The 72,089-nt window shown below is 42.1% G+C and overlaps 3 protein-coding genes and 1 long non-coding RNA gene across 4 annotated transcripts; 3 read left to right on the forward strand and 1 right to left on the reverse strand.

Moving 5' to 3' along the window:
• Window positions 1-14,099: 14,099 nt before the first annotated feature.
• On the forward strand, window positions 14,100-16,000 carry LOC147203406 (uncharacterized). The gene is made up of 6 exons (XM_086114636.1): window positions 14,100-14,144; window positions 14,216-14,287; window positions 14,366-14,484; window positions 14,590-14,638; window positions 15,050-15,144; window positions 15,262-16,000. Exons 1-6 carry the CDS (start codon window positions 14,100-14,102, stop codon window positions 15,998-16,000), a joined length of 1,119 nt encoding a protein of 372 aa, XP_085970762.1.
• Window positions 16,001-16,815: 815 nt separating this feature from the next.
• Window positions 16,816-34,602, forward strand: fbxl4 (F-box and leucine-rich repeat protein 4). Its single transcript, XM_086113877.1, has 9 exons — window positions 16,816-17,147; window positions 18,115-18,743; window positions 21,806-22,133; window positions 25,521-25,765; window positions 25,959-26,172; window positions 28,218-28,289; window positions 29,686-29,810; window positions 29,934-30,121; window positions 30,837-34,602. The coding sequence occupies exons 2-9, from the start codon at window positions 18,247-18,249 to the stop codon at window positions 30,998-31,000; spliced, it is 1,833 nt and encodes a 610-aa protein (XP_085970003.1). The 5' UTR covers window positions 16,816-17,147; window positions 18,115-18,246; the 3' UTR covers window positions 31,001-34,602.
• Window positions 34,603-40,722: 6,120 nt separating this feature from the next.
• pou3f2b (POU class 3 homeobox 2b) lies at window positions 40,723-44,170 on the reverse strand. The gene has a single exon (XM_086114651.1). The coding sequence runs from the start codon at window positions 44,140-44,142 to the stop codon at window positions 42,994-42,996; it is 1,149 nt and encodes a 382-aa protein (XP_085970777.1). The 5' UTR covers window positions 44,143-44,170; the 3' UTR covers window positions 40,723-42,993.
• Window positions 44,171-44,419: 249 nt separating this feature from the next.
• Window positions 44,420-51,639, forward strand: LOC147203409 (uncharacterized). The gene is made up of 3 exons (XR_015101291.1): window positions 44,420-44,475; window positions 51,011-51,040; window positions 51,209-51,639. It is a non-coding gene; the product is annotated as an uncharacterized LOC147203409 (long non-coding RNA).
• The last annotated feature ends 20,450 nt before the right edge of the window (window positions 51,640-72,089 follow it).

The raw sequence follows: 72,089 nt of genomic DNA on the forward strand, positions 1-72,089 counted from the left end.
TGAGACAGGTGAGGATCCTGGGAGTGAGGAGGCTGACAGTGAGATAAACTAATCCACCCCCTTACCCATTGAGTCACCTTCAAAATCCTCAAATGCACAGAGACTGTGGCTTCAACAAACTAGCAAAGATAACATAAGCGGTGCAAAAACAAAAAATGTGGGAGCATGACTTATTTGCAGAGGTGGCCAATTTACAAAATGTTGCCGGTCCTGGGTACCCCTCCGTCGTTGTCAGTCGGTCTGTCATGTTATTTTAACTGCGGTTCCATCATCACTTCTGTCAGTGTATGTGTGTGTATATATATATATATATATATATATATATGGTTAGCACGTCGACTTCACAGTGCAGAGGTACCGGGTTCAATTCCAGCTCCGGCCTCACTGTGTGGAGTTTGCATGTTCTCCCCGGGCCTGCGTGGGTTTTCTCCGGGTACTCCGGTTTCCTCCCACATTCCAAAAACATGCGTGGCAGGCGGATTGAACTCTCTAAAATTGTCCCTAGGTGTGATTGTGAGCGTGGATGATTGTTTGTCTCTGTGTGCCCTGCGATTGGCTGGCAACCGATTCAGGGTGTCCCCCGCCTACTGCCCGGAGATGGCTGGGATAGGCACCAGCACCCCCCGCGACCCTAGTGAGGATCAAGCGGTTCGGAAAATGGATGGATGGATATATATATATATATATATATACATACATATACATATACATATACATATACATATACATATACATATATATATATATATACTGTATATATACATTTATCAGTGTGTATATCTTTGATTGTTTTGATTGTGTTAACAAAAATAAGCATTCAGTATGAAAACAATATATCCTGCTGGGTTTTTTTTCCCTTTTTTTTCCCCGATACATTGCCTTTTCTGGGTTCAAGCACCTGCCCCCAAAATGTGCACACGCCTGGAGTGTGGTTATTTTTAACTGGAGAAAGCTGACATCAACATGACAGTCATATTTCGAGAGGCCCCCTATCTCTTACACTGCTGCTCATATCCCGCCCCACTCCTCACCATCGCCTTCATCAGGATCTTATCAAGTTCCTTATGCCCTAACACCCGATTGTTGTGCTCTAAAAAAAAAAAAACAATCATTATAAATCCCAAACAAGACTGGGGGAGAAATATAACAGCTTTCTTTTGATGTGCCCCATACTTTTTTTTTCTTAATCTGCCCCTCCTCTGTTTCATAAGAGCCAAGGGAGGTGGAGAAGGGGGTTTGGGGTGGTGGCATGCTGGCAAAGCCTATTTAAACTCTCCGGCATTATAGAGGATTATTTTGTGCAGAGATCCTGGCTTATGTGTCTGTTTTTTTTTCTCTCCCTCTTTCTCCCCTTGCTTGTGGCAGACATGCTCAGTAAACAGGTTGTGTCACACTTGATTGCATTTGAGAAATTAAAAAGCAGCAGTGACAATAGGCCAGTGCTGGTGGATGAGGGCCCGGGCGGGGTCGCGGTAGCAGTGGAGGGACACTGACACCATAAGACCCAACTCTTTGGGGACCCCTGCTACGCTGTGTGACAGAAGCAGCCCTCGCTGCCACAACAATACGAGGGCTCGTCCTTCAGAGAGCACTCCTACGGCGCACTTACCAAGTCTATCTGCAGCGAGCCATCTGCTCGCCTTTTCTCTTTCTTCTCATTCCTCTTCTGTGTTTGAATCGAGCTCAAACATTCAAGTGTTTACCAGCGCAAACACTCTGCCAGGTTGCAGGTGTTTATGAGTGTTTTCGAGGCACATTCCCCTTGTGATTCACAACCGGCGTGTATGCAGAAGGAACAACATGACGACTCGTCTGCGGATTCAGTGCAATAGTTTTAAACCGCACGAGACTTTTACAGTTAATGTGAAAACGACTCCACGGAGGAATATAGTGCTTTAAAGGTTTTCAACAGTGTGTCATTCTCTGTTTTTTGAATAATCGGTGCTGTGGTAGGTGCTATTCATGTTCCAAGGCTCAAGCTCCTGCAGTTAGGGGTTTGCCCTATAGGAGACAGTGTTAAACAAGTATAAAACAGGTCGAACCACGTGGTTCGTCAGAGGATGAAAATAATCAAATAAACAGTTAAAGTCATGTACTCAAGTACATATCCAAGCGGGTGGATCATGATCATTCTTTTGCCTTAAAAGGCCCATAGGAGTTGAGATCTTAATTGACCTTTTCGTAGATTACAATATGACCATTTTTTCGTGAGGTTTCAATTAAGTATCAATAGTACACATGCACAGCAGTCTTCAAACTAGAATCTCGTAGAGAATATTTGCCAAGAGTGGTGTGTCAAAACGAAGGCCTTTAAATTCACTTCCACTAAAATATGCGATTATTTTTACACTGACAACGTCCCAAATGATTATCATTGATGCTTGTGTTAGCCATTTGTTAGTGATGCTGGTTTAACTGTAAGCAGACACGTGTAATGACTAGAAACTGCTTTCATTTTGAAAACAAGTGATAACACTTGTATGCTTAAGCTTTGAAAGTGAATCTGCTCACTTCACGTGCTGTCGCCCCTTGTTGAGAATAGTAGTTAGTTTGAAATAAGTGACCACGAAAAGGCAAAGCAAAACTCACGCAGTTATTCTATTAGTGCTCACTGAATTAGTTAAGTTTCCTGAGGTATGCTGATGCCTCACGTGACGTTTCGAAGACCGTTTGCCCATCTTTACTTGCAATAGGCCCACACAAGAACATTTACAAAAAATATTCAACACGTGCTGACAGTTAAGCATCTTTTGCTCTGGTCTGAGTTCTTGATACAATTTGCCAACCTCTCACGTGATGTCATGCACGGTCTGGCCGTTCAAAATCCAAAGTTCCGTGCATCTTTTTTATATTCTTCCCTTAAAATGGTCCAATCGCAGGCACCTTCAACATGAGCACTTTTGCTGTAAAACTCTTTTCAAGCCTATTTGTGTCATCTTGTTAGCATTATCTTCAGCATGTGTGTTGCCATGAGAGTGCGCGCCAGTTCAAACAGTTCACAGAAACAAACCACATGTGTTTGTCAACACGTTTGGCTTCTTCACACGGAACCATGAACTTGTGGTCGTCCGTGGCCGTACAGCTATTTACCGCCGGGCGGCCCGGTGGTCCAGTAGTTAGCGCGTCGACCTCACAGTGCAGAGGTACCGGGTTCAATTCCAGCCTCCCTGTGTGGAGTTTGCATGTTCTCCCCCTGGCTTGCGTGGGTTTTCTCTGAGTACTCCGGTTTCCTCCCACATTCCAAAAACATGCATGGCAGGCTGATTAAACACTCGAAATTGTCCCTAGGTATGAGTGTGGGCGTGGCTGGTTGTTCGTCTCTGTGTGCCCTGCGATTGGCTGGCAACCGGTTCAGGGTGTCCCCCGCCTACTGCCCGAAGATGGCTGGGATAGGCTCCAGCACCCCCCGCCCCCCGCGACCCTTGTGAGGATTAAGCGGATCAGAAAATGGATGGATGGATATTTACCGTCATGGGCATTTTTGCTTCTGTGCTCTCCCAGCAATAATCAGACATGTTTAATTTTGTGTGTCTGACTCGTCTTAATCTAATCTGGAGTTCTGCAGCACGTTTGCTTGCAGTTATTTGTTTTTGACAGGAGTGAAGCTGACACCCGTTCTGTCCCGTCCCATCTGAACGCTGCCTCTCTGTCGAGGGAGCAACCTGCGCAAGTCTGTCTCCAGCGTGGAGGCCTCCCTAATATATAATCTGTTGATTTACTGTCACCTCAAGGAGCACAGTCAACCGCAAGGAGAGGCCGCCGAAATTCATTAATCTAATTAGATATGTCATAGTGCCCAAATGAGACAGTGTTGTGGCTTTGCTGCAGGATAAGTGCAAAGTAAGACTGGGTCCCACAAGGATAGCATACCGCCGACGTGTGCTAACGTTACTGTGCTTCATTACACTCTTAATTACCTATTGTTTCGAACCAGTTGGTGGCGTTTTAATGAGAATCTACAGGCAGTTAAATGTAATCTAAATTTTCTAATCTACTGGTCCATTACCAAAGAGTCAAAATGTTATTGGTTTTGTGAGTAATCAGACTTTTAAATGGTGCTGAGATCACTCCCGGAGGGCAAGGACTGTGTTTCCTCTGTATAATTGAATTCGGATTTCTTCTCCTCCTTTGTCTTCATCTTTCTTTTCTCTGTAGAAGGCTGCAGGGAAGATTTTTCGTTTGCGGTTGATCACTTGGGTCAGTACAGTGCGTTCGGATCACATGTTTTTTTTTTTCTAGGCATAAGTCACAATGGCAACCCGTAATGACGTGTGGGATGTGTGTGTGTGTGTGTGTGTGTGTGTGCGTGTGTGTGTGTGTGTGTGCGCGCGTGTGTGTGTGTGTGTGTGTTTGTGGCCTCGCCTGTCCGGTGTACTGCTGCGCTGTCACCTGCAGCCAGATAAGCCAAAGGATTTATCACCTAGTGAATTGCCTTTGAGTGCTGGATAAAATGGTTCCAATGCATCCTCAGACGAAAACCCTGCGAGGTTAATGAGAGCCAAATTCGCAGAGGGCTAAATCTATTAGGTTTTCATGGATGGAATCAATCAACATGCACTGCACAGGTGGATTTGTCATTTTGAAGCATTGCCCGTTTGAATTCCTAAACACAATCTTCCACACTTTGATTTTGATTGCCTCTTCATCAAGAAGATGACAGCTATGAACTAATTTTCTTTTTGATTATGTTACACACACTTATTAGCCCGAGCTTTCTTTGGCAGTCGATGACTGTCCTCTTACATATGGAGAAACGGGATTTAATTATTTATTTGTGGGTTTTTTTTTACTTTATGCTTTTTAAAAAAAAATCAAAACAAAGTTGCTTTCCATTGTTAATCACAGCAACACAATGTGCACCTTTTGTGACCCCCTTTATTTTCCACTTTAATCCAATAAAATATTTTTTACATTGTTGTAGAATCTAATGAGATGCAGTACAAAGATGAATGCTTACTTTTGACAGATACTGGCAGATGAGCACACGACCAGTTTGCTTGTTATTTTGGTTCACAGCTTGCATTGGAGTGGAACCGCACTGTCTCATACTCTTGGTAATATTTTATAGAGAGCTCTAAGTGCAGCTTTACACCGCTGCAAACTAGAAAACATATTTTTCATGCCGCTGTTAGATTGGATCTCTTTCAATTTTGTAAGTCCCCGTGCCATTGTGGCCGCTCGGGCATTTGGATCCAAATGAACAAAATATCACTCGGGGCCCACCACTTGAATGCTGCACTCATTTCTATGCTCCCTGTCAGTGAAGGGCTCTTCAAATCGTCATCACTTTCCGCCCCTTCCTAAGGCTCATGTCATTGACTAACTGGCATGAGATTAGTTTCATTTTCTCCTGTAACTCCAAAGAAGAACATATCAATGTGGACAGTATATCTTCCAAATTATTCCCTCAAAATAAAACAAAAACAAAACAATGACATTGAAATTATATGACTTTCCAAGATTTAGCTGGAACTCACGTGAAACATTCTGTTGGATGTGAAACAAAAGAAAAGTACTGTATTTTGTTTCTGCTGTAAGCTTTGGACTGGAGAGTCGGCTTGTTCTTTTCTAAATTTCTGGAACTCAGAGTTCTTTTTGATTTTTTATTTTATTTTATTTTTTTTTATTTGGCACAGTGTACAGTACACCACCGGAGAATTGGCATTACTTTTATCTCTGTGGAAGTTGTAAAGCAAGACGCAGTAAGATCTCATCATACACTAGATAAGGAAACATCCATCCACACTGACTCTATTACAGCTGACTTCGGGCAAAAGGGGGGCTACACCCTGAACTGGTCAAAGTCACTCGCTGAGCACATGTAGAGCCAAAACCTTTTACACTCACATTCACACTGAGATAAGAAAATAAAAATGTTTAAATACTTTGTGTTAATGTTAATGATGGATGGCAACCTTGACGTTGAGTATGTTTGTCCATTGCAGCAGTGCACAGTGACCACAGACAATTAAGCACCCACCAAAGGAAACCCCAACTGATGAGCAGCATTATTCAAACACTGTCTTTGTTGTCACTGCACTGTGCAAGTCATCACATTCCTGTCACAGGCATCCGCATTGGACGCACCGCATTCTCGTTTAGATCAGCTTTCACTTGATCTCAATTTGAAATGGCTGGAAATAAGGCAACTTGCCACTGTCTGCTGCACATACGCACTCATCATCTAATTGAATATTTTCATCTTTGAAAACATAGCAAGTGTACAATCACCGACTGGAACTTTGCTCTTCATGTCCATCCATCATCCATCCATTTTGTAATCCGCTTATCCTTACAAGGGTCGCGGGCGTGCTGGAGCCCATCTGAGCTGCCCTGAACTGGTTGCCAGCAAATCGCAGAGCATACATAGACAAACAACCATTTGTGCTCATACTCACACTTCGGGACAGTTTAGAGTGTTCCATTAACCTGCCGTGCATGTTTTTGGTATGTGGGAGGATACCGGAGTACCCGGAGAACACTCATGCAGGCACGGGAGAACATGCAAACTCCACACAGGAAGGCCAGAGCCGGCCGGGATCGAACCGTGGACCTCTGCACTGTGAGGCCAACGTGCTAACCAATTGTGCAGCGTGCTGCCCATATTATAAAATAAAAGATCAATACAGTATTAGTCACGCTGGGCAGTACTTGCTTTCGAGTGTTTCTGTTTTTAAGGATCCAAATCTTCAGTCAAACGCAATATACACTCACATGCCTCTCTGAAGTCTGCGTGTACTTCTTCATCAGATTGTCAGAGTCCTCAACATACTAGTCTGCTTCAGAAAACAGCTGAGCCGTGATTGGTTGTTCCCTGAGTCCTGAGCAACTGTGATCTCATTTTTAATTGCCGGAAAGTGGCAAAATGGCCGCCCCTTGAAATGGCAAAAAAGGGGGGGATTTTGCAATATGAAACAAAATGTAGAGTTTAGACGAGTGGAGGCGCATAAAACATATTACTGTCAGGACATTTTGGGGGTTGACCTCCCCTTTACAAGCGTAGATAATAAAAAGGCCTGCGCCTATGGTGGCATATGTTTCTATTTTTAGCACAAAGATTGAACCCCTCTAGAGAATCTACCCAACATATGGAGGGTAACAATTTGCAGCCACTTTAATTTCCTCAAAATTAAATAACATGAGTTAAACGGTAAATGGGCTGATACTCATATACTGTATTGCATTTCAACCTTGAAAGTATTTCAAGTTGCCGAACAATCTTCTCATTTAGCTATTGATGACACAACATCAAAAAAAAATGGGGGACCAATATATTGCTCCAGGACACTATGACATGGTCATAAGTGCTGAAGATGGAACCCACAACTTTCAGATTGGGAGCTACCACGTTGCCACCTGAGCGATGCAGTGCTGATGGGTTGACGCGGTGCGTGACCATATTACAGTGCATATATGTACATGTGAATGTAATACATAGCTTCTTAAGTAAAGTACTCTTGTTGGGTCGCAACGGTGCTGGAGCCTATCCAAGCGGACCTTTGGGCGAGAGGCTAGCTACTCCCCGAACAGGTTGTGTACGGCAAGGCATGTATTGACAAACAAGCATTTACACTCACATTCACACCCAAGGATACGCAGTCTTCATATAACCTGAGAAGCATGTTTTGTGGATTTGGAAAGAAAGCCAAAGAAAAAGCATGCGTGCTCGAGGAGAACATGCTAACTCCGCGCAAGAAAGCCGGCACCCAGATTCGAACCTACAACCTCAGAACTGTTGTGCAATCCAATTAAGGGTACGGTGCCTCAAATCTGAACAAAAGTCACGGTTCTGATCATATGTGTGCTGAACTTCCTATCCATTTAACTTTTATTCATCATGGAAGGTGCAAAGTGAAATCAGGACATAGCTTTCTGCTTTAGGTCTAATGACCCTTGTTTGTGGAAAGTCTCAACAGTAAATGTATGTTCTCTCTATCCGAACGTGTGCGTTTATTCTCTTTGTTCAGATGATCCCCGGGGTGCCTTAGAAGTCACAGGGTCAATGTCTCCTCTGTTTGCTTCTGAACTTTAGGAGCATTCTATTTAATTAGGCAGCTAATCAGCCACTAAACACACAAGAAAATGAGACAATCTGTATCTGTTTACTTCCCTACATTTGCATGTATAGCTGGTTGGTAAAAAAAACAACAACCAAAAAAAAATCATTTATCCGGGAGAAAGATCAAGGTCATGACTCCTCCACACACCCGATTCTGTGAAACCAATTAATCTGTTGGCTGGTGAAGTTCGGTTGGAGGACACGTACGGCAAAACAATAGCACATGGCAGCTGCTCTCTGCTATCTCTGGCCGTGTTTTCTTGCAGCATTAATTATTTTTTGCAGATTGTGTCATTAACCGCGGAATGGTGGAGAAGTTCACAATTGTTCATATTTGTTATCACAAGTCAGATGCCATGTACGCGGTCCCGGATGATGAATGTAATCAGTCAACATGACTCTCTATTAGATCATTCGTATTTGCGGTGAAGCCTAGTTTGTCATTCATAACTAATATGAAAATGAACTTGTTTAACGTACGTTTTAGAAAGCTTGTCGGTCATCAAGAGGGAAAAAAACAAAACAAAATACAACAAATTACGACCCTATGGAAATAAAACATTTTTGTTCATCACATTTTAGCAATTGTAGACTTAATACATGAAAAATACCAGCGATTCTTGTCAAGGTTACATTTACTGTATCCACATGCAATATTTTGAACCCTCTGATCATAACAGTGGGATGAAAGTAGAAAATTGTACAAAAATTATTCATGTTTTTATGAATAGCATCTGATTTTTAGGCTCTTCCGGTGAGTATATTTCTTCATGTTATACTTTTGTACGACTACACTCAACATTTACAGTCTTGTTCTGCTATCACTCCTCTATTGTTTCTTGAATATTCTTCAACAACCAACATGTTTTTTAAAATTTATTTTTCATTTGAAATAACACTTAAATTTGCATTCAGGTGTACTGAGTAAGGATTCATGATTTCGATTTCCCTCTTTTGTTTTCATAGTTCTATTTCTGCTGAGATTTTGATGTGCATTCCTGGTGCTCCCTTTTTCTGTTCACTCATTGTCTCATTATTAGTTGCCCCACCCATTTCTGGCCATGGTCCTTGTGTCTCTTCCAACAAGCTCTTTCCTTCCACTCTGTCAGGTGTACCCCGTTGTCTTGTTAAGTATAGTACACCCATACCCAGGGGTGTAGTGGGCGTGATACGCGGGGGTACGCCGTCCACCCACTTCTCCCGACGCCACATTCAATTTCAATCACGCTGTCTGCGGGTTATTGAAATGTTTGTTGATCATTGTTCTAATGCGAGTTATGCTTAATAATGTTGGCCTGTGATTAGTAGAGTAGTAAAACATTAAATTTAACGTTAGTTCAACTGGTGTTGTAGCCTATGATTGATGTTCTGTATGTATATATAGAACATCCCAGAATCGTGTACACCCACTTAAAAAATCCCCACTACACCACTGCCCATACCGGTTTTAAAATCGGAGTGATTATTATTTTTTTTTAATTGTGAGAAAGACCAACAAATGATGAGGAAAAAACTAGGCAATGCACCGGTATGCTTTCTGCTCTTAAAGTGTGTGACATACTCAAGATGACCAACACAGCACACAACAGACTTTACGATATAATCCCGCGACGACTGCGCGTTTGCTCCTGTAATCTAGATGAGTACCAAGACTGATCTATGAGAGGCGGCTTGGAGAATAAAGAATAGGAGTAGGAGGAAAAGTAGTAATAGTAGGCCTGAAGCACATGCACCTTCTGTAGGTGTACTGGCGATCACCGGCATCTAATCTCCATGCACCATAAATCGAATTAGAGCAGTTTATTGGACTGACTTTTGACTGCTGGGACACAGCGGAGGGACATCAACACTTTGATACATGGCTGTGTGAGTGACATCGAAAAAAAAAGGAAAAGAAAGCACGTGTGTCTGAATGTGAGCGTGCAATGCCTCCATGCGTATGTCCACCCCCTTTTGCATTAGAGTGTGCTCGACCATGTGCATAAGTGTGTGGCACAGTGGACCAGAACAGAGTGTTGACAGTCGTGGAACTGCTGCTGCTCGCTGATGCCTGCATTGAGAAGCTGACAGAAGCCCGGCCTGTCAATCACCATATATGCCCACGAGTTCCAATTTCACATCCTTTCATTTTCTTACTGCCAAAGATGGCAATAGGAAACACTTTCTAGTTCGTACATATCACGCATTGGATGATAGTTCAATACATGCAAAAACAAACACAGTGTTACATTTAGCCCTTTTTGGCACGCATAATTAAAAAAATGATATGAGCTGGGCCATTATATTGCTGTGACTTTTATTCTTGCTATGGCCTTGCTATTTATTGGCACCCTTTGGCATAAGCACTCTTAAGACTGTGGAGTCACACATAGGAAAATATTAATAGGTTATAAGGACAGGAATCTTTTTGGACAGGTAGACCTTCTTCTACACCAGTCTTCCTCAACTGGCGGACCGCGATCCACGACCGGACCGCCTACCTCCTCTGTCCGGACCCTCGGCAAATTGTATAAAATAATCAATTATAAAGTGATTTTTACGTTATACATTTTATATTTTTGGACTATAATCTGCGCATTACCGCGATCGCTTGTTAAAATTATCCGTTGTATTATTTGCGTGCACGAACAGATGTATTGCAGAGGACGCAGCAGCGCGACTGTGTGTGTATAATGTTTGACGAACTGGAGACCCTGGCTGAGCAGGGCATGTCGGCGATAACGATGCGCTGATTGGCTCCTCTGAACTGAAGGTGTGCCCATACATAAGCGTCACGCATTCAAAATGGATGATTGTGTCAGGAAACGGACGCATGCGCGACGCCACAGTGTGCTCACAGCTTCAGCCCAGGAGAGCCGCACACAGACAATTAGACAAGACGAATCGCGGGAGGTTTCGATTGTGTGCAGTTTTGCTCCCGTCTACCCGGGGATCTTTGCAGCTGTTTAACAGCAGAACATCGCAACATGGTAAATGAACATCACAATGGCGTCCTCAAATAATATTTGCATGCCTCAGACATTGCATTCACCTTCAGTGGAAGAACAGCACTGCACATTCCTGTGCTCCCTTGTGTCAGTATTTAAAATGGTTCTGAACCCCTGTTCTGATATATTTTTCAGTGATTTCAGAGGGGATGTGAAAAGGGGAATTGTACAAATGAAAATAATATTTTTGTTTTCATGTTTAGTATTTATTTTGGTAAAATTAGTATTTTGTTTTGTTTTTGTTAAATTAAGGGGGAAAAAAGACAACTACTGTTTAACAAAGTTAAAGTAAAAATGACTTATTTCCCTAAAAGGGCTATCTCTATTATTAAGCAGGCACAACTTAACAAAATAAAAGAGTTCCTGTGCCTCAACACAATACCTCTCATTATTTGCTGTGTACTGGCAAAGTGAATAATTGTTATTTTCATGCACCCCATTATTGGTTGGTTGTGAGGAGTGTTGATTTGTAGAAGCTTGGCTTGACCATACTAAATGGGCATATAGCCCTGCTCCCCATGACCGCCGTGCATGGGACCGGACCTTGGTCTTATTAAAAAAAAAAAAAGTGGACCGACAGCATTTCTAGTTGAGGACCACTGTTCTACACCTTTATGATTCCAGCCTCCCTGTGTGGAGTTTGCATGTTCTCCCCGGGCTTGCGTGGGTTTTCTCTGGGTACTCCGGTTTCCTCCCACATTCCAAAAACATGCATGGCAGGCTGATTGAACACTCGAAATTGTCCCTAGGTGTGAGTGTGTGCGCGCTTGGTTGTTCGTCTCCGTGTGCCCTGCGATTGGCTGGCAACCGGTTCAGGGTGTCCCCCGCCTACTGCCCGAAGATGGCTGGGATAGGCTCCAGCACCCCCCGCCACCCGCGACCCTTGTGAGGATTAAGCGGATCAGAAAATGGATGGATGGATGGATTTGAAACGTGGAGTGGCTATGACAGGTCATTGATGCATGACAAAAAAAAAAAAAAAGGCATAACTTATTTTGACATGGTATTTATTATTTCACCTCCACAGTGGAAGACCAAAAGTTGGTCATGTGGTTTTAACATAAAAAAAAGCACTAGTTTACGCCAAAGACTAAACTAAACAAGCCGCTCTGTATCTCAAATCAAAGCAAAAGCAGACAAGCTGAGGTTCCCATGATCTATCAGATGATTTTGAATGTGTAGGTAGGTGTGCAACTCTGTGTGTGCGCAAGCAATGAGCAGCTGAATCGTCCCCACAATATGCATGTGTAACAGTAGTTGTCAGCTCACTGGGACCGACATTTTTTCAATTGTCGCCACAAATTTTACAGAAGTCAATAAACAATAATGAATGTGTGTTCTTCGAAAACAGCCTTTGAAAATCTCACATTTCTATGTTATAAGTGCTTTTCAGAGAACCTTTAAAAAAAAACTGACGAACATAACCTGCTACACAAAAATGTACATCTTGACACTGATCTCCTCAAAAGGAAATGAAGGATACAGAACAAAGCAACCACAACATTTTAAAGTCTGGATTATGTTGTGAAAACACCAGTTTTTTTTTTTAATGTGAGAGGCTGTTTAAATGCTGCTGGAAGTTGTGTTCTGATGCATGTCTGTCAAAACCATGTTATTTTTCAAAATAAAAGAGAGGTTGGTGATGGACATAAAATTTATAATATGAAAATAAAGTGTCGACAAGCCCTGCTGTTGTCTATTGTTGTATACTTTTCTTTGATCTGTAAGGTACTTTTCTTTGATATTTTAGAAGGGGCATATCCACACTTCCAAGTGACATATCTCAGTCTTTTATCTTATTAATGCTGTGCATTTTTTTGTGTTCAGTCGGGAATAGCCCCCCACATAAAAATTATCTTGTGGTCGGTCAAGTCCGGCCACATATAAAAGGATTAAGAATAACACATTCATGTGAAAATGGCAGGGAAGTCACAGGTATCCTACTCCCTTGAACATAATAATTGTGTTGAATGATGACTGATTCTCTTTCCTTTTTACTATTTTACTTACCTTACTTTCTGTCAAATTATTACTGTGTATGTTTTATGTTCAATAAACAAACGAAACGAAACGAAAAAACGAAAACGAAAAAAAAACGTATCCAAATTTTCCCTCAGATAGCATGTGTTTAGGGTTGAAGACCCATATGCTGGGATGCAGGGAGGTGATGAGCACTGAAAAAATATTTTAAAGAGACCGAAAAGACAAACAAGATACAGTACTTTAATCAGGAATATCACATAAACAGAAGTGTAAATTGAGGTGTTCTCGTTCATCCGTTCGGAGGTGCAGAAGTCCAAAATTGCTATCCATCCATCGATTATCTCATGAGCTTATTCTCACAAAGTTGGGTCGTAGTATATTGGTCATTATGAATAAAGCAGAATTGCACTGTAAATTTCTAAATTTCGACGTTTTGAAAAGTGAAACCACACAAAGCGCAGTAACGTTTCGTGACTGCTGTGTTTCCACCCTCCAACGATTCAAAAAGGCTAACAAGAACGCGTCTGGATACAAATGGACATGTTCGGTGAGGACTGTTTGTTTTGTCTTGTAATTGTTATTTTGTAAAAGGTTGTTGCTTCAACTGGCATTTCTGTGGATATTGTTACTTGAGTTCAAGCTAGCCTGCTAATCCAAGGCAACGAACTCTTTCACGATACTTAACGACAAAAAAGTGCACTCCTTGTTGCTGATTATCAACCATAAGAGAAAATATTAGGCGAGCTGATCAAAAATACCGATAGCCATTCTGTTTCAAAGTGTGGTCGTTAATTTCCTCCTCATCAGACAGTCACGAGGACAGTTGGGACGCCGCACGACGGCGGAAGCCCGAACCGGCCAGAGTGATTGAATCAACATTCAAATTGATAAGGACCTCCACCTTAGTTTAACTGTCAAACGGCAGCAGAATGGGTTGCTTAGCAACGATCAAAGAACAACGTAATCTGTGACGCGATTATAAACATCCCTGCCATGAGGAATTTAAATTTCTTGGCGCACGTTAGGTAAACAGAACGTGAGTCGGCGCTCGATTGAGACACAACGCCAACATGGATTTTATTGAGGGTAGCATCGGCATCTACAGACCCCTCATGGTATGTGTGTTCGGATGTATATTTGAAACTATTTAAGTGCTAAAATAAGTCATGTCTTGTTTCCGTTCTAGGAGTTTTTTGACACTCCCTCATATAAACAATCAATGGAGACCTGCTGGAATGCTATCTCTTATAAACTACAGGTAAGACCCGCGAGATAGCAGTTTGCACTAAAATAGAAAAATAAGCAGAAAGATATAAGGTCTTGTTTTCTCTCTTAGATCGGACTGTTGGCAGAACTTTTTGTACTCCAGCAGAAGAACCTGATCCCATCTGAGGTGACTGCTGATGCAATGGCTGACCTGCTAGTAGAGGAGACAAAAAAATCAATTCGAGTAAAGTTAGTATCAACTTCCAGCAACTTGGCACTCCTCATTCTAAGATGATTCTCTTGAAGAAGAGTGAAGAGGCATGATGCCGATATTTTGTTGTCGTTTATTTGCAGGCTTTGGGAGTATGAAGTGGAAGACTGCTTTGAGGCCGAATCCAAGCTGGTAAGAGAAGACTCCCAACAGTTTGTATTCACTTGTTTGCCGCACATAGTTTAGTTTATTTTTCAGAAAACATTAAACTTGAGATTAGAGATGCTTCTCCAAGATTTGTAGCAAATTTTCATTTGCAGTCCCGGTCAAATAACCTAAAAAAATGAAGCTAAAAGAGCATTGTGGATTCATACGTACATTAATTGTGTCACTTACATCTAGTTAGAAAATGTTGAGGCGGACAATTTTTGTCTTCTGAAGATCAGGTTTCTGTGGAGAAGGTTCTGTAATTTCTGATGCCCTTCAGTGCAGTGGGGAGTTTGTTCTATTTGTTTATGGCTTTATTTAATAATACTGGTGATCCAAACTTGTACAAATCCTATACGTGATGTCACAGCTTCTCATTGCATCTTGTTGTGATAGGTTTTTGAGGTGAACACCAGCATGAAGATGAGAGACATTGAATTTGAAGCCAGAAGGCTCTTTGACTCTCCTGAGATGATCCCTTCCCAGTTAAAGTGAGTCAGCCTTGATGCACATTTATTATCAGCTAAAGTATAATATTAATTATGTCTGCATGCAATATTTATCAAACACGTGTATCAATATATGCTTTCATTATTTATAAACTCCAGACACACTACGATCCTCCGCAAAGCTCGACAGTTTGCTGGGAGCTTGGAGCAGCAGAAGGCAACCTATGCTGATCTACTCAACCCACGTGCGATGGTGATAAAGATTCTTCCAAAAGTCCTGCAGATCTTTTGGTTGCCTCCGCCAACCACCCCCTTTACCATGCCATCCAAGTACCTTAGCAAGATGGCTGTCGGAGTGACACAGGCTGTGTTGGACCGCATCTCCCAGAAACTGTCCTATGTCCAACTCCAATTCTCCTACTCCATAAGAGACAATTTAGTCCTGTCTATCCATGAAAAAGTGAGACAGGCTTTCACTGCACACGACCTGGTGGAGAGCATTCACAGCTTTCAACCAAGGTTCTTAAAGACCATCACAGATGTCACGGTTGAGGAAATCGGTACACTCTTTGTTCTTTTTGCGTCCTTTCCATCTTCCCCATCTGCGGACCTGTCTTTGGAGACGGCTTCTGTGCCAGATGATGACAACCTGATTCAGGAGCCTTTGGAGACGGCTTCTGTGCCAGATGATGACAACCTGCTTCAGGAGCCAACCAAGGAAAAAGACTCAATCGCCAGCGAAGAAACCGTTGCTTTAGCATCGGCTCAGTTACTTCCTTCAAGCAAAGAGAGAGACAACATTAGTCAGGAAGTGACTACAGTGATGCAGAGTCTCCTCAGTAACGTCTCAAATTATATGAAAATGCTATTTGTCAGAGAGCACAGATTAAGATCATAAACTTCTGACATTTACACACTGCATACTTTACCTTTGGGACACAAATCCTCGAAGTGGGTTATTGCCGTGTCACACAGTAGTTTCAGTTTGCCTTTTTAAAATAAATGCATGGTGACTTTAGTGCAACGTTTACCTGAATACAAAGGGTGTTGACAGTGATCCTGGGTGTATCATTTTAAAATACTCACACTGCAGTTACAATTGGTGGACTTCTGTCTACCTTTGAAGCAAATTCCCAGGTCGATTTCAAGCCCCCTTCATCTTTCACCTTACTCAAAGTACAATGATGGGGGGAAAACAACAGTGAGAATCGCTTCTTAGATGACAGTACTGTGAATGGGGCATTTTAGTCGAGCACTGTAGCAGTACAGTAGTTGACTTTTGGCTCTTCCCCTGCAGGTTGCCAGAGAAAGCCATTTGCATCATTTACGTAGAACTGATATTACACCATATGCCTTTCCTAATGCATACATCTTGTGCAATGTAGAGTGTAATATATAATACTCCTTGTGCACAATGTGAATATTTGGATTTTTTAAAAACTACAGTATGTGCTATTTTCTATTGCTATTGTAACAGTCCTAAGGCTTGGTGCTGATAACCTTTTCCCCCCTTTACGAATTCAAACCTACTTGATGTTCAATTCACTTGCTGGAAGACATCCAAAATAGCAGTATTAATATCAAGCCAGATTCATATCTTTGTATCTTTTTTAAATATTGATTTTAATGTCTGCAAAGAAATAAACGAAAGAGAAGAACTCCCACTCCCAGAATGCTTTTCTTTCACCGACCGGATGTTGATCTTATGTTTTGTCGAACTCGTTACTGCCATCGATACTATGTAGCTTCCTGCCGTTTTGGGTGATACTTTAATTTGTTTCTGATTGTAAAGAATGTTAATCTAATGTTACACGTATGGTGACGTATTACAACATGTTTTGAATCGATGCCCTTGTGTAGTGCAGAACAAGTACTTTCCTTATACGATATGGTTTATGAGTGAATCTGCGTAACAATTATGCAAATTATCTAGTATCAGTGAATTTTGCACATCCCGGTATCGTTTTCCGTCGTACTGTATATGTTGCCGTTTTAATGAGCGCTTGGTGTGTGTGCAACTCCTACGTGATGGAAGGCATCATAAGGTAACGTCCCGATTGCGGGTCAGGCTGTTGATGTATTTTGAGAATAGAAATAGAATTACTGTACCCACCTAAATAAATGTATGCATTCATCTACATTCAGCAGTACTTTCCCCATGTGTTTTCTTCTCTGTCTGGTTGTTGGCTAACTGCCCATGCTTTCAAAGGTGAGCTAACCAGACTCTGTCGGCTAGCTAGCTAACCCTAAAACTAACATCAGCTGTTTTAACAAAACTTGTCACTTAAACGGTAACGCAATCATTCCTAATGCTTGTAATTTCACTAGCAAACACCAGTTTGCACCGAAACACTTTTATAACTTTTACGTGATAACTATTTTACATTTTAGTTTGTTACACATAGACCATGTCAATAAAACTGCTATGGATGACGATGCCTTGTGGTTACTTTGCATGCCAAATCGAACGGCAAACTGCAATGCTGTAGTATATATCACTAGCAAAACTATCATTAGTGCATTTGCATTGCTCGTTCGTCTCAGTTTGTTATCTAACAACCTTACACTGAAACAAGCAAGCATTTTTGCAAATATATGATCACCAGAATCTTGTTTTAGGTTCTTTTAGTTTAGCTCAGGTTGTATTAACCGTATTTATCAATACAGTATACAGTTTTACTCTATGGGGCAGCTATTGATTGAACTCAGCGTCACCAAATGTACACTTGTGTTTTCCCCATCTAAGCTACAACCAAAAGCCATTAATTAATGCAATATTAAACACGAGCCGAAAGTCTCATACTTAATACTTTTAACAATTGCTATTCCTACACTTGGAACAACACAAAAGAGCAGATGAGCATTTATACATAGAGACAGAGTCCTTTTCTAGTCGATACATGATTAGATAAAATAAAAGATACCATTTTAGACATGTGTATTAATTGATTCAGTCAGGAAATATTCTGTGTTGGTATTTCTCACTCATGAATGTTTGTCTCTAACCTACAGGTCATGCATGCGGCCAGGCCTCTAACCTGCACTTTTGTACAAATCCCCCTAGAGCAATTGTGCTTCTAGTAGGTGCAGGCTCTTCCTTCATCTCCATTCTTCCCCACTGCCTCCAACAGCCTAGAGTTCCCTATGTTAACTCTGTTGAGCATGTTTTACTATATCTGTCTGCGGCGACGCTCCAGGAGTGGGACTCGTGGTGAGGCACTGACCAGTCGGCGAGCAGTGGAATCTGGCCAACGGGCAATATTGCCCGTCAGTGTGGAGGTGGAGCAGTACACCAAGGAGGTTTTGGACTTTAGCTCTCATTATGGCAGTGAGAATAGTATGTCTTACACGATGTGGAACCTGGCTGGTGTACCTAATGTCTACCCCAGCTCTGGAGACTTTACACAGACTGCGGTGTTCAGAACTTATGGAACTTGGTGGGAACAATGTGCCAGCGCTTCACCACGTTTCCGATGCACACCTAAAAGTTTCTACAGCCAGGATTATATTGAGCTGGGATTTGAAGAGCCTGTTTACCCTACAGCTGTGGAGGTGCTTGAGACTTATTACCCTGGGGCTATTGTCCAGATTCTGGCCTGCTCGCATAACCCCTTTTCCCAAAATCCTCCCACGGATGTCAGGTGAGGCAACCATCTGGTTTTGAAAATTATGAGCAGACACAATATCAATTTGTAACTGTATGCATATGTTGTCTGTATTACTTGTCGACATGCTTACGTATGCTTTGTGTTCAAGAATTCTTAGAATTAAGGTTACAGACTCATAGTAATGAAATTAATGCAAATGCGTAAAAGCTCCCATATTTGATAAAAATGCACATTTAGTGTAATTTAATGAGTCCGACTTGCGGTGCCTTACACCCTAACGCTAAAGCAAAGCTTCCTCGAACACTTCTGAAACAATTACTCAAGTTCTCATCTCATTCATCTACAGGTATAACTTAATTGTAAGGTGACGCTGTACCCTGTAGGGCTGCATAATATATTGCTAAAATATTGCGATAATGGCATGTACAATATGTGCATCACAAAAAGCTTTGATAAATTAATACTTTTATATGGAATTGTATGTTTGTTTGTTTTTCTGATGACGTTGACCAATCACATGCAACCATTAATTTCCACCATCTTCCAATAAGTGAACAGTATCTAGGAGCGTTATTAACATAAAATGAAATATATTTATATATAAATAAATAAGGCGGGACGGTGGTCAATTGATGAGAATGTACATCTCACAGTGCAGAAGGTGCAGGGTTCAATTCTGGCTCCGACCTTCCTGTGTGGAGTTTCTATGTTCTTCCTGTGCCTGCGTGGGTTTTCTCCGGGTGCTCCGGTTTCCTCCCACTTTCCAAAAACATGCATGGCAGGCTGATTGAACACTCCAAATTGTCCCTCGGTGTGATTGTGAGCATGAATGGTTGTTTGTCTATGTGTGCCCTGCCATTGGCCTGCAACTAGTTCAGGGTTTCCCCCGCCGGCTGCCCGAAGACAGCTGGAATAGGCTCCAGAATGCCCGCGACCCTTGTGAGGATAATTGGATTAGAAAATGGATGGATGAATAACAAATTCTATGTCATTACAATTAAGTGAAGTGAAGTGGGAATTTCTCCATTGTGAGACTATTAAAGGTTTTCTGATCTTATTTTATCTTAATTCCATAAGAATACAGCCTGCTTATTTTGCCACATGAAAACATTCACTTCATTCATTAGAAAATAAAAATGTAATTTCTTCAAGTCCATGCTAAATATCGCAATTATGCCAATAGCGCATTAATAAACTCCTTCATAACACATCACATTTTTTTTTCACATAATCCCAGTACTTTGGATTGATGTTGTATTTTTTTGGAGCGGAAGGGACCAATGTATTCACACAACTTTTAGCTCTCTTAACAAATAGTTAGGATTGTGTCCACCATGTTAACTTGAAGTATAACACAAGAAACAGATCATAGTATTTAAGGGGTGGCCAAGTCCAGTCCTGGAGAGACCCTATCCAGCCTGTTTTACATGTTTCCCTCCTCCATCACACCTGGTTCAGATGACCAGGATCGGTATTAGGCTTCTGCAAAGCTTGCTGATGAGCTCCTCTGCTGTATTCCATCAGGTTGTATAGAAAAATCCAGTTTCCTATTGATTCTTTCCCCTCAAATGAGTACAGTATGAACTCTACCAACTTTCATTGAAAGAATTTGTCTTTTAAATGTGATTTTCTTTTTTTCCTTTACAGTGTAAAATAGAAATGCTTCATCTGAGTCAAAATGGCCCTTTCAACACAATCCTTAAAGGGGAAGTCAGGTCAAAAAATGTCTTTATAATAATTGTTCTATGCACCCCCACCAGTCTAAATTTGGTATTAGGCTAAATATTGCATTTGTGGAATATGATTGAGGCAGAAAAATCCACCCATTTTATCCATCTCATGGTGCGGCCATTTAGCCCTGTACTGCCACTTGCTGTCGACGTCACATGACTAAACCCAGAAAACAGGTGAGCCACTACGGTTCTTACCAAAACCTTTCGGCACTGTGATGTCATCTTCAGTCGCCAGAAAGTGCCCATTCAAGGCAAAATGTCAACCCCCTGAGATGAAATAAAATGGCTGGATATTTTTGGTGAATTCATATTCCACCAATGCAAAATTAATCAGAGTACTGTGTTTAGACGAGTGGAGACACAAAATTATATCGTAAAGAGCATTTTTGACTTCACTTCCCCTTTAATATATTTGGACAAAACAATTTAAATGTCACAATTTACATCAATAAATTAACAAAAATATTTCCCTTGGGCTCAATATGTAACAAACAAACGGTACCAGTAACATAAGTAAAGGCTGCTGCTTTAAAACCTAATACTCCCCGAATACCACTCACAGAACTCTCTTGCCAAAGGACATTGTCGAATGCTTTCTCAAAGTCCTCAAAGCACATGTAGACTTTTTGGGTGAAACTTCCATGCGCCCAGAGAGGCAGAGGGGGTATAAGCCGGAATATGTGCCACCAGAAACGGAATCGGAATAATTTATATTTAAATTTGCATTGCCAAACTTGAAAAAGTGCTTTGAAAAATGGAATCTAATTTCCATCAATTGAATTTGCATTGTTCAACTTGAATTTTTACTTTGAAAAACGGTATTCAAATTATACAATTTGAATTGCATTTCAGTTGCGTATACCTTTCCACATTGTATTACAAATTCAAATCTTTTCCATACAGATTCAATTGTAGCGATTCCAATTGATTCATTTTTCAGATTGAATTTCTGGTGGCACATATTTCAGCCCATAGAGGAGTGTGTTGTGATCTCCCTGAGGTGTAATATTAGATGAGGAATCATACCATACATCACCAGAGATCATTGGCCGTTTGTGCACAAGGCATGGAACTGTTAAAACTGCAATTTATGGTGATGATCGTAAGGCAGATGTACCAAACCATGATGAGTTTTCACGACTGCACAGCAGAATTTTAACATGGTACATGATAAAAGATTTGTATTGTTTCAAACTCCGGAGTCGCATACAGTAAATAACGAAGCAATACAATGCCATGATATTTTAGGCAGGAAAAGTACATCAACTTTACCATTTTAAACACTGACAAGTCATAGCCATCACAGTGACTAAATAATGGATTGGCTGGATGACTTCATCCTGTCCAATTTCTCTCATGCAGGTGGGAGGTGTTGTGGTCGGGGGAGCCCACTAAGCTGCTGGCACCCCAGGCTCGCCAGTTTTCACCTAACATCAAGCATATCGGTTTTCCCACCAACCTGCTACGCCTGGAGGTCAACAGCTCTCTTCTGGATTATTATACTGAACTGGATGCCGTCATCCTCCGTGGCGTGAAAGAGAGGCCCATGCTCGCGCTCTACAAAATGCCTGTCATTGACATCATTGACCTGAGTGACAGTGAAGAGGACCTTTCTGAGCTGGGCGGTCCATTCAGACAGAGTGCAGACAGCAGGACAGGCAACGGCTACTTTGACAAACTACCCTATGAGGTGAATGACTATGAACTCTAATGAGCCAAGACTTTCTATTCATTTGATTATTTTTGATGACTGAAACTAAATTGTGACTTTGATAAGGCTGTTGCTAAATATGACGTTTAAGTGTCTGTTATTTTTAAGCAGAAAGGGAAGATCAATAGCACACAACCTGAATAAACTAAACAAGCTGAGCTCCCCACAAGACAATTGGAATTTGTCTAATACTTTGCAATCATGGGAGCAAAACGGCCGATGATGTGCCACCGCCATCTGAGAACTTCAAAGTATTGCTATGCCACTTATCAACAAAACTGACGACTGACTCGCTGATGCTTCCAACACTTCAGTACCTGTCTGAATCATCAGCTAAGGGATAGAAACGTTATTCATCCTTTAGCGAAAGATACTATACACCGTGAGAGTGAATTAATTGTTTTGTCTGTTAAAATTGCTCAACACAGTCATTACACAACTTTAATATTGACAAAAAAGCAGCTGTAGCAAAAGAAAGATTAACCAATCATCTGGGGATACTTCTCCTGTTGAATCACTTGATTGTGCAACAAATTAAAATTGCGCCAATATATACAGTACAAAATTATCGTAGAGTACTGTGCTGGTGGCCTAAAGATGCCCAGAACAATAGGACGTTATTGTAACTAAATATCAAAAAAAGCTTGAAACAGTTTCAAAAGTTTCACACTTTATCTAAATTTACCTCGCTGGTCCTTGGGGACGATGATTGCGTGCAGTTAGTTGTGTTCACCAGCTGCGCTGTAAGTGCATTTCCTTCTATCATCTTGGTTATGATTGGATGCCACAAATAAGGGCTTGACAAGAAAAACATATTTTTTTTGAAAAACGTGTACAAAATTCATCGATAAGACCAGAGTCGGAGTGGGAGACATTTTTAGCCCTGAAGTTTCATGGCTCTGAACGGCACACTTTAGTTCATATTTTCATGTCGATGTGCCTCCTTTGTTCATCATTCCAAACTATCTGACCATTCTTTCCAACAATATTCATCTGATATTTCATCAAAAATGACAATGGAATGTGCTTAAAAGATCACGGTCAGTCTTGATTTGAAAAGGTATGACAACGTAAATAGTGGAAATGGGAAAAAAAGACAAAAAGGCAAGTGTCCATAACAAGACACTTGACACCGAACAAGGCATATTTATATTTATCAAATGCTGCTAAACCAGCAACATTTTGGCAGCTAACACAAAATTTCCTGTTCGCGCTCTTCGGACAGTACTCAGCAGACTGGCGCCAACCTTTCAGTTGCCATGGCTTTCCCCAACATGCTTTGTTGCAGTTACAAGTAACAATTGTGACTGTTTTATGCCTCGTTAATTTATATATTTTCCCCCTACTGACAGGGTGAAATATAGTGACAGCGGTGTTGTTTCTAGTGGTGCATTAAGTTATGGCATCTTTTGGTATTAAATAATATTGACTTGGTGACACCCTAACTAACAAATGTAGTGTCGTCAGTGCTCTAATTACATAAAATGGCCTACCAGACTGCATTAATACATTAGTAGTACATTTGTGTGAGAAGCAATAAGACCTTTAAATGTTGCATTTTGTCTGATTTCAAAACAGATTGCTGACCGGAAGAAATTAATGCACAGGCTGGCTCATTGGGAAATCGTCCGGTTTCCAGATTATCGACGCTGGGCCTTTTTAGCTACGTGCTTACATACATTGCTTTTTCTGGCACAGTCACCCCTGGCAACATGGCCGCCACGTACTGTATATCCATGCATTGCCTGTAACGTGGCTACCACGAAGGCATGTGACGGCCTGCTCTGGTCGACTGTGTATCAGCGTCACAACCCGGAAATCCATCTCCCAGTCGCTGACTGTTGATTGCCCCACAGCGCCAGTGAACAGCAGCCAATTATGGAGCCAACAAACGGACAAATACTTTACAAGCGGGCGTTTGGAGTTATATTGTGAGTCTATTGGTTCCGGGTGTGTTAAACCGAGGTTCCGCTGAACATACAGTATTGACATAGAGGGACTGGCGCACTGATAAAATAAACATAATAAATGAATTACTGTCGTACTCTACCTACCTCAGTTTTGGGCCCATTATAAAATGTGAGTGACAGGTATTGTGACAAACATCTGACATTCCTGCATGAATATATAAAGATGTTTCACATATAATATACTAAAGTCCTCGATCTTTTCAAGGACAAATGTGAATGTTTTTCCAATATAGCCCTTTTTCATTTTTGATCATATAATTGGTAGAATATTATGAGATTCGTGCCGTATTTTTGAGGCTCACTTTCTAAAAATGACTTTCTTCCCTTGTTCAACCTTGACTATAATCTCATAGTATTATGACTTGATTCTGGAAAGTACCATATTTTCCACACTAAAAGGTGCACTGGATTATTAGGCACACCTTCAATGAATGGCCTATTTTATCATTTTTTTTCATACATTGGGCGCACCGCATTCTAAGACGCAATCCACAATGCGTCCACTAGATGGAGCTATGCTCAAGGAAAGGCCAACAGAACGATCAGATGTCAGTAAAACATATTGAATCAAGCGGCGACACAGTTCCCTTAACCAACAGCAAGTTATAACATTGACTTGTTAACGTTGAACTCTCCTGCTGCTGCTCTATTTCCGTGTTCAACTGCGTAACCGATCGCCTTACATTTGAACTCTGCGTTGTCAGCATGTCTCGAGCAAGGAGCCATTTTGGGGTCGAAATATTACCGTAATGACCATACACAAGGCACATCGGATTTTAAGGTGCAGTGTGAGCTTTTAAGAAAATGGAAGGCTATTAGTTGCACCTTTTAGTGCGGAAAATACGGTACAGTTGTTTTCTTAAAATGGGACTTTTTCATCAAAATACAGCGTTTTTTCTTGTCAAAATTCTGCCTTTTGTCAATAAAACATGAATTTCTTATAACATGACAACCAATTATTTTCTTAAAAATAGGCAACTTCCTATTGCTTTGCCATTTAGGAGTATAGTAGTTAAGTTAGGGATTTGAGGACGCAAAAAATGCCTCCCCTGTGAGTGGTTCCTGGACCCAAAGAGTTTGCTACCCGCTCCACTATTGATTGATCTTAAAAAAAATAATAAATAAATAAAACATTTAGTGAGGTCTGATGGGCCGACTGAATTGTTAGAAAATTTAATTTCTACACATTCATTTTCCGTTTGAATTATCGCTATGTACTGAATATAAAATAGGTCCAATGAATGTTAATCAGCATTATGTGGTGAGGTGTTGTTCCCTTGTGCCCCAAAATTTCCACTGTGTGCTCATCTTTGTTTGCTCTGTTATTTATGTGTTTTGGTGGCTTCTCTCCTGAAGTTTTTTTTCCCCCTTCTCTGATTTCCGTCCCCATCCTTAGCTCATTCAACTGATACTCAGCCACCTGACCTTGCCAGACCTGTGCCGTCTGGCCCAGAGTTGTAAGATGCTACACCAGCACTGTTGTGACCCGCTGCAATACACCCAGCTGAGTTTGCAGCCCTACTGGGCCAGGCTGAGTGACACCTCCTTGGGACACCTGCAGAGCCGCTGCACACGCCTCCAGAGGCTCAACCTTTCTTGGACTGGCAACCGTGGTGCTCTCACCCTCACTAGCTTCAGCAGGTCAGACTCTCAGCGTGGGCTCTCAAGGATAGAAATGGCCTTGAAGAACTTGAAAAGTTGCGAAAGAATGCACACAAGTTTACCCACCTCTGGTATTTCATAGTAGTGTGTGATAATTCTTAATCTTGATTCAAATGAAGTACTTGTTAATACCGCAGCTGTGCATCTAACCTTATTTCTCCTTTTTCCACAGTTTCATGAAGGCGTGTGGGCTCAGTCTGGTGTGTCTGGAGCTGTCTTGCTGCCACTTCCTGAATGAGGCCTGTTTGGAGGTCCTTGCCCAGACTTGTCCAGGGCTACAGGAGCTAAACCTGGCCTCCTGCGACCGCCTTCACCCACAGGCCTTCATACACATTTCCAAATTTACACGTCTCCGCAGACTAGTACTTTATCGTACCAAGATTGAGGTAGGCGCGGTCATCACGCATCCTCACATATATCAGTGACCTTGTTGTTTGTACGCAAGTTGCGTTGTTACCTCACAGCAATGCAAGACCACTCTTTGTTATGACATATTTTGTCTTTAACATGCAACCCTGAGTGGTGTTTTTTAATCCAACACAAAAATGCCCATTTTTCGTGGTTCAATTTGGGCTCAGATTAAAAATACAAAATGGAAAACTGAGAATTGACACAGAATTCTTCTGCCACCATTTAATTAGTTGGTAACGATCATAGGCAAAGGTTTTTATCTCGTTAGCCTCCCAAATCAGTTCGGAACGTGATCCGGGTACACATACTATGACCTGGAGAAGGAGTTTGCAACTCCCAGCTGCATGTGTCACTTTCATCAATCTCCTGTGGATGTCTGTGACCATCCATCCATCCATTTTCTGATCTGCTTTATCCTCACGAGGCTCACGGGCGTGCTGGAGCCTATCCCAGCTGTCTTTGGTCAGGAGGCCGGGGACACCCTGAACTGGTTGCCAGCCAATCGCAGGGCACACATAGACGAACAACCATTCGTACTCACAATCACACCTCAGGACAATTCAGAATGTTCCATGAACCTCTCACGCATGTTTTTGGAATGTGGAAGGAAACAGAAGTGCCCGGGGTGCACATGCAAACTCCACACAAGAAGGCCGACGTGCTAACCAGCTGATCAACGTGCCGCCCTTTCATTTTAAATTAGGACTCGTATCAATGTTTTATTTTAACTTAAGATTCAACCAAGCCTCTTTTTTTCAGAGTTCAACATGTTTTTGATACCTGCAGAAATATAATTTTGTGTTCCCTGTAGCAGTTAATTGATTTCATAAATGCTGCCCACTTTTTGTTTTTACATGCAGGTACAAAAACAAAGAAAAAAAGGATGACATGCACTATGATCTTCATTTATTTATTTTTTGTTCTTTCTGTCTGTCTGTGTGTCTGTGTTAGACGGCCGAAATGGCTCCTTGAGTATTTAAGTTTGACTCTAAAGTTGGAAGACATAGCATTTGGTTTGATTGCTGTTTGTCCGTCAAAAGCATTGTTTTCAACTCATTGGCATCCACATGAAACACAAAATGTGGATGAGTTGATAGTCACTTCAACAACATTTTGGAGGTCACGTAAATACAACCAATTAACGATTTAACTCGGGCATGTGTTTTTTCACAAATTCCTATTTATGATCTGAGCCTTTTCTTTTTTTCATATTTTGGTGAGGATTAAAAAAACCCAGCCTGCATACACACTGTCTTAACGTGTGTATTTTTAATCTGTGTTTATTCAATGGTATGTCTCAGAGTCACCACCATTGATTTTAAAATAAGCAATGTGAGCTCCGATCACAGGCGGACTCTGACATGCTACAGTGCTCATGTTCAGGATTGTCTGAAAGATAAAAAGTCGTGACTCTGGTGTCAGATCTTAGTGGTTTTCGTTCTTTGTCATGTTTTCATACTGAGGTGTGAGAGACACAAGTTAAGTTTCTGCAATGGATGGATGGAGCCACGCATGCAGTTTCCTGCTGGTTGTTTACAGCGAGACAGACAGAATGAGCAGTGTTTTATTTTTTTATTTTTTTGTCAGGCTGTCATGATCTTGTCACTCAATGCATAAATGTCTCGCTCGCCGAAGAGAAGATGCCAGAGGCAGAATTGAGCATGTCTACGTACACTGACACTGTTTCACTGCTGATAAATGTGTCCGCATAAAAAGTACAGTTGGTGTACTCTCAACTGAGATTAGTCAACCTTAATTTGTCATTCTTTTGCACTTTAAAGTATATCAGCAATTATTTTGAATCATTTTAATCGTGTCCTTGGTAACAAGCTCAAGTGCGTGTAATGGGTGTCAGCATAATACGTTTTAAGCAAAGTCAGATACAGTATGTCCCTTTTTGCATTTGAATGAAATGGAGATGTCGGGAGGGATTCTCCAAACACAACCGTCTTTTGGATGTGTACAGTTGATATACAATTCTTACATTCCTCTTGTCTTTTCTTCCTTGCTGTCTCTGTAGCAAACAGCTATTCTGAGCATCTTGACTTTCTGCATTGAGTTGAAGCACCTGAACCTCGGGAGCTGTGTCAGGGTGAGAATAAACACGACATCAACACGAACATAAATTAGAATAAGCATTTATTTGTTTTCAATGAGGACACTCGCCATGTGACAGAAAGCGGCACCTCTTTCATAGCATGAGACGTTTACAGAAACAAGCATCTAAATGCTCCTTTTAGTCAGACAGGTGGACATGTTGAAAGACAAGACGGATGGACAGCGAGACAAGGCTGATTGCACGTGTAGCTTACTTTTTACCCAAAGTCCACTGGGATAGAAAATCAAAATGGCACACAAGTTTGAATGGCTGAGAGATTTGTTTTATTCATTCATCAAATTGAAATTCATATGTGGCTTCTTGCTGGCTCAGTCTAAGTGTTCTTCTGGAGAAGTGAAATTAGTCTGTGTGTTCTGTTTGCTGGCATTTTTCTGCCACCAGCATGCTTTGTGGTGTGTGGTGTTCTTGTGGTGGGTGCAGGGTTTTTTTTCTTTTTTTTTTGGGCATGACAAAAAGACTTTAATCTTTGTTCTAACAACGTATAAGGTATAGATTTAAAAGTGTTTTTTTTTCCTCTGGAAGATGAATCTTCCATGTTGAGCCCCAAGTCGCAATGCAGATGTATGAGGAAGACAAGACATGGTCAACACATTTAGTGCCCAGATTGAATTGCCAAATATTACTGCAGTTTTTTTTAATTAGGCTGCTGGCTTGTTGGCAGCTTCACTGACCAGTTTTGTTTCCATTTCCAAATGTCAATTTCAAAAGGACGCCCAGTTCTTTTCATCACTGCTCTGCCGTGTTGTTTGTGCACTTGCTGTACTGTGGATGTCCAGGCAAATGCCTTGAAAATGATGTGGAACTCTTTTTGATCATGTTTTTGATCCACTTTGGAGAATTTAGCTTTTTGCTGTAAACCTCAACAAAAAGTAAGCATAATGGTGAAGATGTTTCAATCATCACATTTTGGGTGCCAGGTAACTATCGGGCTTAATTAGAGTCACTCTGTAAAATAGTTTGGAATTATTTAACATGAATTTGCATCTCACTACATTCTGAACTGAGTCACATCCCAGCCAGCTGCACCACACTTCAGCAACTGCATCATTTCGTGTTTGCATTTTTGTCTTTGAATGTAAGGAATTCAGTTTCTTTTTTGAATAAGTTGAACATTCATGCAATCGAAATTCTAAGACATGTATTCTACCTTTGGTCATGGGTGAGCTTGAGCCTTTCCTAGCTGACTCTGGGCAAGAGGAGGGTAAACCTTAGACTGGCCACCAACCAACCACAGAGCACATAGTACACGCAGTTCATTGATCTTCTCAGCCAAGTACCAAATATGAGCAGATCATTACCAAAGCTTGAGGTTTACAGTTGCACTACGAATGCTGGTGAATGTGCCCTGACTCACTGTGATTGTGTACAGATTGAAGACTACGATGCTGTGGCCAGTATGCTGGCTGCTCGTTGCCGCTCACTATGTTCACTGGACCTGTGGCGCTGCAGAAACCTGACAGATCGTGGTCTGAATGAGCTTGTCTCTGGCTGCAGGTCAGTCAAATTCACCTCTGACTGCCGGCGGCAGTTCAAAGCTGACCTCAATTGAGGTGGCTTGTAAATTTTGGAGTCCACTCAGTTGCCCGACCGTTTGTTGTTTGATCTGTGACTGCTCAGAATGTTAGAGGAACTGGACTTGGGCTGGAGTCCCACTCTGCAGAGCAGCACTGGATGTTTCCAGCACCTCGCTCGCAGCTTACCACGCTTACGCAAACTTTTCCTCACTGCCAATCGCACAGTCCGTGACTCGGATATCGAAGAGTTGGCCTCCAGCTGCCCCTTGCTCCAACATCTCGACATACTGGGTAAATGATTTCCTTATACATTACACAACAGACATTGCGTGTGTCATGTCAATTACTGGTGGCAGCAACACTGTCACACAAGTCAGTCACTAATCACCACAGTAGCTGTGATGACCAAATAGCGGCAGGTTATGTCCTGCAATGTTATCAAAACTTGGACTTGTTGTTTGAGAAATGCAAATTTGTAATTCTGGCGAATTGCAAGGCAGGTATTTGCCTCGTTCATGTATGGCTCCCTCACTCAGAACTCAAGTCAGACTCTCAGTCACTCTGATTATCTGTGGTCATGCATGTCCATTAGACGCTAATTGTGCCTTTTTATTTGTGGCATGTATACAATGTTATTGATAAGAACACCAAAGCATGATGGCGATAGATTGACCCATTGCAGCTCACTGCACTTTGTCCTGCACGGTGGGCGTGGATACAACCAAAATGTCAACGCAAATTGTGAAAGCTCTAAGGTCAAACGCAATCTGTTACAAGGTGCTGGTTGAGTTCTAATTTGTTCAAATGTTAAAACAGGAAATAATGGAAATAGAAAAAAAATCCAGTGTCAAGTGCTTGCAATCTTGATTAGTATGTTAAGTGAATGAAATACTGCCATTTGACATGAGTCAATTCTATGGCGACACCGCTTGTGCATATTTGTTTGAATGAGCATAATCAAACATCCCAACTTTCTTGACTTCATATTCATGTTGTGACATGTCAGGAACACGGCTTGTGAGTGCTGCCTCATTGAAGAAACTCCTCCAGTCGTGTCCAAAGCTGCTCCTCCTGGATGTTTCCTTCTGCTCCCAAATAGACACAAGGATAGCTCAAGAGCTATCCAGCCTCTTCCCCAGTGTAGCCATCAAGAGGAGTTTCACACACTGACCCCAGCGCGCTCTCATTTCTCATTGCTTTGAGAGAGTCGGAGGAGGGACAGCAGAAGATGGAGAGACGCTTCAGTATCACAACATCTTCTATTAGCGGTCAGTAAATAAGGCAGTCAACTTGGGGATGCAGGTCTTTGGATTGGAAAGGAACAAAAAACAAGTCAAAAACCAACCACAAACTCAGAACCGGAGGTCGATGAAATTCGAAACTCAAGTACTTTGGGACACAGTGAAGCAACTGCATCTCTGGAATGTGAAACAGCACTTAGGAATGATCAGGACTTTGGTCAGTGCCTTGTCAGATTGACCATTAGACCAGTATCATCTTGCTATGCCGAAGATAAAATTCCCATGAACTTTCAGCAGGTTTTGTGCTCGAACTGAGCTGTATTTGGAACTGTTCATAATTCCCTCCGCATTGACTAAGACCCTAGTTCCAGCTGAAGAGAAACAGGCCAAGCCTGATGCTGCCAACACCATGCTCCATTGAAGGCGATGAGCAGTGTTGTTTGTGCCAAGCATACCTTTGGAAATGATAACCAAAATGGTCAACCTTACTTTTATTGGACCATGTCATCTTGACTGAGAAGCAGTTCTCAATTGCTCTACCCGATTAAACGAAGAATAAATAAATAGAATACACACTTTTCCCACCTGTGTTTTGGAGATCTCAGTGTGTTTTTGCAAAAATGTCGCCGCGGTTTGAATGTTTTTGTTTTATTGTTAGCCCAGATAAGCAGACAATAGATTATTGTGACATGTACTCAAAAGAAATTCCTGAAGCTCTTTCAACGTTGATCTTAGCCCCCTGAGAGCCTCCCCGACCCGTTTTTTTCTCGTCTTTGAATCGATTCTGGAAGACCGTCCAGTTCTGTGGTATGCCACTGTTATTAATCAGAGGGACTATAAATGGCGGCAGGTGTGTGCTGACTCCCATTTAATATGACAGTGGCACAAGGTGGAGTCCTCCCATCTCCAAAACCAGCACTTCTCAGGAAACCAAATAAACGGCATGTTTGTTTCGCCGTTAACATTGCATTGTCAAAGAAGGCAAACCATTTTCAACTCTGATCAATGATTTGTAAAATTAGCAGACACACTTAGGGACCGAACAATAGAATAGGTTTTTGAAAAAAACAAAACAAAACATTAAATTGACCAAATTTCGACATATCGAGTTTCGGCTGATGCCAGCAATGAGTTTGCATCAGAGATGAAACCATTGTTCGACAATGAATCGATTACCAATGCAATTGAAAACAGTTTTTGATTATCGATTAATTGTTTAGAGACCTTATTTAATTTAAACGTGTCTGAATCCTCCTAATTTCAGCCCGTCAACAGTAAATACTCCCAGATTGTATTTCTGTCCTGCATGAAAGCAGACAGGTTATTTTGTTGAATCAAAATGAAACATATGCAGATATTTGCTTTTACTTTGGAAAACAATGATTAACAGTTTTGCCTTGGAGATTTTCTGACATGACCAAACCAGTAACTGAATCAGAATTAATTTATTTGTGCATTTTCTACACTTTCAGTTGGAAATTATGTCCTGTTTTTGAATAAAGGGATGGAAATGAAAACCACATTTTAAAATCCAATTCATTGATTAACTGCCAAAATAATTGAATTATAATCGATGATTGAAATAATTATTTGTAGCCCTACTTTGAATGTGACCCCACATATCTATCAATCAATAGATAAATACACACACACATTGTGTTCAGTTGTAAAAGTTATAGGTCACATGGATGGTGGAATAAGTTATACAGTATGTATATATTTATTCAAGTTAATTTTAAATGAATGTGAGTGATAGGATGCCATACGCTGAACAGGCGTTCTATGAAAATGTAAATACATGCGTCATTATGCAATCGAGTTACTGGAAATATGTGATTTGAAATACAGGGGAAACCTTTTATTTCAGATGTTTTGCAATGACCTCATCCAGTCAACAATTTTTTTTCTTCAAATCACAGACTTGTGTGAAGGAAAATTGTAGAATTTGATCATCTCATAGAGTCAATATTGAGTTAAAGGAAGTCTTTGTGTTTTGAGAGAGTGATGACTCAGTGGTCAATAAATGAACAAAAAAAAAACTTGAATACTTGGCATGTTAAGACTATTTTTGTTTTCATTTTCAAAAACATTGGAGACATTTCCTCGAACAATGATTGAATAGTTTTCCATGCATCGATAATTCATTTGTGGTCAGCCTGACTGATCCATTCAATTTGACACTTTTAAGTACAACACGAGTCATGACATGGCAAATTAACGTCAACGTAACCAGGACCCGATATTTCTCTTCGGACACAACCTTTTTCCCTGTTGTCCTTTGGTGTAAGCTACCAGTCATTGCGGTTTGACCATTTAGCTACCTAGCAACCAAAGAGAAGTTATGCTTGACTCAAGACATCCTAAAGTGACACGATGTCATACTATTTTGACCATTTGTTGCGAAGCTCAGAGGTTCATCTCGTTTTGCTTTTGTACTGCGTTTGCTACAAATCGACACAGGAGACATACAGTAATAAGCATATTACCGATCACTGTTTCATCGCTGAATTAGCTTTACTTATAACTCATTCAATCCCAGCCATTTTCACTGGAGCAACCCCCTCAATCCCAGCGTTTTACTGGATTTCGACTGATCTTGCAAGGCCCACAGAATATTTAGTTCTAATGCTATATCAACATGGAGCCTACCAAAATAAAGTTTGGACTCTCTTCTTTCAGCAGAAAAAAATGTTTCTACCTTTTTCCATTCTTCAGCAGTCGGCATTACAAAATGACTAAGTTTCATGAAAATGGCGATTCCTGTGCAAAAAACTGAGAAAAATAGCTTTTTGCGAAAGCATGCATTTCAAGCACATGAGGCACCACTGCCACCTACTGGTCGCTTTTTTACATGATTTACAATGCAAACGGCTTATTCTCATTCACAGATTGCATCAGACCCTCCTCCTCTCTATAACGCAAAAAAAAAAAAGACTTGGACGTACAAGTACGTCCTTGGTAGGCGGGGCCTAATTTTAAAAAGACGTACAAGTACGTCTTGTGGAAGGAAAGAGATAAATGTGATGTGTCAGGTTGCATATCTTTTGGAATTTAGAAAATGGTGCGACCAAATTCCCATGAATACAGTGTGAGTTAAGGAAAGAGATAAATGTGATGTGTCAGGTTGCATATCTTTTGGAATTTAGAAAATGGTGCGACCAAATCCCCATGAATACAGTGTGAGTTATTTAATGTTCATCATACTTCACGTATACATGTTTCAGCAGCTCAACTTTTGGCAATTGTTGTTGTACCTCGTAGCAAGAGCATAACACATCAGTACTGATATATTGGTGCACAATTGTGCCTTCTATTCTTTTTTGACAATGACAGTGTTTGTTTTGTTTGATTGATTGCATTGCCGCCAATGTGATGGCAAGTTACTTTCCTTGTCACAACTTGACTTGTCGATACACATGTGGACAAAATTGTTCGTATCCCTCTGTCATGAAACAAACCCCCCAAAAATAATAAAAGAGATAAAATCATTTCAATAATCGTAACAATAAACGAAAATGTATTAAAAATCAACCCGTGAAAGTCAGACGCCGCTTTTGAGTTTTTGAAGTTATCTGCTGAAAGACTTGTGGAATACAGGGCTTTATTTTAGTCATATTACATGTGAATTGTGATTTAGACAACTCGCCTAAGAGAAACTCTGGAACACAAATAGCCTGTTACAAATACATTAAATTACGAATCTGAATCGTACGTGCACTGGTCGCATGCATTTCTTTGTGTGTTTATGTATGAGGACTTCTTTTCAAGATCCATGCAGACATGAGTGTTGTACAGTGGAAATGGTTACAGTATATCCTACCCGAAGCTATTCACTTACCAATGCCTGGCTTTATGAGCGAGCGGATACTTCAGGTTCTGAAGCCACAGCCACAACGAGGACAAGTGCAGCCATTAGCCAGGATGACTGAATGGAAGCAAATGACGGGATGATCCTTCTTGACTTGGCCCTCTGCTGTTTTGCAGTCTATTAAAACCACGGGGAGAAGTGACACGAGCTTGTCTCCTTAACTGCCTTTTAATTAATTGTTTGTGCCTGGACTAATGATGTATATTGTGGCCCTGTAATGTGCCCTAATGACAGAGAATGAGGCAGCCTCAACTGGAGTATTAATTTAGGCTGCCTCCCCAATGATTATTCCTCAGCCAGTGCTCAGTGTGAGGATGCAAACAGGATTCATAGAGGCTTTCCTGCAAGGTGCTGTCGTTTGATTCCCCACTCACTTTTAGTTAGGAGGCTGTTTTATCCGAGGGGAGGACTCCATGTATTTGTTGAGCATTTAGCATGTTTGTTAAATCTGTGGGAGATGAGTTTCAATCTACTCTTTGTTTCATAGTTTGGACCCAAAAATGTTAGTGAAGGAAAAAGGATGAGGTGGGTGGCAAAAGTTGAACCTTGGCTCTAATTTTTGCGCCCTGCTTTCTTTTGGGTCTGTTCTCAAGGAAATGTTGAAGCGGTGCGGAAAATGGTCGTCTGAGGTTTAAATCCACAAGTACATTTGTTTGCTGCACACCGTTTGACTTCAATACGATGTTGTGATCGCTGAGTGGGTCAAGGTTATAATAGTTTGGAATGTTTCATCATAGTTAATTATTATCCTATTTTGACTTTTGTTTTAAAAATCCAGTTTGGTTTTAGAGCAGGTTTGTTTTTATTTTATTTTTTAAAATAGTTTTCGTATAACAGTCCTTTTTTTGTCTGGATTATATGTTGAGTGTAAAACAAAAAAAAGTCACTAAGAATTGTTTAAGAAAGTAAACTACAAATGACATTTTGACTTTCCTTCTGCTTACGTACAGCTACACCAAAAATAAATACATTTATAATGAATCCTGAAAGCTCATGTATTATATAAATTAAAAATGAAGAAAGATTAAATTAAAGGACATTTTTGCTAGAATTATCATTTGTTTCAGCTAATTTTATACATTTAAAATGTATTTGTGTTAAGCATTATCATTTATATTTTATATCATTAATGATGTTTATTTATTTATTTTCCCCAGTTGTAGTTACTTCGTTAGTACGTTGGAGTGGATATAGATTGCAATGCTGATGTTTAGGAGTGGATTTTTCTGCGTTTAAACAAAATACGTTTATTTGTTCTTGTATTTCACTATGTGAGAAAACAAAAGTATTGTCACTGTATTACAGGAACATATTTTCTCTGTACATGTAATTTTTATTGCATTTAATTGATCGCTAAAGAAGAAATTCAACTACTCAGCTACAATGGAAAATTGCTGCATCTTTTGAAGTAGGTGGAGGCCTTGCTCAAGGGCACATCAACAGGAGTCAGGAAGAAGACGAGCCTCTCCAACAACATTTTTCGCCATTTGTAGACCAATGCAGTGTGGAAAAACACGTCTTCATATTGTATCTTAAAGCAGCCATCCGAGTTGGAAGGATCTTTTCCATTTTGTCTTTAACGTGGAAGTGAAGTGAGCTTAGCAGGTTTGAGAAACAAAGTTCTCTTTTTTCTGAAGCTGCTGCATCCCTGTTGGCGCCCCAGTTCCAGCTGTAGAAAAACAGCCCCAAGCATGATGCTGCCAAAACCATGCTTCACTTTAGCTATGATGTTCTGTCTGTGGTGGAAAGGGAAATCAAATTTGTTGTCATTGCACGTCACAAGTACAGAGTAATGAAATTCATTTCACAGTTGCGACCAGTCCAAGAGGGCGGCACGATGGCAACTGCTTAGCACATGTGCGCCACGGTGCAGGGTCAAGCCTTCGAATCCGGTCTCCGGCCGTCCTGTGTGGAGTTTACATGTTCTCCCCGTCCCCGTGCCTATGTGGGTTTTCTCCCGGTACTCCAACATTCCAAAAACATGCATGGTATTGTCCATAGATGTGATTGCAAGTGTGAATAGTTTATGTATTGTGTGCCCGGCATTTGGCTGACAATCAAGTTGTACCGCGCCTACCTCCGAAGACAGCTGAGATCGGCTTCAGCACGCCCGTGACCCTCGTGGATAGAAACGGTTTGGCTGAATAGATGAACCTGTTCAAGAAACAAAACAAGAACCATACCAAAATAGGGAGACAGAACGAGAGGAGTGGTGGCTCACCAGACGACACACCGTGCGATGAGCCGCCTTGCGTTTGCCACAAAACATTCCTTTTTAGAATTATGCCCTAAACGTTCACTCTTGGTTTCGGCGGACCATAACCCATTTTCACATATGCGAGAAGGCTTCAAAAAAATCAAAACTTTATTTTTAATTCATCAGAAGCACTTTAAATGGCAGAAGGTTAATTCTGAACACAACCACGTCCCTACTTATAAGAGGGTGTACATACTTTTGCAACAAGATTATATTAATTGTTTATTGCACTTCCCCTCACAAAGATTTTTTTTTTTTTTTGAGTTGTACAGGTTGCAGGTCCCATGAATGGTGGAAATGCTTTGAACATTATGTCTTGGTCACATTTTTTTTTGTATACCACAAAAACTTGGCCTTTGAACAAGGGTGTGTAGACTTTTAATATCCATTTAACGTTTTCAATGGTTTTCTTTTTATTTATGTACGTCTTATGACTGTTCTGATTGGTTTACCTTGACCACCAGTGTCTCAGGAGGGTTTGGAGGCATCGGAGCTCAGATGAGCATGTCGAGCAATTATAGCCGGAATAATAACGCACTGATGGGGTGACACGATTCGCTCCACTGATCAGAAAAGTTCATGTGAAGTTCTAATTAAACACTAAACTCGTTTACAAATGAACGCACACACGTATTTGTGTGCTTAAGTGTGCTGGGTGTAATTAGCAGCAGAGCGTCTAAGCGAGATGGAAGAACAACAATGTCAAATATTGGAGTTGCACAATGTTTGGTTTGTGTGTGCGTGTGTATGCAATGCAAAAAAAAAGCCTCCTCACAAGATGTAACTACAGTTTAAGACAAACAAGTTTATTAGGAAATGTATGATCAGGAAATGAAAATTATTCGGCGCAACGTTGTGTACTTTTGTCTTTTGACCTTTTGGTGCATTGAAGCTCGCTTTTGAGTGGCTTTCAATGATATAAACGGCATTATCATAAGACATGAATGACTTGACGTCAACAAAAAGGACGACTTGACCAACTTTTTGGGCCTCTTCTCATTCACCACAAAACACCAACCCACAATTTAACATCAGATTTTCTTCAGTCATTTTTTAGATCTTTTTTAAAGAGCTTAAATGATCTTTGGAAGTAAATTGGGGCCATTTCAACAAATTCCAAGCGAGAATGAAATCTACAGACAGCTACTGTACATGCACTGTAGTTTTACGATGACAGCATCTGTACATCAGCTATTCCTTGGCAACTGTTTTAGAGATGTGGATGCTTTTGTAAATAATTAACTGTTCAGATTAAGGGCGATAATCAAATAGCAATTATGCAGCACCATAAGATATTTCATGTTTGGCTTATGTTTGGACTGTTTTTCCTCCCAACTGTGTTTGTCAGCATTCGTAATCTCTGCAATGGTTTATTTCTAATACATACAAGAAAAATTGATCTGCTTATTTAACTCAAGTGTGGCAGGAACTCCTGAATCCAGAATTAATTTCATTTTCCCTACTTGCCTTACCTTGACTTGTCACAATGTCTTTGGTGAGGGGTGACTATTCCCTGTTTGATCCAAACCAATGCCAAGACGTAATCAATTTATGATGTGCTGAAGTTGAGAAAAGTATGCTGCAGAATGTCAGAGGTGAGACGCTGGAAGCCAGAAAGTGTCCAACACATGTTTCCATTGATGTTCTCGGCCTTCTGGAGGATCGCCGATCACCTTCTGTTGTCATTTATGGACACTCTTTATGGACAACACGCTTGGTCGATGCATTCATTCTGTCCAGGGTGCTCAACAGCTGTCAAAATTAAATAATTTGGCCACCATGCTATTGTTACAGAATCTTTTGTTAGGAGTAAGAATATTTGAAATTTAATTTACATTTACTACATTTTTTTTGTGATGAATCAAAGTGTCACAGTTATTTCCATTATGAAGACTGGCGTATACTGTAGTGTATTGTTAAAGTCGCATAGCTAAAGTTGACATTTTTCTGTCAAATTGAGTGGCCATTATAAAAGAGATATTTTTATCATTATTATTTCTTTTTAAAGGAAGCACTTGATATACACTTGATACATGGTAGGTTGGCCTTGGATCCTTGGAAGTCTTTAAGTTTTGCAATTTGTGGGGTTTTTTTTGTTTTTGTTTTAGATTTTTTTTTGAATGAATCCTGTTTGTCATCGTTTGCCCCCTCAGATTCATCAGAAAAATCTCTCTTCAAACTGCAGGATTAACTTTTCATATGTTTAACATGATACGGATTGGTTTGGTTTCCTGTACTGTATATTAAGCTCTTTCCACTGATCATCAGTGCCAGTTAGAGGGCCACATACAATCACTAGGTGGCGCTACGACACTGACTATTCCTACTCAACGTTTTACGACCATCAGCAACACAAACACTGCACTTTTCCTTACCTGGACGTCTAATGGGAAATTTCACCTAAATAAAGAGGAAGGTATAATTAAGGCGACGAACTATTAATTGCATTTGCTACAGTGGGCACACGGGTGTGCTTTTTGGACGTCGCGGACTTGTAACACAATTAGGAGCCTCTATAGACACACCATTTCAAAAGCCGTGTTTACCGGTGACGTGAACTGGAACTCTCAATTTTAGAGGAAAATTAACTGCTCTTGAAATGAATTGATCGCATTGCCTTAAATTAGAAAATGCCATGAAAACAGTTGAGGTGGAAATGGAACCTCTAAATAAGAAACCACAACACTTAAGTTTTTACAGACAACCATATTTAAGGTCATTTTGTTTTATGAGTTCATTAAATACTATTTAAGACCTAATTATTCCTGACTGCTATATAAAACGATGGCATTTACCCACCGGTGGCAGCCTATTGTGTCAATATGTTTAACTATCGCAATTTAAATGAACGCGTTTGCTAATTTGTTTCTGTTCACGTTAACTGGTCAACAACGTCGTCAGGAATGAATTGAAGATATCCTTTTGGGCGCGATCTGAAAGTAAACCTGCAATTGAGCAGCTTTCCACGTTGACAAAATCGTCTGCATGTAGTTTCTCTATTTACGTTGAGCAAAAAAACAAACAAAATCAGGATGTTATTATTGCCCATATCACCATCGCTTATCCTCGCGAGGTTCGCGGGCGTAGTATTATTATTATTACTATTATTATTATTATTTGTTGTTGTTGTTATTGTTGTTGTGTTATATAGAAACGTATTGCCTTGTGGCAGGACAAATATCCCATTCTCCGTTTGGAAGGAATTACGTCATTAAACATTTTTAAAGCGTGCCTCTAATACCCCTCAAACATTCAAATGATGCATTTTATGGTATGTTTATCTCTACATATTTCACTTTTAGAGCTTTTCATTTTAGTGTTTAATTGCAAGGATAAAAAGGCCTCTCTGTGGCTCAACAATGCCTGCCGGGCCTCATAATGAGAAAAATGAGAAACTCGTTTAAAAATAAAAATAAAAAATAAAAAAGCAACCTGGTGCACGGACAAAAACAACATTCGAGACATTGGTCTTAAATCAAGGCAGGGAATGAGTTCACTTTTGACTTAAAAACACATTTAGTCCCGACATTGGAAAAAAGCTCTTTAATATCAACCCCGTTATTTAAAAATGTGCAAGTCCGTTTGTTCATATAAGTCATGAAGTACCCACACATTGACCACCTCGGTAACCCCAGGTTCATCCTGGGAATATGACTTAATATAACCCCGATAAACAAACAAAGAAACATAAACGCAACAAAACAAACAAACAAACAAACAAACAAATCATATCACCGCAGGAAAAGAAAAAGTAAAAAACAACGTTGGTGGGTTCAGAGCAGATCCAGATCTCACAACTTGAACTTGCAGTGAATTTGGACTTGAATCGATTGATTAAAGCTACTGAAGAAACATTGCAATGTAACGAGGTTTTCTCTTGCTTTCTGGCGGGGTAAAAAAATATCCCGGGGAGTAAAACAAACCCTTCGAGATGGTGGAAATGTTTGGATAAAATAAGAGGCCACCTACGTGATAAAAAGATGTATATACATGTAGTTGTGGAAATGGAAATTAAAATACTGTCCTCCACAAAATCCATTCGAGAATAAATTACAAAAGCAGACAAATACAAATATAAAACAAAAGGCTTCCAAGTGATGAAAAAAACACGAGCGAAGATGAAGACAACTCGAAAATACTGCGATGATGATAATAATAATAATAATAATAATAATCTATCCATTTTCAACACCGCTTATCCTGAACAGGGTCGCGTGGAGTTGCTGCAGCCTATCCCAGCTGACTTCGGGCGGAAGGCAGACTACACCCTGAACTGGTCGCCAATCAGTCGCAGGGCACATATAGAGACAAACGAACATTCATTCCCACATTCACACCGTCACTGACTGAGAACCGATCCCACGTTGCCCGCACACAAGTCCGGCGTGTGTATCACAACACTATCACCGACAAAATAATAATAATAATAATAATAATAATAATAATTTTGATCAAATGCTGATGTTTGTGGGTGGGGGGGGGGGGGTGTTCGGAGCCTACAATATGCTTGGGAACCAATGAGCGGTTCTGATTAGTTTTGCTGTTTTTTAACTCACTCTGACTTGGATTTGTGGCGAACTCTTAAAAACACGAATGTCTTTTAATCTAAAATTGAGTTCATAAAGCATACGTGCGAATTTGTAATTGAATTCACAAATTTCAGCAGTATAGTGCGAGAGAATCAAACTCCTGAAACGATATAAACGGAATTTACATGACGTAAAAAAATATAGCAAATGCACTCGGGGATGCGAGAGCGATAAATAACACACAGACACAAGGCAGCAGGTAGATTGTGAAGGAACCCGGTTTTGAAAAATTCAAATTCAATTTATGGAATATTATTTCAAAAAGTGCCCCAGTGGAAAAAAAAATAAAATAAAAGATGGAACCATGACATTTAGAGTACATTATTTACAAAAGCGGATGCGAATGTTGTTATTATTGTAGAAATCAAGAGTCCGTCCTTTCTTTTTGGAAGCTGGGAGTCTAAAGGACAATAAAGGCGGCGTGGTTTGATTCATTATAAGACTTTATCCTCTTATTCACGATAGCTGATCACATCACAGCCACGGCCATGAGTTTGAGTCACAAATATAATCATCAATCTCTTAATTATTACATCGACACATGTCTGTTTTGGATGATGAAACGCTGACTGACCTCAGTGATCATATCCTAAATATCGGAGCTGCACGGCCTGCTGTCTCGGCGCAATAAAATGAATGCAAAGCTGACAGATGCTCACCCTGAGCTCGACTCTTTAGTGGCCCCCAGCATCCAATCAAGCAGCGAGCATCTCTGCTGCATGGCGCTAACGCAACTAAGACGCCTTTGCCTTGTTATTTTTTTTTTGTAATCGTAATGTTTTTTTACACACGGGGATAAAGTGTTGTTGAAGAGATTCTGCCGTTGAAGAGCGGACGCGTGCGTTTGGCGTTGAAAACAACGACATCCTTGTGCCCTCCCCTCCCTCTGCTGTTCTATAATTCCATGACACAATGGGGGGGCTACACCTCGAAACTGCGTCGAATGGACTCACAGTGCTCGGCTGGTATCCTCAGAACAGAAGAGAACACGCGTTGATGTTCCTTGAGCTCTGGAAGAGAGACGAGAGAGGGGTCGTCCCGTCCCCCCCTCTTCTCCTTTCGTTCTCGCTGCAGATTTGGGGACCGTACTCAGTGCTATTCATCGTACATAAAACACCCACTATCGTTTTATAGTCCAGTGATTTATATAGAACCGCGTGGCGGGGGATAATAAGTCAAAATCTCGGCCAAGTCCCGTCGGAGCGGGCTCATTGCACGGGGGTCTGGACCCCGTGGTGGGGCGGCGTGTCCCCGTACACGTCCTCGCTCCCCGGCAGAGCTCCTCCGGGAGGCGTCATCCGTTTCTCCTTCTGTCTCCTGTTACAAAACCAAACCCTCACCACTTCTTTCTCCAAGTGCAGACTGTCCGCCAGGGAGATTATTTCCGAGGCTGCGGGCTTTGGGCACTTCAAAAAATGGCTCTCCAAAGCCCCCTTGACGCTGACCTCGATCGAGGTCCGTTTTTTTCTTTTCCTGCCCTGCGCGGCGATTTTGTCCAGACTGGTCGGGCTGCCCGAGGTGGAGTCCGCCTCCTCGAGCCACTTGTTCAACAGAGGCTTCAGCTTGCACATGTTTTTGAAGCTGAGTTGCAGGGCCTCAAACCTGCAAATGGTGGTCTGGGAGAACACATTCCCGTACAAGGTCCCCAGGGCGAGTCCCACGTCCGCCTGCGTGAAGCCGAGCTTGATCCTCCGCTGCTTGAACTGTTTGGCGAACTGCTCCAAGTCGTCCGAGGTCGGCGTGTCCTCGTCCGAGTGGTCGTGGTGGTTCGGGCCGTGCTGGTGCTGATGCTGCTGAGACGTCGGATGGCTGTGCTCGCTCAGGTGCGGGCTGTGGTGGTCCTCGTGAGGGTCTCGTAGGTTGTGGTGGTGCAGCCCCTGGCCGCCGCCCGGACCCGGGATCAGCCCGTTGACGCCGAAGCTCGGCTGCGAGTAGATCAAGCCCTGGCCGTTGGTGGTCGCCATGCTGGGGATGTGCGCCGCCGTGGTGGTCCTCCACGCCCGGGCGTCGTGGTGGTTCCCCCCGTGCGCCGCCTGGTGCACCGGCAGGTGGGACGGCGCCCGCGATTGGTGCTGTAGGTTGCTGCTGGAGTTGTGCATGTCGTCCCGGGCGCTCTGCACCGCCGGTTTGATGTCCTGCTCCGAGGACCACGGGGCCGTCTCGCCGTGGGACAGCGCGGCGATCCACTGGTGAGCGTGGCTCAGCGCGTGGCCGTTGCCCTGCAGTTGGTAGTCGCTCTGCAACAGGCTCTGCGCGTCCCGGTACGCCGCGGCTTGCTGCATGCTGCCGGGCTCCGAGTGCACGATGGATGCGCTGGAGGTGAGGATGCTGTAGTGGTTAGACGCTGCGGTCGCCATGACGCTCGGAGCCGGACTGGCAGCTCGCATTAGAACCAGCTCGCATTTGACGCACGCATCCTCTCGCCCGCTGCTTCCAGTCGGCTCTCTCCCAGGCGCTCTGCCGAGTGGACGCCGAGGCTCACCTGCGACTCCGCGCCGCCCCGCCCCGCGCGCTCATTGGCCGAGCGAGGCTGATGGACGTAGTTGCTAAGGGCGACGGCGCGCCGATTGGCCGCCGGGAACGCGCTCCTCTCTTTGGTGAGTGGGGTGTGAGAGGGAGCCGAGTGGAAGAGAGCCTCGGAGTGCTGCACGGAGGCGCGGAGCGGCGGCTTCGGCAGTGGCAGTGCAACTGTAAGATAGCGTTGATTTATTTGGATTATCAAGCACTGTCGTGACGAAAGATGTCTCACGGGTAGCCGCTAGCTCCAGAAAAGATCGGATGCCCAGCATGTATTGATCGCTCATACCAATTGTTTTGATGGGCGTATGTAATTGTTTGCGTACAACATCCTCATCTATTTGTGTAAATCTTTCATTTGGGGCTACATCGTGACGATATGCATGAGTGGGCCCGTGAAATGTTTGTAGTTTGCAGTCGTTTGTATTGATATGGCCCGCTCGTGTGCATTACTTGCATTTCAGGGAAATATGTTGTTGTCGACTGATTTATTTGACACTTTGTCTCGTATTTAAGTTTGACACGTTTTTAATACAAAACAACTTTATTTATATTTCATTTCACAACAGCTGCAACTGAAATTCAGCACTTTACATAGAACATAAAATAACAATAGGGTTGAAAACAACACGTGCGCAAACATTTGCAGTTCTAAAAACAGAATTTAAAGACGTGACATTGTTTTCCATGTTTTCTAAATAGAAGTATTCAGTAAATGACAACAGCTGTCTTTTGAATCAGCAATAAGACAAAAAAAAGTTGCGTGTGTTTTAGAAATGATATATATTTAGTAAAAGGAACTCCAGGCAATATAATTTGCAAGACAAACAAAAACAACCAAATAATATATGATTAAAAACATACACTTTGGAGGATGCACGTTGAAGTGGAATGGCCTGACATGAAATCGTTGCCTAATTAAATTACTTGAACGCGACCTCAGGGTAAATTATGTTCAACGGATTTGTATTTGATGAATTAAAAAAAATAGACACTTAAACCTATTAAACGAAGGTTCTTAGCATTTTAGGAAATGTACAAAAACAAAATTTGTTTGCTTTAGATAACTTTCAAGATGTTCCAAAACCTGTGAGTGGATTTTTTTTTGTTGCAGTCACTGTGAAAAGGATAGGTTCTTCAATTAACTCTGTGAATTATTATTATTTTCTGATAAGAATGAACACGCTGCACTTTCTCTGTGATGAGGAGCGTGATGATGTATTTTGTATGACCTTACAATTGTTGTCCAACATTCTGCGAGATCGGGGCCAAAACAAAGACAAAATTGTAAGATCCTCCATCCTTACGTCATCAAAAGAGATCTTAAAAATATTTGCAGCGGTTCTATCATTCGTCACGCTCAAGTTTAATGGCGTGTGGGAAAACTGGCTGCTCATCACACAGTGAAGCACAGACAGACCAAAATGAATGAAGAGGCAGTTTAATGTTCAAACCGGGGCCTTTGGTCCAGAGCAGAGGGAGCAGGCTTCCATCCCGCCCCAGCTGTCGTCCCCCTGGTGTCAGCTTCAGGGACCAGGACTTTGTCCGGAGAGGGGACATTCCTGGCTCGACACTGCAGGTTGCCATAGGGAGAAGTAAATGAAACAACAGCAGTGGCGTTACTCCCTTCCCCCCTCCCTGAATGCTCCTGTGCCATCGAAAGGCCTCTATTTAGAGAGGCTCTCTGCAGTGGGGACAAAGCATGGCCGGGGATAAAGGAGGGAGGAGTAAAGAGCACAGAGCCCTGAGAGGGCGAAAGGAGAAGGAAACCGAAAAGATGAGAGAGATTATGTCCCTCCTCAAAGCTTCTCCTCACACTGCAGTGAGATCATGCAAACTACTTTTATAAATAGAAAGAAAGAACGAAAAAAGAAAGAAAGAAAAAGTTTGGGGGGAAAAACCCTTTGAGGTAAACCACAAGTACAGCTGTATTTCATTGGAAATTATTTCAATAATTCATTATATATGACTGCAAAGAAGAAAAACCCCCACCCATTTAGTTTAAATTTGATCTCACATGAACAAAGCGATAAAGGCCCCAGATGAAATCAGTAAGTCAATGGACACCGTTCTTCAAATGTACGAATATATACATTGAAAAGAATTCAAATGGACAAAACTCACCAATTCATTCTTCTGGGTCACGCAGAGAAAATTGAGACAAAGCGATAAAAGAAACTCACTTTCAGAAACAAATAGTCATTGGTAACATTTAAGAAACACTTCAATGTAATTGTTACTCGGTTCTTAGTCGGAAGAGAAAACATAGGCTCGACCTGTCGGTCAGAAAGAAGAATACAGTACATTTCTCATTGTGGTTGGTGTTTGCAGTTGTGTAATTAGGATGCATCAAACTGAGCCGTAATTCGGATCGTTTCTCTTTTCACCGCAGTAAAATATTACCGACCACTTCAACTACGGGCATATTTTTGATTCATTCAAAACCAAACATTGTCTGAAAAAGTATTTTGGATTCAAGTCTCGTATCGGGCCTAATCAGATGTCCCCATCGTTGAGGTCAGTGAGTGGAGAATGAAATCTTCATCATACACAAAGCGCAACCCAGTTTGATGACTATAAAGGTGGAATATGTCCCACATTGATCTCAGTGAATACCACTTAAGGCAGTTTTAGCCAAATGCGGTTTACATTTACAGAAATATATTTTGAAAGTGTGAAGGCTTGGGAATAGCTTTCGCCGTAAGTCTATTGAGCAAACAATCCTTTTCAGAATAAACAGATGGCAACGATTCGCAAAGCCTGGTAAAAAAAAACCCCACCGAGTGCTTGTACTGTAATTCCACTTCGAAGTGGAATGCTTCAACAAGTGCACCTGATTGGACCATTAACGTCGATCAATTCATAGGCTAATAATCCTTTGAATGAATTCAAGTGATACGAAATAAAGTTTCCGGGCACGGCTCAGTAATTCTTTCTGGTAATATTGAACATTATTGTGGCGTAACTTCGAAATGGGCCAAATCAAAAGAACATTGTGGTAATTAGGCTGTAATTCAAGGAATTACCACATCGCCACGCAAGCTTAAATAGTCGTGTTGGGAGAAACGTAAAGCGCATTATTCTAATGGTCTAATATGCAAAATATGTCTTGTTTCAATTACAGGGGTTTAACAATGCATAAATGATGTGAGCCTTGTTATTTGGACTGCAGGGTCCTTCCTTATTCAATCCCTTAAAGGGACCAGTGCGAGGGGCCAAACTAAAATCTCTTATACACCAAAAAAAGAAAGAAAGAAAAACAAACCATTCACCGAGCACCAAGAACCGCTGTCAACCAACATTTAAGGGAATAAAGATGAACAGCAGAGAATGTCGGCATTAAATTAACAGTGGGATAATTATATGACCCGTGTGTTGTAAAGATTCAATTTCTAACGCGCTAATTAGGCAACCGTCTCCCCATACATCAGTTCACATCCCTCTGCCATTTTCTCACTAGAAAGCGTCCTGTGAGCGGAAATAATTGCATTTTATTAAGACATGGTTTGTGTAATGAACAGAGACAAAGGAGGGACTGCTGAAATATGATATGTTATTTAAATGGCTTGTTCCGCACGCTGTCCACCGTCCCCGTTCGTCAAGTCTAAAGTGACACACGCACAGAAATTCCCAGATCCCATGTCAGACAACATGGCATGTTTCATCGGAGGAAAGATTATGCATTTATGCCTCTCTCATCTGACATTTAAAGCACAATAATAATCTTAATGATGCTTTCAGTCACTTGACGGAAAGGAGTTGGTGTCCTCCATCTTTTTTTTTTTTCTCCCACTTATCCTGCTCAGGGTCATAGGTGAGCTGGAGCTTTTCCCAGCTGACTTTGGGCAGGGAACACCCTGGACTGATCGTCGGTCAATCAAAGAGCTGAAAGATAGAGGCCAGCAGTAATTCACACCGATGGGAATATTCAAGTCTTCAATTAACCTTACATGGATTTTTGCAGGTAGAAATAGAGGACCTGAGGTAAACCCCCAAATGGCCACTATGATGCAGATGCACCAGCCAGAGGCTCCACTGTGGCGTGTGCAGTCAAATATGATCTTATTGTTGGGGGGGGGTCACGAAATTGACAAATTCAGAAGTGTTTGGATAATGTCAGAAATGTCACCACAATGTATTTGAAATAAAACAATCATGACTTCTAGCTAGAATTGAAGAGGTCCCATGAAAAAGTTTCACCATCCTGGAATCCTACAGACATTTTTATTCAGGAGGACGGCCATTTTCAAGGGCTCATAAATCGTTGTACAAATTGGGATGCATGTAAATAACCATAAATTTATAATAATCGGATTATAAAGATTTATTTTTTTAAATGACCGCCCGAAATCAGAGATTTCTTTCCCTCTACTATAACAATAATATTTCAAACAACAGCAATAGTGATTTCTAAAATTGAATTAGAATTGAGCTCATTTTGTCCTGTGTATTAAATTAAATAGTTTTGAATCAAGCACGCACGATCATCTCTTCGAAAGTGATACTGTTGATTGAGTAACAGGTACGAAAAATGGTTGTCAAGGCTGCTGCGAGGCTTACATAACAGCAGCTGACCCACGCCTTTCATGCCTACTCTAATTGTTGAGGGCATCAAAGAGGATGGAGATTGACAGGCTGGAAAGGCGGATTAATGCGTCGGCCGATGACGACAGACTGAGGCGTGAGGGAGGCAACTGCAGGGTGGGAAGGGGTCTCAAATAGTTGAGGAAGACAAAAAGTGGGGAGCGAGTTAACGAGAGGGAGAGCATTAATTGCACGCATTGAGCTCTCTTTTGCTGAGTGTGGCTGTCGAAGGCGCGGGCTCTAACCCCTCCGAGCAGCCCACCGTGATCTCAGCCAGCTCTCAGACTGCTTGTATTCCATCGCAATTAGGACACTCAAAGGCCTGCTTAAAGCTGTACCAGACCGCGCGCGCGCACGCACACCCACACCCACACACACATACACACACGCGGTTAGCAACAACCCCTGTGGGTCCCTTCCATTGTCACACAGAGGTGTATTCCGTCCCTCCTTTTGAAGACCTGGATGAAGAGACCACCCTGGGGAGTATAGAAAAGGCAGATTACCTCTCTTTCTGTCCCCTTTCCCTCTTACCTTTCATCACTCTCTGCCTCTTTATGGCGTTCTCTTTTCTGTGTTGCTTTGCTTTGCTCCTCCAAAGTCAGCTGGAGCGGGCGTCGAGATGAGCTTAGCATGGAGCACACACACAACTTGTGCGAGAGAAGAGGAGCAGTGAGGCGTTGGTGGGACGGATGCGAATAATGGACTGCTTCAGCTATATCATATCCCTCCCTCCTTATTATTCATGCAGTCAAATATTTCAACAAGTGTTGCTCCTTGGCGCTCCCCCGTCGGCATCAGTCTCGCCTGCGTTGTATTAAGGGAACGCTCTTCACCGCAGCAGAGTTTTCTTGGCTGCGTTTCAGTGTCTCGTTCCCCAGAAAGCATTTAAAACAGATTACCGACCTAACGCTACACCTCCCCAATAAAGCAGGGGGGAAGCTGGCACATTAACACCTGCAATACTCTTCAATGGCATCAATAGATTAACGAAATAATCCACACAATGAGGTCTTTGATTCATGCGGTTTGGCAGGCAGTAATGCCAGCACGGGAAATCTGGCACAAGCAGTCCCCTTCTATTTTTTTTCCAATTTATTTATTAATTTTTTGACAATCTTTGCATCAGATGAGCTTTTGATGTATTTGAACTCCTACATCTGCTGTTTTGCATTTTCTCAGTCAGAGGAAGAACCCGCTTGTGATGCTCACGTGAAGGCAGAAGGGGAGGAATCACAGGCTTTCTGAAGGGTGTTAAAACAGGAGCTCGCCCTCGTCCTTCCCCCAGTTTTCTGCATAAGGATGCACATAAAGAAGGAGTGCGTGTTTGTGCGCGTGTGCGCATGTATGCGTGTATGTGTGTGTGTGTGTGTGTGTGCTCGCGGTCCCATCGCTCATGTGCGGCTCGATTAGCCCCACGTGTGTCGTTCGTCAGACGTGGAGGCAGAGCAGATGGCAGGAGATGCATGGTGTTACCGTGCTGCTGCACAATGTAACACCGCTCTAATTGAAACATCAATACGGCACTGTCAATACACAACTGCTTCTTTACCAAACACCGCTACCCACAGAGAAAAGGCTTTTTTGGGGTTTTTTTTTAAGTCAGACTGTTTTACTTTGAAAAGTTGAAAGTCAACTCTGTAATTACCGCGAAGCAACTTGTTTCAGGTATGCCGAATCTCCTAATTTGAATGACACACATCACTTGATTTGTGTTTGTCGAGTGCCGAGGTGCTAAAGGAGGCATGGAGTCAAATTAAAAAGAGAACTTGCTCTGTAGCGTCTCCTTTGCGGCATTTTTTTTTTTTAATGAATTGATAAAGACTTGAGGGAGTTCACATTCCTGTGATCGGTAATTTGATGTTACCGTAAATTCAGTGGAGAACAGAGAGAAATTAGGCGGCTAGAAATTAATTTGTTATTTGTCCAACCCAATGGGGAGTGACGAAGGCTCCTTAATGAAAGACTTATCCATTTCCTACTTAGCGGATCTGAATTCGCACTTCAACGAAGTGGAAAAAGACAAACATATTTGTCTGAGCTGTAGAACTCGGAGCAGAGGAAAGACCTGCTCCTGAGACAAATTGTTTTTGAGGAGTGATTTATGTTTGTATGTGTTTGCAGGGTGACAGAGTGATGGAGTTCCGAAACCAGGTCGGTAATCCACCTAAAGGATGTTTGCTGATAGCAAGGCCGCACACGCGCGGCCAAGGGGTTGAATCATGATCATCTGACTTGCCGCGCCATTGATTGAATTCGTTCTTTTTGAAAAGCCTTGTTCATTTTTTTCCTCTTCTCCTTGCACTGCTTTTTACTTTGCAGTTTGCCCTGGTCCCGGCAGCACCTTCCACACATCCGCGGATGCCATCTGTTCTGATGAGGTCAAGTTGTTACGTGATCTGATGATCTAATCTGCATTCGTGCAAAACCATCATCCGTCTTTTTGGTTGCCTAAAACTGCATACAGTGTATCCAACAAATAGTTGGACTTCTCTCCAAAAGTATTGCAACCGTTTTTAACTAATACAAGACTAGAGCTCGGCAGTTCAGCGTTTAACTTTTCAGCGCTGCATGTCTTCACTTGAGACGTGAAGAAGTGTAACGGACACGAAAGTGAAAGAGCCATCTGTGGGTGAGAAATAAACATTTGCAGAGGAAGAAAGCAACCAGCCGTTTACAAAGTCAGAGCCGCTGAATGGTCACGGAAAACATTTGATGACAGAAATGTAGTGAGAGAAGGCTCACAATCAAGAAGGCCGTCCCAAACAACTCTGTTATACCCCTTTCCCACTGCCGCAAAACCACGGGTAAACACGCTTTTTTTGAGCAGTGGGAAAGGCTCACTGGCCAGTGTCGATCCGTGTCCACCAGCACGCCATGGGAGGCGGGTTGTGATCGCCTCCGATCGCCTCCGCTTGCAGTTTGAAAGCCTAACACGGGACTTCCCGGTAATTACGTGATGACATTGGGTGGTACGTGATGCGCCATAACTTATACGACTCCTTTCAATTTCGGCCAAAAATTCACGTCGTCTACGTTGTCTCAGTAGTAGCAAAGAGTTGATCCTCCGCTGCTTTTCGACCATTTTGAGGACGGTAAAAAGCATGATAAAAGAAAGAACACTCGCTTCCATCTTGCTTTGTTTACCACCAAGAAATCTGTCGCAATATCATCTACGCAATCACAGCGTGGTGATGTAACCAGACGCAAAGTGGTGGAAGGGGAGGGGAGGCGCAGAATCGCCATCTGTTGGTCAATTGGAAAGGGACAACACGCCAATTGGTTGCGTGTCGCCACAGATCACTACTACCTGATAGTTTCAGCGGGAAAGGGGTATTAGTGACTTCAGCAACAACCTCCAAAGTGCAGATGTCAAGATGTAACAATTTAATGTCTGCAGAGGACTTGATGACCAGAAGTAAAGAGGCTTCATCAGAAGATGCAAATTGCTCCTTGACAAGAAGCACAGAAAGGACAGTCTGGAATTTGCCAGAAGTGCATGCACAGGCCTGAAAGTTTCTGACAAAAACGTTAAAAAAAATTTAAAAAAAGTGATAGAAAAGCTAAAGCTTAGCGGAAGAAAGCATCTGCATATGATGTCCAACATCAGTCAACAACCTCAGTGGAGGGAATGGCATGGCTTGGGCTTGAATTGCTTCCTCTGGGAGCAACTCATTCATGTTCTTTGATGCAACACGAACGAGGATGTCCACAGAAACACCTTGACTGCAGATTCGAACAAAAATGTAACCAGGGCGAGTGAGAGATCCGTCATTATCGAGCTAGACAATGACCCAAAACAACAAAGGACTTCAGCATATTGCTCGCCATGACATCCGCTGGCCAGAGGCTGAGATGTCCTGTATTGGTTTGCAGAGGGGGAATGTGCTTCGAATGCCAGGCAGTTCTTCAGTCCCTGTGCCTTGCCTTACATTTGGAGTGCACAAACTCTGTTCACCGCTGCACCAAATATCAAAAGCTCTAAATATGAATACATGTACACCCCTGATGGGAGACAGTCAAACCGACCGACCGTGTTTTCACAAGGTACAAAATGAGCACAAACAATTGAATCTTAAATCAATCAACCGCTGTCTAAGTCTCCGGTGAAGATTTCATCTGAGCTCAAATTTCCAGCAAGTGTTTACCATCTCACAGGAATAAAGAATCCGCAACCAGCAGGGATTTTACCGATGGAGTTTATTACAAGGCACGTGGAAGTGTGAACGCTGTAAAAGATAAGACTGCACACAACACTTTCAATTATTTCTCACAGCATTCACGAAAATAGAAGCCCAGTAGGGAGTACAGTAAGACAAACCTATAAAAAGACACGGAGCGAAGACAACTCCCAGGCTGGTAAAGACTGAGCATACAATGTCTTGCTACTGGGTGGAAGGAGATTATTGAGAAGAGCACACGCATGCTGTAATGGAGCAACAATCCAGGTCTAATCTATGTTTGGAATCACATTTGACAAGTATTAAAAAAAAAAAAAAAGTTGTTCTTGGGAGTACAAATGTAAATGATGATGAATTCAGCAAAGCCGAAAAGAATTAATATTGTGGCCAATTTTGTTGTGAAAGGAAGTTTGTTTTCGGTTAAAGAGTCACTTCAGATTGTCATATTTCACATCTGTGACGGCTAGAGTAAGAAGGATGTCATTTAATGCTCTTCTAACGAAAGATAATTCTGTGTGAACGAAATCAGCTTGTACACGATGCGAACTTCTTCAGCTCTTCATTCACGGACATGAAGGCGCAATATCGTTCCCGCCTCACTGCAATATGATTGGCTGCCGCATCGCTGGAAGGATTTGACGCACATGCTTGCTGCCCGCCATCTTCGGTTCGCGTTCATGAGGGAAAAAAAAGAAAGAGTCGGCAAAAGAACCCAAGTGGCGCTGAACCGAAATTGTTGAACCCATCGGTTTTGATGGTTGTCAAAATACGCCTAAAAAAAGTGAATCATTTTTGTTTTTTTTGGGACAGATATCTACAGTATCTGCAATCGAATTAATTTGCAGAATGCAGATATCATTAAACGAAGTTTGAGATAGCTATAATTCCAGTTCGAGATGTCAATTTTCAGATTTTAAATCAAGTTACCTCTAGAACCAAACAAGGTCATAGAAATCTGTAAATAGAATCAGGACTAGTCAAAAGAGTGTTGTGGATACCTCAAACTGCAGCAAAAGACACATGTTATTCCAGTTGTACTCACACTCACTCACGCAAGCAAGGAAATAAATAGATAGATAGAGAGAGCAGCAGCAGAGATCTTCTCCCCTTCTATCTGTTTGGAAGTAAGTAAACTGTAGATAGATCTCTGTGATTACAAAAAAGAACAAGTGTCGTTTTGGCAAAATGACGTTGCAGATATCTGTGGTTGAACGTTGACTCAACAAACCATCATTACGGATGTCGCAATCTGTGGTTTTGACTCGTCATAACTTCGTGACATTTGCTTGAATTAACTCTTTCAGGGACAGCGGTTACAGCAGTGGACAGCTTATAATGTTTTCAGGGTGCAAGGTTGGAAAAAAAACTATTAAAAACATGAAGAAAAATTATACAAGTAGTCAGAAAGGTGTTGTTGATATACAACATTAATTCCAGATCATCAAACTTTTTAAATTGTAGTTGCTTAATTAGCTTGCCTTAGCCCTCTTCTATACAGGACTGTCACTAAATTATCGTTATTATTGATCTTAGTGGGCAAAATGTTATTTATTTTTGTGTTATTACGTACATGAATTAAGAGCCAATCCTCAAAAGTAAGCCCGAGAACCAAAATGATCTGTTTCGCATTAAATGCTTCACATTGACAGATTGGCCGCTCATTCAGGCAATGCAATCTTTCTTGGCCTCTAGCTTGTCAACACAAACAGATGACTGACATCTTTTCCTGGAGCGGATCTTTCTTTTCTACTTTAGATGAGAAGCCTTTGGTGAAAATGAGAGCAAGAGGGGGAGGGAGGGAGGCTCACAGAGAGAGAAAGAGATGTTTATTTCGTTTGTCTCTGAGGGACAACCCTCAACCCAAAACGCACACAAGCACACACACACGCACACACAAACGCGCACATGCACACACACACACACACACACACGCACATACACGCGCACATGCACACACACGCACGCGCACACACAAACGTGCACACACACACGCACATACACTAGCAAACACACACGCACACACACAAACACGCACACGCACACGCACACACACTAGCAAACACACGCACACATGCACACACACTAGCAAACACACACTAGCAAACACACACACAGACACGCGCACACACGCACAAATGCACACACACTAGCAAACACACACACACACACGCACACACACTAGCAAACACACACACACACAGACACGCGCACACACGCACAAATGCACACACACTAGCAAACACACACACACACACAGACACACACACGCACACACACTAGCAAACACACACGCACACACAGACACGCGCACACACGCACAAATGCACACACACTAGCAAACACACACACACACACACACACACACACACACAGAGACATCTTCAACCCAACCATCCTAATGGATAAAAAGCAAAGAACGTCATTTGTAGGCCAAGTATTTCAGGGAGCTTCCTTCTCTTCAGCTTTGCATACCAGTCGAACAGAGCCCAAGGAAATGTGCAACACCCAAGGTGAGCGTGTGTGTGTGTGTGTGTGTGTGTGTGTGTGTGTGTGTGGTCGTGAGGTTGTCATGTCACCGAACATCGATCCATTTGCCCTTTTTTCCCCAATTGATTCCTCCTCTTTGCCTTGACAATGTCTTCGGCTCTACCACTTGGGCGAAAATTGGGGCTAAAGATGTTGTCAGGGCTACGTGTACTGCAAAAGACATGTTGAGTTGCACTTTCACACGCAGTGCTGAGAAATGGTAAAATAGACCAGCAATTATATTCCAATCGAATCTCCAAGCGCTTTTCAAGTTAGAATGATATTTCATTGTATCCAAACCTACTTGGAGTGTTGTGTGCAGATAGGATCAGAATAACAATATCTCAGTCCTGACGCACCTGTCTGATCCCTATCTCAGTGGCGATGATTCTGACATTTTCAGATGTTATTACGCAGAGACAAGTATTTGTATCCGAAAGCCTTGACGGTGAGCGCGGCTTTGAAAGGAAATGCCGCATGTGCATGAATTCCATGCCTCACACCCGGACAGTGCAAGCCATTCCTCAGTATCACCTTTTGCGCCGCCGAGCTCATCCCAACATGTGAGGTTGATCAATGCAGATATGTTCAGGGGAAATTCGGCCACTATTGGAATAGGAAATCACAGCATGTGTCTGTTGCGTGTCTCTGTACAGCACCTTGTGGCTGACAGGAACGGTGAGATCAGCAACGAGCTCCTTCCTATCTCATTCCGCGGCGAGCCCCATAGGTCACTTCGACAGGGGCTCAGTTGCCCCTGTCGAAGTGAGTGTGTCCACATTGCCCAAGGAGGGAGACGATGCGAGCACATGGACACGAACAGGCAAAGGAAAACTTCACAATGATAAATGTGCAATTTGATTTCTACACAGAGGAAAGGTTGTCACCACTGCGCAAATGTTTTTCTTATGCTCTTACAGCCATGGTATCATGTCATATCCTGAATTAAAATTCCAGTTCACATGCAGAATCATTGTACGGTAATTCTCTAACATTGATATCAATAAGCCGATATCACATCTTAACAAATACTAAGCGACACCCAATTTTTGATGCAGTTTCTTAAATCCTATGAAATATGGAAATGCTCTTTTATCATGTTTTGAAAAAAGCTTAGTTCATGTTGCCAAGCATTTTGTTGTTTTTCTTTGGTTTTTTTTTCCAGTTTGGGAATGAAAGAAAAAATCTTCTGCTTTGAAAATACTCAACTACAAGAAAAAAAAGTTTGGGTTTAGCTGTTTATAATGTATCACATAATTTGGGCACTTGTTTCTGCAATATTAATTTGAACTACTTTGCATTCACCTCAAGATACACGTGATTCATGACCAAACTCTGTGTGTCACGCATTCGAACCACCATCAAGATCCATAAAGAAAAGTCTACCATGAGGGCACTCAATAGGCCCCCGTTGTTGTCTTACAAATATGTTGCGGATCAGCTGATCAGATACATCGTGCAGAAAAGTAACTAACAAAAGTAAAAATAAATAAATACAAATAAAAAAACAAAATGTAATCCAAACTCTAGTTGCAGAGCAATTTCAAAACAATCACCGCTGCTTACAAAGTGCTGTACATGGAGTAAAATCAGATGTCCAAAAGTTTAAAAAAAAACCTAAAAACATCAAGCACAAAAACAATGTCCAGTCTCATGCTGAGTCAAAAACCAACGAATGAAAGATGTGAAATGTGAAAAATCCGTGAACATCTCAATACCTATTTGTTTGTATGTTCAAAAGACACGCACCAGCACGCGGACGCACACACCCCCTCATAAAAGCTCTCTCCAACCAAGTGTTTTTCCTACGTACACTGTTTGTGTCGGCGCTTGTTTTTGTCCTCTTTAATTGCGTCTTTTTGCGTGGAAGGAGCACAGACGACAACAAGGCAGTGAAGGCTGCAACTAATGGAGAGGCTATAATTGTGAATAGAGGCATTCATCGAGGGACGTCATCCAGGAATTGCACCATACAATACCCAGCGCCAGGCTGCTCAGATCACCAACGAGTCAGCAATCACACACACACACACACACACACACACACACACACACACACACACACACACACACACACACACACACACACACACACACACACACAAACAGCGGAGCACCGTAATCACACCTCTGGAACAGAAGGAGGCAAGGAGGAGAGGAGCTGCAGGGGAGGAGAGCAAGTGGAGAAAAGAAATTAGACAAGGAGAGAGGAGGGAGGGGAGGAGGAGATAAGATAGTGAAATTGACGTTTCCTACCATTTGATTTGGGTCATAGAGCCCAGGAGGCAGATCAGACAGACAGACACACACACACACACACAGATTTTGACATCAGCATAGGCATGGCGACACATGAATACATATAGGATGCAAGAACAATGAAATCCTTCAAATACACATTTTGAAAGACAGACAAGCACAAAGACATATACCGCATTCTGTCAGGTAACCCTCCAACAGTCTCTATACCATCCCCCAGTCAAATAAACCATTAGGCCAAACACAGAGGAAGCAAGCTAAAAGAGACACAACAAAGCCTTTCCTGGCAGCATGAAAAAAAGGCACCTGTCACAGAGACATCAGGAAGAACTCAATTAAACACACCATCACTGCTCAATTACTGCCATACAATCACAGCAATTTACGTTCCTTTGCCGCACGACCGCCAAACAAACACACATGGGGGTCAAATACAAAATACAGAGACTGAAATAGCGCACACAACTACAACTACAGCTGCAATCTTTTTGCTTTGGTATGATAGGAAAACCAAGCCATTCATCCGTTGGGAAATGGCGTGCCAACATAGACCAATGGATTGATTACTATTCTCTGCATTATATGAAAAAAACAAAACAAACAACGACAAGAAAACAGACCACGTCAGCATAGTAGAAACTATGGCGTATAATACTGCGGCCTGAAGAGCTAAGCTGCAGCTGGACACCAAACACTAGCATGAGTGATTATTTTACTTATGTCTAGGGATGCACAATAATGGGGTTTTTTTTCCCACCGAAACAGATAACAGATAACCGATAACTTCCTGCTTCTGCAAACCAAAACAAAAACATTTTTTAAATTGGCATATTACAAATGTACCTGTTGTTGCATCTTAAACATTTCACTCCCGCTTCCTCCTAATATAGCAGGGTTGGAGGATGGCGTGAAAAAGTGGTCAGCAACAGCGTACAGCCACATGTTTTGCTACTTTCTGAACTCTTGTCACTTCAGACGTTGAGGCGATGGGCAAAAGCCCTGATGCGTAACATTCCCTATTCATAAAGTTGGCCACGTTTTGTTATCACCCTGAGTGGTGTTTTATATATATATTTGATAGTAATGCTTCAATGAATAAATCATTCACAAAATTATTTACTGAGCAGTGGCATTTCAACAATGCAGCACACACATTTTTAGACCAAGGCAGGGCCCCAATAATTTAAGTGTGACTGGCCATTTTCACGTGCAGACATTTTCAAGTACCAAAATAAAACCAAATGATTAAAAATAGAACCCACCATCGCTGCACTTCACCCAGCCGTAGCTGTTTGTATTCCAAGAAGTCTTCATTACTTTTATGACATGAGGATATAGTGCACCTATCCTCACGAGGTTCGCGAGCGTGCAAAAAAGTTGTCATTCGTTGTAGTCGGACATCGTTATCTACTGATGAAACTTCACTTTGTGTAGCCAGGTTTCCATGATTAATCAAATGCAACAGTCATCAACATAAGCAATTTCCAACTACAGTAGTTCTAGTTCCAGAGCACCTGTTTCGTGCGGTATGGATCTGGTAGAGATGCTCGTCAGTGGAGGTTTGAGGTTTCTTAGCCATTAGCTTACCCATAGCTCTCTGTTCAGCCACCTCGCTTTTGCTTACGTTGCCTGCACCGCCAGACTCGACAACAATCCACTGAGGACGCATTGGATGCGCCATCTGGTCCGGAATGTTGTTTGGAAATTCCCAAGAACTCATCACTCTGTACTGTAATCCAATGTTGATTAAAAGGCATGACTCGGTCATCATCACTCTCCCGCATCCAAGTCCTGCGGCAGCCCCGTGAAGCAGGCCATTCCGAAACGCGGCCACAACTTGCGTCGGCTGGGGCTCTCATTCAAACGAATTGGACCCAGAAAACGGTGTTTGCACTCACAAACATGTTTACCGAAAGTATCAATCTTGTGTCTAGAGATTTTGTAACTGCAGGAGGTCCCCTAATTTAATTGTTACTTTTACAAACAACGTACATTATAAATGCTGAATTTTGCCATTACACTACCCAGTAAATGTCAAATAAAAAGCACCGTATTTATTTTAGATTAATATATATATATTTAAAAAAATCCCCGTCTCACCCCTTGGGTGGTGTCCGTCCCTCATTCAGCTCGGGTCCTCTACCAGAGGCCAGGAAGCTTGAGGGTTCTGCGCAGTATCCTTGCTGTTCCCAGCACTGCACATTTCTGGACTGATCCTGGACAGTGGCTCTCACACTCACTAGTCCCCGGTCTCCTTCCTTTCGGCTTGCGTACAGTCTCAGGGTGCTGGATTTGAGATGGAACCCTCCATGCATGGTTAGGAGCTTTCGGGTCTTAACGTCCGTGGTCTGAATCTCTTCCTTTGGCCACCTTATTATTCCTGCAGGGTATCTGATCACTGGCAGGGCATAGCTGTTTATTGCCCAGGTCTTATTCTTGCCATTGAGCTGGCTTCTTAGGACTTGCCTCACTCGCTGGAGGTATTTGGCCGTAGCCGCTTTCCTTGTTGCCAGTTCGAGGTTGCCATTGGCTTGTGGTATACCGAGGTACTTGCAGCTGTCCTCAATGTCTGCTATTGTTCCTTCAGGGAGTGAGACCCCTTCAGTGCGGACTACCTTTCCTCTCTTAGTCACCATCTGACTACATTTCTCAAGCCCGAATGACATCCCGATGTCGCTGCTGTAGATCCTGGTTGTGTGGATCAGGGAGTCTATGTCCCTTTCGCTCTTAGCATACAGCTTTATGTCATCCATGTAGAGGAGGTGACTGATCGTAGCTCCATTTCTGAGGCGGTATCCATAGCCTGTCTTGGTGATTACTTGGCTTAGGGGGTTCAGTCCTATGCAGAACAGCAGTGGGGAGAGTGCATCACCTTGGTATATGCCACATTTGATGGACACTTGGGTAAGTGGCTTGCCATTGGCTTCAAGTGTGGTTTTCCACATTCTCATCGAGTTCGCAACGAAGGCTCTTAAGGTCCTGTTCACCTTATACAACTCCAAGCATTCAGTGATCCATGTATGTGGCATCGAGTCATAGGCTTTCTTGTAATCAATCCAGGCTGTGCACAGGTTGGTATGTCGGGACCTGCAGTCTTGTGCGACTGTTCTGTCAACCAGGAGCTGATGTTTGGCTCCTCTGGTATCTCTACCAATGCCCTTCTGTGCTTCGCTCATGTATTGATCCATGTGTCCACTTATCTTAGCCGCAATGATGCCTGACATGAGCTTCCATGTTGTGGAGAGACAGGTTATTGGCCGATAGTTGGATGGGACTGCACCCTTTCAGGGATCCTTCATGATCAGGATCGTTCGCCCTTCGGTTAACCATCCTGGGTGAGTCCCATCCCTCAGCAGCTGGTTCATTTGTGCTGCTAGGCGCTCATGGAGTGCTGTGAGTTTCTTTAGCCAGTAGGTGTGGACCATGCCCAGGCCTGGTGCTGTCCAGTTCTTCATATCTGAGACTCTTTCCTGTATGTCTGCCACTGTTATGGTAACTGGGTTCTGTTCAGGGAGGTTGCTGTGCTCCTCTCTCAGGGTCACCAGCCATTGTGCACTGCTGTTATGTGCAACCTCCTTCTCCCATATGCCTTTCCAGTACCTTTCAGTTTCCAGTCTTGGTGGGTCAGCTCTGTTGTTAGGACCCTGCCACTGAGCGTACGTACACTTTCGCAGGTTGTGTTGCGAACAGCCTGTTTATTCGTCTGGCCTCATTCTCTTTCGTGTACTGCTTTAGGCGGCTGGACAAGGCTTGGAGCCTTTGTTTGGCAGTTTCGAGTGCTTCAGGTATGGTCATCTGGATGTACCTCTCGGGTATTGGCCTTTTCATTACACCTCTCTGGGCCTCCGTCAATTGACTCACATCTTTCTGAGCCGCCTTGATCTTAGCCTCCAACCGTCTTTTCCATGGTGGGTAACGTATCTCATGGCTTCCATGGTTGCTCTTATAGCCAAGCATCTCTAGGATCAGTGATGCTGAAGCGTATATCAGCTCATTGGTTTCCGTGATCGTTACGGTAGGGATCACCCTCAGTGCTGCATTCACACTTTCCATGAGACTTTCAGGTGGTACTTCACATAGCCGTTGTAATCGGTTTCTAGGTTGGCCAGCTTTCATTCTCGCCATGATCTTAGCTTTCAGGTCAGTTGCTACCTTGCTCAGCATTTCATTCATTGGGGCTGGCCTCCCAATCTCATCATCTGCATTCATTGGGGCTTGCCTCCCAATCTCTGGTATGACCTCCTCCTCTGATCTGGCAGCCTGGGGCCTTTCACCATGGAACCTGTGTTGTACCTCATCAATCTCAAGTTGTGACAGTAGTTGCCGTTTGTGGATGTTGGAACACTGAGCTACTAGTTGTTTTGTGGTCAACCGTGACTGTGGGTTTCGAAGTAACCATTTAGCCCACATTCTCTGCATGTAACCTCTCTGACTAGGGTTGCTTGAGTAGTAGCATTCCAACAGAGCCATGTTATCGCACCTCGCCCATCTCCGCTTTGTTCCAGTAGCCCATTTTTCATCAAGGTGCTCTGGTTCCCCAGCACCTGACGCAGACCTTGTTTGGCCGGGCGACGTCTGAGCCGGCATGTCATTCGTTTTCTTGTCTCTCACGCTAAGGTAGGCATTAGCGTGAAGGATCTTGCCCAAGGACCCACACTGGATGGTGCTATGTGCTCTTTTTTTTTTTTTTTTTTTGCCCCAAGCGGGATTCGAACCGTCTCCCATACGCCAAAGCGATGCCTTACCAACTGAGCTATCCAGCCGTCTTTATTTTAGATTAATATATATATATATATATATATATATATATATATATATATATATAATATATCATATTAGGTGAAATCCAGAAAGGCTATGATTTAAAAAAAAACATTACATAGCCCATTTATTGTATACAAGTTATTTATTATTATTATTTTATTATTTCATTAATACGGGAAAGCAACAAAAAAAATGTCGGCAAGTCTGTCGTAAACTGAGAATGCCATGGATCTTGTTTGACCAATGGAAAACCATCAATAGTGAGTCGAGATGCAGAAAAGACACAGAGTTGGTACGGAGTGACATAAGGAAGAGGGCTCATCCAATAAAATAAGTGGGCCTTTCGAAAAAACAAACAAAAAAAAAACACATTTGCATGTAGCCTTACTGTAACGGGTCCAACACATGCATCGGGTGAAGAGTGGTAACAACTTTCTCATCTAGCTATCACCATGTAAGCAAATATGTGTAACTTCCGAAAATGTGTTGTGTGTGGATTGCAGATTGACTAACAGCTTGATCTTGGGTCAGATCCAGCAGCACAGAGAGGGAATACTGTACATGGATGGATGGAGAGAGAGGAGGGGCTAGGGGCAGTGCAAGTGTGTGTGTGTGTGTGTGTCTGGTGGGTGGGGGCACCATTGATTTTTTTTTTTTTTAACAGAGAGATCAGCATCATGACAACAGCACACACACACGCACGCACACACAAACAAACTTTGAGTATTTTCTTGCGTTATTCTCCTATGGCTGGGTTAAGTCCAATTCAGGCTTTAGGGTTGGAAAGGTTGCCAGATAAATAAGGCTCAGATTGTTGATTTTCCCTTTCCATTCTAAACTCTCTGATAATGCAGAACCTCAATGACCGGCGAGACTGCATGTTGACAAAGATCAACAGGAAAGGCAGCCCACATGGCTCTCACCCAGCATGCCTCAGTGATTTTTAACAGGCCTAATCCCCAATGACAGTAGCAGGGATGAAGGTGGTGTGGCTTAGTCTGAGTCGAGCTAATAAGGTGTTTTTGGAGGTCATGGGCGTCAGGGGAGCAGAAGCACATCGCTGAGGAGGGGATGAGGGTTTCAAATGGGTGCAGCCTGCGGTCACTTCGTAATTGCACATCACAGTCTCTGTGGTCAGTTCCACTGTTTACATTGGTCCAGTTAAGCAAGTTTGATGGCAGGTGGTGCGGGGACGAGTAGCTGGTTAAAATGCGTCAATGAATAGAATATCCGATTCAGAATAGTTGCTGTGGGTGTGTTGTTTTTTCATTCTCCATCATCAGAATTTGACTTGTCCAGTCTCTATAGTTCTATGCTCACCTTTGTTTGCAAGTGTTCAAAGTGGTGCGAGCAGCATGTGCACCTTCCTGTGTGGGTGGTGAATGTTGCGGAGTGCACAGTGTTACACTTCGCAAGACTCCGGCTGCCTCCTCTTCATTTGGTCTCGAAGTGCTCTTTGCTGAGCATTTACGGTCATTTGGAGAAATAGACAATACAATTACTTAAAGTTTATCAGGAGAAAGACCAAATATTTCTTATATATATATATATATATATATATATATATATATATATATATGTGTGTGTGTGTGTGTGTGTGTGTGTGTGTGTGTGTGTGTCGATGTATAAGAAATATTTAGTGTACTGTATATCCATCCATTATCTGATGCTCTTATCCTCACGAGGGTCTCGGGGCGTGCCTATCCTCGCTGTCTTCGGGCAGTAGGCGGGGGTACACCCTGAAGTGGTTTCCAGCCAATCACAGGGCACGAACAACCATTCGCGCTCTCACTCACACCTGAGGATAATTTGGCGCATAGGTGTCAAACTCCGGCCCTCGAGGGCCGCTGGCCTCCACATGAACAGGATCAATATCAGGCATCTGCAGAGCTTGCTGATGAGTTGATCATTTAAATCAGCTGTGTTGCAAAAGGGCGAGCTGGAACACATTCAGGAAAACGGCCCTCGAGGACTGGAGTTTGACACCTATGATTTAGAGCAGGGGTGTCAAACTCATTTTTTGTCGCCTTCCACTTCGGAGTTATGGCTTCCCTCGGAGGCCCGATGTAAAATCTCAACGTTATTTCTTGCCCATGACAATTTGACATTTCGGTCCAGATTTCAGCAAGGATCATGAAAGTTGACACACATGATTTGCTCCTCCGGGCCACATAAAATGACGTGGCGGGCCGGATCTGGCCCCTGGGCCATGATTTGACACGCGATTTAGAGTGTTCCATTACGCTGCCATGCATGTTTTTGGAATGTGGGAGGAACCTGGAGTACCCAGAGAAAACCCTTGCAAACACGGGGAGAGCATGCAAACTCAACACAGGAAGGCCAAAGTCTAGATTTGAATCCTAGACTTCTGCTCTGCTGGTGCTCCGGTTTCCTCCCACATTACAAAGACATGCTTGTTGGATTAATTAGACACTGTAAATTGTCCATTGGTCTGACTGTGAGTGTGAATGTTTTTTTGTCTATGTGTGCCCTGCGATTGGCTGGCAACCAACTCAGGGTGTACCCCGCCTACTGCCTGAAGACAGCTGGCATTGATAGGGCCCACCACGGCTGCGGCCCTCGTGAACATAAGCAGTTCGGATAATGGGCGGACATATCTATCTATCTATCTACAGTATATCCCTCTATATTTTCTCTCTCTCTCTCTCTCTCTCTCTCTCTCTCTCTCTCTCTCTCTCTCTCTCTCTCTCTCTCTCTCTCTCTCTCTCTATCAGAATCAGAATCAGAATCAGAATCATCTTTATTGGCCAAGTATGTAGAACACACAAGGAATTTGTCTCCGGTATAACACGCTGCATTAGTATCATCGTAAACAACAAATCATTGAACCATTTTAGAGTAACCAGTAGCAGTATTTGTAGTACAAGAAGAGTGACTACGTCAGTGACTGTTTAAGGAGTTAATGGCTAGAGGGAAGAAGCTGTTTAAGTGTCTACTGGATTTGGTGCGCATGGATCTGTAGCGTCTGCCTGAGGGGAGTAGCTGGAAAAGGTGGTGGGCAGGGTGCGGGGGATCCAGGAGGATTTTCCGTGCCCCTGTCTTGATTCTTGCAGTGTGCAAGTCCTCAAGAGTGGGTAGGGCGGTGCCAACGATTTTTTCCGCCGTCCTAACTGTCCGTTGAAGTCGGATTTTGTCCTTTTTTGTGGCGGCCCCAAACCAAACCGTGATGGAAGAACACAGGATTGATTCGATGACTGCCGTGTAGAACTGTCGTAGCACCTCCTGTGGCAGGCCATGCTTCCTCAGCAGCCTCAGGAAGTACATCCTCTGCCGGGCCCTTTTCAGGATGGAGATGGTGTTGACTTCCCACTTCATGTCCTGGGAGACTGTGATTCCCAGGAACTTGAAGGTCTCGACGGTTGACACAGGGCAGTTGGATAGTGTGAGGGGCAACCGTGGAGAAGAATGTTTCCTGAAGTCCACGATCATCTCTACATATATATATATATATATATATATATATATATATATATATATATATATATATATATATATATATATATATACACATATTCACATATCCATACACACACACACACACACACACATTTATTGTGGCAGCGTGGGTTGGTCTCTCCAGTCTGGAGTTGACATGTTTTCTCAATGGTTGCGTGGGGTCATTAGTGTGAATGTGAGTGTGAATGGCATTTGTCCATATGTGCCCGACGCCCTGCATCTTTCTCTCTCTCTCTCTCTCTCTCTCTCTGTCTTTCTTGAATGAGAAATTCTACATTTTCTTTCCCATGCGGCAAACCTGAGGGTGACAGAGGTGAAACACCTCTTAATATTAATATTTGAATCATTTGTCCAAAGAGGATAATATGTCATACTTTTGGTTTTCTTGCATTACATGACACAAAAGAGCAGCGACCAAACTTTTTCAATGGCAAGGTATGAACTAAAAATGGTCCTGCTCACAAGTGTGGTGTTAAGTTGAGATCTCAAATTGTTTCACGTCAAATAAATCCAGACATGTCTTTCAGGACCCTGCTTTGTGCATCCACAAAATTGGATGCAAATGTCTAAAGATGAATCATCAAGTATTATGGGCAAATCTGCAGGCCTGACATATTAATTAATGGGTTAAAGAATTGTGTCCCAAACACTTATCCTAAACTAAGAACCAAAACATTTTGGAGGTTTCATGAATGGTTGCCAAAATAAATTTAAACACAATTAAAGCACATTTACACCCATTCACATTTGGTGTAATTTTGCAGAATATCACCAAGAAACAAAATGCTCATGGACTGTTTGTTTAATGTTTCATTGTAAATTCATAAACAAACAAACAAATAAATAAATAAACAAATGCAGCCGTGCTTCAGTGGCTGAGAAGTCTGATTACCTCAGTGGGGCGCCGGCACGGTTCCTTTGAGCAAGCCACTGAAATCTCAGACTGTGAGCGAGCTGCAGTGTGTGCGTGCTGTGCTCACTACTGTGCTGGATTAAATGCAGAGAACAGGTTTCATGAATATGCATGTCAAAAAAAAATCTTATCATCTGTTGGAATGGAAAAAAAAAATAAGAGTCCATCTCCAAAATTTCATTTGAAATGAATGTGACTGGAGTCATCTAATATGTATTTGAGGTTTCTTCTCATCTACATTGTGCTCTTCTACAGATGGGATATACTTGTCGAGTCACAGTGGTGACTGCCACACAAAATGTGATTTTTCGACTCAAAGATTCACATTAACTTCCGCTGAACCTTGGAATGCATTTCCTGCACAGAATGAGAAGTGTGTAATTTTGTTCCTGATCACTTGTGGAGCCGTTTTTGGTGGATCTCTATTCACCGCCAGCATAGACAGCAAGACCTATTTAGGAGACCCATCACTCGTTCATTTGCTCGGGGGCCACGCGAGCAGTGTTGTGAGACTGACTCGAGAAAAAAAAAAACCTAAACTGTGTGCAATTTCACTGCCGCCCAAATATCTGCTTCTAACCCTAAATCGTTTTAAGATGATTACTATGGTCTTCTGATCCGCAAATTATTAGCAAATAGTGGCATTCTTTTTGATAGATGTGAGCCATTGTTTGAACGATGCCCTACATTATATGAATAAAAACAAGAACATTATCTGAAATCAAACATTTTCATTATGCAGGTGTCTACATCCTGAGCTCAGCGTGACTATACACGCCATCTCCCTTTCTGATTGCTAAGAGTGGGTTCCAAGTGTGTGAGTGCTCTGAGCTGACCGAGGCTAGGCATGGCAGCCCCCGAGCCCTCATTGATTTGTTGTTGGTAAACAAACAGCTGGATGTTATAGTTGAATCAATATGCCTTGCATGCCTCCCAGCATGCCTTCCTACAAGACTGACATGCTTCTACTCAGTTGTGACCCGTATGAAAACCCTTGTAAATTGAATATTTTGTGACAGTTTGAATCTCAGTTCAATTAAGCTCACACTTTTGACACTTGGATCTGGGGAACACATAAATGGTATGTTTTAGGGCTAAACTGATGCCATACTTTCCTTTCTAGAAAATGTTATAAGGGAAATGTGACCATTCTTGATGGCTACCTGCGTCAGTATGAAGTAGAGTTTGACATATCTGCTTCTGGTTCTAGGTTTGCAGCTTGCTTGCCTGTGATGGGTTCGCTCTGTGCTTGCATTGGTTTTCTCCTGGCTATCTCACTACTTCCTCCTACATTCCAAATGCAGGCACGGTTGGTTAATTAACGTCTCCAAACTGTCCATAGGTGTGCAAAGGGCTGTTTATCAATATATGCCCTGCGATCGACAAGTGACCAGTCCAAAGTGGACCTCTTGCCTAAAGTCAGCTTGGATTAACTCCAGCTCACAGTTGACCATAATGAGGACACGCTTGTGTAGAAAGTTAATGGATTCATGTAAAACAAGACAAGTGTAATACGATTGACTAATAATAATCTCGAATTCAGGATTTTAGGAACTGCTATAGCAGATGCTGAATTGCTCACTCACTCCCAGAAACTTGCTCGGCCGTTGGTGGGTGTCTTCCACTTATTAACAAAGGAGCTTTTTCGATTTGCGAGCAAATTGATCTACCAACAATAAAATCCAAAGCATATCTTTATTTATGAATATATTGAAATTGTCTTAACCCTTTCAGGGACAGCGGTTACTACAGTCAACGGCCTTTCGTGTTATCAGGTTACAGGTTATGATTATTGGTGCATGAAAGGGTTAATATGTAAAATATATGTTGGTGTAGCGAGCATGACTGCATGAATCCGTATTGCATAATGAAACTAGTGTTTCTGTCCTTACTTTACTCTGATGACCGACTGAATGCAATCAGTCAGGGATGCGTCATCAGTAGACTGCTGATAGCAAGCTGCAATCCCACGTTCAAATGATCATCAGTCATGGTGGAGTGTTCCTGAGATTTGATGATTTTATCAAGGGATCGAAAATAACGCTCAATATTTCCCTTCTACATTGGCAGATGAGGCAAATGCACTTGAAAATAGACACAGCGGGGGGAAAAAGTCCTCCTCCCACACTGTGTATAGAAATAATTGGCATACTTGGTCCCCTAATCCTTTTAATACTGTTTATTAAATTTAGAGTTGACAAAAGATATTGGAGGCTAATAAGGCAACTCACTATTTTGACGGAGTTTTTTGGCGGATAGTGCCATTGTATGTGCATGCAGGGTTGATGCATGCGACAGGTGAATGACAGGCTGCCCTCTCTGTCATTCAAGTGACATAATGGATGTTGATGATGATGTCATAAAAAAAACTCATTCAATTGGTGTTTACAGGCAGCTGTATATCAAAAGTATAAAACAGGTAGGGCTGGTTATGAATATGTTAATGCCATGGGATCAACTTCAAATCCCTTGACAGGCAACTGGTGGATCACAATCGACGTACTTTCTCCCCTGCTCTAAAATACAGCAGTTGGTAATATGTAAAATGGTGGTGACTGCTATCTTCAAAAGAGGGTTGTCCACTTAAAGGTCCTCCCTCATGCTGTGAACAGTAGCACAAAAAAATTCTCCCCAAATAGATTTTGTGGTGATTTTTGGCTTGGTTTCTGATTACTGTATGTTTGATTTTTAGCCATGGCCCGCCTACATTTTGTTTGAAATCTGCCACACCAGCCTGCTGACGGCTGTGATAGATGACAGCACATTTTTTAAGAGTATGTGTTCTTGGTTGCTTCATAAATCGCTACGAGTGGTCTGTCTCACTTCATCTGTTACTTTTACCTATTCAAATGGGTGAAGACAATCTAGAAATGCAAATGAACATTCAAAATGTCTGAGAAGTGGTGTGAAACATCACCTATTCTATTTCTTTGTTTCGCCAAGTGTGGATTTAAAAAAAAAAATTCATTAGTCAACAAAGTGAGGTTAAACACAAGTGAATAGTTTTTTTGGGTTAAAATTCATCCCTCTAATGAAGGGGTCCAGAACCTATGGCTCGCGAGCCATATATGACTCTGTTGATTATTGCATCTGGCTCACAGATAAAACAAAATATCCTCGCTTGTTAAATCCATCCATCGATTTTTTACTGCTCATTTCCTGTTCAGGGCTGCAGGTGGCTCCAGGAGCAATTTTGATTGGATAATACTGGCCTACATTGGCCGTTGCTGCGGAAACAGGTAAACACCCTTTGAATCAGCCCGCTCGGTCATTCGCTCAAAGCTAACCCTAAACGAATAAGATGGCGAAAAGAAAAAAAGATGACGACTATGGCACACTTCAGGACGAATGGACCGAAGATTTCGCCTTTGTGGAGCACAGGTACTGTGGTGCGTCTGATTTACAATGACAAAATACCATATATGCAGTATATATACTGTATATACTGTATGTATATATATATATATATATATATATATATATATATACACACACAGTGATAATTTTACTGATTGAGCCCCGCGAGTCCCAGGGACTCACTCATCGGAAAAGTATGAGTCCCATTATGCATTTAGAGCAGGGGTGGGCAATTATTTTCCTGGCGGGGGCCAAATGAGAAGCAGAAAATATTGTGGAGGGCCGGGCCAAAAGTTAGAAATAGAAAGATAGCACAATGTCTTTGTATGCCAGTAATAATGTAACATTCTCCTCCACCATCAAACTCAGCACCGGTTCAAGGATGTGTACTGAGCCCCCTGTTGTTCACGCTCTACACATTTGACTGCTCTCCGACTCTTATTAACGGTCCAGTTTGCGGAAAGTTTTTAACATGATAACAATCAAACCATTCTAGGAAATGTTCATTTACTCGAGCCACAAGCAATTCACTCTGAGCATGGAAATTGCCAGAATTGGACTGAGTAAGAATCGCTTCCTTGTTTTTCAAAGTCTTGTAGATTTGAGTCTTTCCGACTCCAGGCGTCTCCTAAATGTTTCGTACTTTCCCTTCCATGGTCATTACTCTCTCCCTCTTTCTTCGTCTTCCCCTCCCTCTCATTGCTCCGCAACTTGAAGTAACTGTGCCACCTGGTGTTGAAATACCTGTCATTACAAGTCCAAACGAAATTAATGCAATCAAACCTTAATTGTGCACCAATTTTCGGCGGGCCGGATTAAAAAGACCAACGGTCCGGATCCGGCCCGCGGGCCGTAGTTTGCGCACCACGGATTTAGAGAGTCCCAAATTTCGAATTCTGAAATGGTCTACTTATTCAATTGCATATGATAAGAACACAAACAACAACATATACTGTACATAGAATTATAAACAAAAGCTGCAAAAATTATTATATTTTTATATTATATTTTATATTATTATTTATATTATTTACTGTATATATTTTTATATTTATATTTATATTATATTTTATATTATGTTAAGGGTCAATTTGACCCATTTCAGTTTTTGCGTTGACCAAAGCACTGGATATCCTTTCTTTTTCTTCATAAAATTTATTGACTTTTCCTCATCTAGGGTCATGAACTGGTGTGTAAAATCTGGACACTCTGATGTGTAGTGGGATGTCTGTGCACAGTTTGAATACAAATATGATGTTGGGGGTCATTTTGACCCAGGCACTTTAATATGGGCAAGCAGCTTTTCAGATCCAAAAGAAACATGTCTAATTGATGAACAGTACTTTGTTTTGACTGCTCAGTAACTGCCAGAGACCCAGGTGTGTGTAGAGCAGGAACTTTCTCTCATTTGACTCGTCACTCTTCTCATGCCATTTCTTTCACCAACATACCAAAAATGAGCTCCAGAAGATTTACACCTGAAGAAGCTTCATAACAGAGTTTGAACTGGGATAGTGATGCAGAGGAAGAGATTTTATAGACAGAGGATCTTTCTGGCAAGTATGGCATCAAAATGCGGGCAGCCTGTGATGCAAAATCTAGTTTTGCATGGAATATGCAAGTGCATACTGGAAAGCTACCTGGAGGAGCATCTGAGAAGAATCAGATGATGTGTGTGGTGCTGAAGATGAGTAAAGGACTACAAAGTCATCACTTGTTTACAATG

This window comes from Hippocampus guttulatus, chromosome 6, assembly GCF_054856545.1.
Source record: "Hippocampus guttulatus isolate MCC_2025c chromosome 6, RoL_Hgut_1.0, whole genome shotgun sequence".
Taxonomy (NCBI): Eukaryota; Metazoa; Chordata; class Actinopteri; order Syngnathiformes; family Syngnathidae; genus Hippocampus; species Hippocampus guttulatus.

What these genes read in the sequence shown, in the direction of transcription:
- fbxl4 (XM_086113877.1), top strand. Translation starts at nt 18,247, where the DNA reads ATGTTAACTCTGTTGAGCATGTTTTACTATATCTGTCTGCGGCGACGC. An exon ending in TTGACAAACTACCCTATGAG is followed by an intron (nt 22,134 to 25,520) that starts GTGAATGACTAT and finishes CCCCATCCTTAG; the next exon opens with CTCATTCAACTGATACTCAG. An exon ending in CCAACATCTCGACATACTGG is followed by an intron (nt 30,122 to 30,836) that starts GTAAATGATTTC and finishes GTGACATGTCAG; the next exon opens with GAACACGGCTTGTGAGTGCT.
- LOC147203406 (XM_086114636.1), top strand. Translation starts at nt 14,100, where the DNA reads ATGGATTTTATTGAGGGTAGCATCGGCATCTACAGACCCCTCATG. An exon ending in CTATCTCTTATAAACTACAG is followed by an intron (nt 14,288 to 14,365) that starts GTAAGACCCGCG and finishes TTTCTCTCTTAG; the next exon opens with ATCGGACTGTTGGCAGAACT. An exon ending in AAAAAATCAATTCGAGTAAA is followed by an intron (nt 14,485 to 14,589) that starts GTTAGTATCAAC and finishes GTTTATTTGCAG; the next exon opens with GCTTTGGGAGTATGAAGTGG.
- pou3f2b (XM_086114651.1), bottom strand. Translation starts at nt 44,142, where the DNA reads ATGGCGACCGCAGCGTCTAACCACTACAGCATCCTCACCTCCAGCGCA.